Here is a 72089-nt window from a genome sequence, read left to right on the forward strand (position 1 = left end):
ATTATGGTATAAAACTTGCGAGTTGTGTATACTGGGCTGACAGAAACCTCGTTTAGTGTCCCAATGTTATATCGCTGAAAGCAAAAGCAATGAATGGGAGAAACATGGGAAGTGCTGCGCAAAACACACTCGTAGTTTTTAAGCATTCACCTAGCTCGAACAGCTGTATAATAAAACCATACAAGCAAACTTTTCTATGGTCAGCTATATCAGTTTTATAAGCGCGCAACAAGAATCATACGTGAAAAAGCCAGGACAAAACAAAAAGCAACTGCAAACGTTGCTTATTTGTTGTAAGATACATGTTAAAACTAGTTCGATCAGTTTACAGACGCGTAAAAGTCGAGCGGCTATTGATGATGAACCTCGTAGCACAGAGGCGCCAAATGAAGGACACTTAGAGGAGAGCACGGCTTTCAGATACCACTGAAAACAGCAGTTGACCGGCGCCTTCCGCGGAAAACACTGCCCGCTAGAGCGGCGGACGTCGCACAACAGCAGCGGTAGCAGCGGCGCATGTGAAACCAACGCGCGTCGGCGCGTCCTCCCGCCGCTCATCGCCGCGACCGCCGCCGCTCGTTCGCTCGCATGTGAAACAGGCTTATGAGGAACGAACGGGTGCCGTTTTAAGGAGCTTCGCCCCTAAAAGCGCTGCGCATAAGTATAGTGCGGAACGCCCAGAGCGACTTTGATGGTCTTACAGATGAGTGTGTCTACCCGTTTATGTTGTCCTTGCGTTAGCTGGTGAAATAAAAGGTGATTACTGAAGCGACTTATAATGAGCGCATCCACTAGTCAAAGCATGTCCCGCTCCCTGAGTCCCGGGCGTCTATTACTTACGCGTCGGAACATTGCGATTATCTGCTCCATCTGGCAGGAGAGTATGGAGATGGTGTGTCGTGTCCTGCTATCTGCTTCAACGTTAAGTCCAAGGATGCTGCTCGCTCGACCTGTGGAATAGGTGTTCCTTTGACGAGTACATTGATGTGGGATGGGGAATTTTTACGGCAGCTGCGAAAGACAAGGAGCTCAGACTTGTTTGGAGCCCGAATGAGGCCACACCATCGAGAGTAGTCTGACACGACCTCTACTGCTTGTTGAAGCCGGTCTTGAATTTCGCCGTCGGAACCTTGAAACGTGCACAACGTGATACCGTCGGCATAGATGGCATGGTGCAGGTCCTCAATTCGGTCAAGTTGTCTAGGGAGACCTGACATAGCGATAATAAATAATGCTGGTGAAATCACAGATTATTTAGGGGCGCCTCTGCCTGAAAGGTGGGTGATACTCAAGCGATGCGGGCCTATACCAATCGTTGCAGTACGATCACGAAGAAAGGCTCTGACATAGTTATAAACGCGAACGTCGCAGCTTGATTCGGCGAGGTTACTGAGATTGAGGTCGTGCTTCACATTATCAAATGCAGACTTAAGGTCCAGCGCAAGCAAAGCGTGGGTTTGGACACCCCGCGATGGTCCCAAGACCTGCTCTTTCAACTGGAGCAACACATCTTGCATGGATAAGTACGATCGAAAGCCTAACTGCGTATGCGAGAAGAAAGACTGGCTGTCAAAAAATGGCTGCAAGCGCCGCAAGACGACATGTTCCATGAGCTTGCTTGTACATAACGTAAGGGAAATCAGTCGCAAATTTTCGACGGAGATGCGTTTCCCCGGTTTTGAATGAGGTTTGTGCTAAAGTTTTTACATTAAATACTACGTATCAACTAGGTTCAACAGAAGTTTTACCGAAGTTCTGTCTGCATCTGAGTTGCACATCATGAGTAGTAAAAGCTAGTTCAGCACCGCGTAGATACCCCTTAGTGTTGCTCACTTGAACATCACACAGTAGCCAAAGACTGCTGAGGTATTTTCTCGTTATTCTCATGCCTAACATTTAAGAATCAGAGCGCTGTACACTTGTGAATAGTACTAAGTGTATATATACAGTTGCACTATATATATATATATATATATATAGGTTATGCCCAGCGAGTATAACGCCAATGGCTGCTAATGGGAAATGGGAGACAGGAGAATTCAGCTTTTACTTTCTTACGGCTTGCGCTTCGTATCCACTTCCCTCCTTTAACCACTTCGAGCTCATGGTATATACGAGTTCATGACATGCCCAACAGCAACCATGTGCACAGCCGGGAGGCCCCCACTACACGCGTAATCCAGAAGCGGGCAAGGAATTCGCATTGCACCCACTTGCACAGCCCACCGCAATACGGGGCACCCCTCTTTTTTACGACGAAATGTTGACAGGGCGCGGAGTAGTTAAAGGCTTAGAACTACCTAAAAGGCCCACTTACCAGCCTCTGCCACAATACGCGGCACCCCTCCTTCTACGACGAATTGTTTACAGGACTCCGAGTAGTTAAAGGCTTAGGACTTCCTGAAAAGCTCTTTTTTGCCCCACACCGAACCGCCAGTGCCAGGAGGGGCCGTCTGATCGGGAGGAATGCGTTAGTGAACGGAAACATACACAGACCGCTGACATCAGAAAGGTGAAGGGGAGAAGGGGGAGAGAGATAAAGGGGGAAGTGGAGGGTAGAGTGGAGGGGGGAAGTAGAAGGAAGAGTGGAAGGGGGGCACCCGAGGGGCGTCCACCGTATATTATTTTTCTCTTCTTCTCTTTTTCTTTCTTTTTTTCTTTTTTTTTCTTTTTTTCCTTCCTGTCTTTTTTTCTTTCCTTGCCCTCTGATTTGAAATTGTATAAAGCTGAGCACCAACAAACTGTATCTTTAATCCTGATGAAGGCCAGACTCTAGGCCGAAACGTCGAAATAAACCACGTTGTGACCGCTCACGGAGGATCTGCTGGACTATATATATATATATATATATATATATATATATATATATATATATATATATATATATATATATATATATATATATATATATATATATATATATATATATATATATATATATATATATATATATATATATATATATATATATATATATATATATATATATATATATATATATATATAGTGCAGGTGTACGTGCAAAAAGTTGGGCTTGTTGGTTGTACACTGGCGTGCATAGTCAGGGTGAACACAGCTCAGCGGTATCGTGCTCCGAGGAATGCCAGTGTATCCGGTGCGGCCGCACGTTGCAGCGCACCGGCACGTGGGAGGCACTTCACGTCGCCCACTACGTCGCATTTCACCTGCTACATCGCTCAAGCGTAGCACTTCATTGTATGTGGTAGTAGTCAGGTACCGCCTTTGCTTCACTGTAGTAGAGCAAGAGTGGCGCAATCGTGTGCGCCTGCAACACTCGGATTTGATGCGCATTCGTACCGGCTGCAATGACACTACACAGAACGATTCCATGCTGAGCCGTGTTCACTCTAGCATTGGATGGAACTGTACTTCCTTAGAAAACAGCACGAAAAGACACAGGACCAACAGAAAGGGTATTCGCCTAGCGCTGATTTCCAACATTTTTCCCTCGCGCCGAAAGCTTTCGATAAGTTGCGAGGCTGCATCATTACATCAGCTGACAGTAAGTGCAAGGAGGCTTTCACTTTAGAGTCTCATTAATCAAATGCATCAACGGGACCTGGGACTTGTTCTTACGGCAATACTGTATTTCTGCAGACTGCAGTGTTTTAGTTACTCGCACAAGTCGTTTATTTCCGATTTCAGATCTTACGAGTTGAATTGGTAAAGATATCCGGAGCAAACGAAGACTATGCTTTGGTGCTTGGCGTGACCAGCATGGAAACACAGCACACTTTTGCGGACACCATGTTTGGATTCCGCCCTCAGAAGTCAGCCCAGGATATACTTCTACAGCTCCACCATGACATATTAGATCCTGTTGAATGCCCCCACAATGACAAGGTAGTCCTGGCCTTGGATCTTAAAGGAGCATTCGACAACGTGAAGCATGAGGTAATGCTTGACCACCTCAGTCAGACCAACTGTGGTTATAAAACATTCAATTATGTTAGACAGTTTCTTACAGACCGTCGAGCCTACATACGCATACAAGATGAGGAACATGGGCCTTACGTCATCGGCTCGAGGGGAACTCCTCAAGGCGCGGTCCTCTCTCCCCTCCTATTTAATGTAGCCATGCTTCATCTTCCCCCCAAATTGGCTTCTTTACCAGGGATACATCACGCTCTTTACGCGGATGATATCACGATCTGGGCCACGCAAGGTAACCTGGGTCACATGGAGTCATGCCTGCAAGCAGCAGCGACTGTAGTCGACGACTACGCAACCTACTGCGGACTCCAGTGTGCCCCGGCTAAGTCAGAATTTGTGCACGTACGTCCCTCCCCTCAGGACACAACTCAGCTCCATATCAGTCTTCCCTCGGGACCGATCCGTGAGGCCAAGGAGATCCGCGTCCTTGGCCTCTTCATACACCACCAACGCAAGGCCGACACCACAATAGCCAAACTTCGCACGGTGGGAGACCAGGTGGGCCGTATGGTCCGCCGGGTCTCCAACAAGCGGGGCGGATTACGAAGCAGGGATGCAATGCGGCTTGCCCATGCTTTCGTAACGAGTAGAATACTCTACTCGACTCCCTACTTGCACCTACGCAAACACGAGGATGATCAACTCGAGGTCATCCACCGTAAAGTTATCAAGCGGGCTCTCGACCTCCCTATCACCACGTCCAACCAGAGACTTCTGGCCCTAGGCGTGGTGAATACCTACCGGGAACTTCGAGAAGCCCACCTCGTTAACCAATACACGCGCCTTGCACAGACCCATTCCGGTCGCCGCCTCTTGGACCGAATACACATCAAACACGATTACTATATTGAGGAAAGGGTGAGAGTGCCAGAACCTTGGAGACGCGCCCTCCGGGTCCGACCCCTTCCCCGCAACATGTCCAAAGAAAACCACAGTGGTCGCCGCCAGGCGCGCGCGGAAGCGTTGCAGCGACACTTTGGTCAAGAGGAACACGTGTGCTACGTGGACGTTGCCGGCCCGCACCATGGGGGGTGGTATACTGCCGCAGTCATACACAACGCAAACACCGTAAACGGGCTCACTTTCAAAGCCTACAGCGCAACACACGCGGAGGAGGTTGCCATCGCTCTGGCTCTCACCTATCCCTCTTCTAAACATATCATCACCGACTCACGAGGGGCCTGTCGGAACTATCAGCTAGGGTGGGCTTCACCGCTTGCTCAGCGCATACTGGAACCTAGCTGCCGATACGTTGATCCAACTCCGCGAAATCTGGTTTGGGCACCCGGTCACCAAGGACTCAGGGGTAACGAACAGGCCGATCAGGCCGCCCGCGCACTCTCTTCCCGGGCTATCTCCCTGTCTTTGGAAGCCTACTCGCAATCAGACAATTCGGCCCTTTCATTCAAAGATATTACCAATTACTACAACGAGGAGCACCGGCGCTATCCAGACCCTTGTAAGGGACTGCATCGCGCTGACGAGCGCCTCCTTTTAAAACTGTTTACAAATACTGTACTGTGCCCGGCGGTGCTAAAACATTTCAATTCATCCTTTGATGGCACGTGCCAGTTCTGTGGTGAGGTGGCTGACACCTTTCACATCGTCTGGGCGTGCCAGTCTAATCCATCTATCCCCCCCAACCCCAATCCCACGAGAGAGGACTGGGAGGCGGCCCTGCTCGGCTGTCAAGACCTGAAGGCCCAAGAGGCTCTGGTTCAACGTGCGCGGGCGGCGTTGCTTGCCAATGGAGCCCCGGAATAGGGGTTCCACCTAGTGCTGTGAGGGTAGGAGGCCAATAAGGCCCCAACCCAATCACCTCTCTGTAACCATTTAATGGTTATTAAATGTTTTCACCACCACCACCACCAGCATGGACATAGACCCGTTCATGAAAAAGGTGGCCGACAATGCGAAATCGTAAGTTAACTTCATTTATCAACGCTGTTTGGAAGTGAAATGGTCATGGAAGAGAGTTTCCAAAACAGACTCCGCTGTGACTCAAGGGTTTGTTTAGTTAGGGTGAAGTTTTTCTTGAATCCTTGTGCACAACTGGGGAGGCACTTTTTTCTCAAATACATAATGCGCACAATAAAGCGCGTTTTAGAGCCCCAAAACACGTAACGCAGTTAGAATGCAACACGTGGAGTTATCTAAAAAGGTGTTAAAAGGTGTTTTGATGAGGTGAATGACGCATTTATTGGCATTTCATTTCGGTAAGCCGAATGTTAATGTAGACAAGTGAAAATGAAAATGTAGACGCCAGCCACGTATATTGCAACTTGTATATCTATCACGCAAGGTACAAAAATGCTATTCGCATTTATAAGAAAAACAACGACAGATATGTGCAGATTAGTATATGCTTATTCACGTAGCTGCTCCTGCGATGCCTAAACCCTCTCGGTTCCAGTGTCAACGGGCCAACCCATTTTGTTATCGTCAGCCACACTTCTTACTCGAACTTCGGCCTTGTACCATACAATAAACCGGGTACATTCCCATGCTTCATGCTGCCACCTTTGGTATTCAGTGATGCAGAGGCATACAGAAAAAGCTACTTCTCCACTATAGTGAGCATGTGAAGAGGCTTTGTTTTCAATACATACATGCAGCGTGTTTGCCTGTTTGTGCAAGAAGGGAGTAGTCTTTGTGTGTTGTTTGTGGAATAGAGTAGCTGGTTGCTAAGGGCGACTTGAACAACCTGTAGCTTCATAAAAAAAACATTAAAGATGCGGCATCATCGCTTGCAAGTGTAGAACGAAATGACGTAAGTGGCTCCACTTTACTTCGCCTACGAAATCACTAACCTGGGCTCGCTTCGCAGTGTAGGGCTTAACGCAGAGAAACGAACGTGTTTGTGCGTAACACTGGCTGTTTCAAGCTTTCCTAAAACGTGTACTGCTAGTACTGCTCTGAAGTGCCCACTACACTATAATTATTTCACTTGCAAAAAGGAGTAACCATGACGCGCATACTTAAGGCACTATACCCGCACGTGCGGGGCTTCACGCATGGTTGATGCTGTTGCTGATGATGATAACTAATTATGCCTTAGCACTTTGTAACAGGAGTAAGTCGTCACGCGTAGTGCTCTGGAAAGTTTGGGCGCGTCCGCATTTTAGGGGAAAAGCTGCTTAGCGTCTAGGGGAATCATTCGTTTCACCGGCGTCCCCAGTAGCCTCTCCCTGTCCCTTAGGGATGCACAAAAACTGCACTTGGGAGGCAGTATACTTCATGGCGCTGTAGGCATTCTATGTCGCAATCGTCATTTTTCGTGTAGTTTCCTAGATGGCGCTGTCCCATGAAAATGTGTCCAATATGTTCGTTCGGTGAGGGGGCGCAAGACGAAAGAGTGGCGCTAGTTGCAGACCAAGCATACTTCCATCGTCACAATGCCACAATGTGGGTGCTCACTGCCTTGCGACGCTTGTAGAGCGGTGGCCGTGTGAATCTTTGCGATCGTGTATGGCCCCGGAAATTCGGCGCTAGTTTCGGGATTCAATGAACCCGCGCTTGTAGCGGTTGCCGGGCATCCTAAGGTCTGTCTGAACGGAGTGAGGTTGACGCGGCTGTTCGTCATATTCGCATCCGGAGCCCTCCACTACGGCGTCTCTCATAATCATATGGCTGTTTCGGAACGTTGAAACCCGCATATCAAATCAAATGATATTCGCATTGATTTCCTTTCACCATTTTTTACTAATAAATAAATTTCAATGAACTGTAAAGAAATCATCTTTTGTTAATGTGTCTTTGTTTTATTCCTCGCCCCGCCGCGGTGGTCTAGTGGCTAAGGTACTCGGCTGCTGACCCGCACGTCGCGGGTTCGAACCCCGGCTGCGGCGGCTGCATTTCCGATGGAGGCGGAAATGTTGTAGGCCCGTGTACTCAGATTTGGGTGCACGTTAAAGAACCCCAGGTGGTCGAAATTTCCGGAGCCCTCCACTACGGCGTCTCTCATAATCATATGGCTGTTTCGGAACGTTGAAACCCGCATATCAAATCAAATGATATTCGCATTGATTTCCTTTCACCATTTTTTACTAATAAATAAATTTCAATGAACTGTAAAGAAATCATCTTTTGTTAATGTGTCTTTGTTTTATTCCTCGCCCCGCCGCGGTGGTCTAGTGGCTAAGGTACTCGGCTGCTGACCCGCACGTCGCGGGTTCGAACCCCGGCTGCGGCGGCTGCATTTCCGATGGAGGCGGAAATGTTGTAGGCCCGTGTACTCAGATTTGGGTGCACGTTAAAGAACCCCAGGTGGTCGAAATTTCCGGAGCCCTCCACTACGGCGTCTCTCATAATCATATGGCTGTTTCGGAACGTTGAAACCCGCATATCAAATCAAATGATATTCGCATTGATTTCCTTTCACCATTTTTTACTAATAAATAAATTTCAATGAACTGTAAAGAAATCATCTTTTGTTAATGTGTCTTTGTTTTATTCCTCGCCCCGCCGCGGTGGTCTAGTGGCTAAGGTACTCGGCTGCTGACCCGCACGTCGCGGGTTCGAACCCCGGCTGCGGCTGCTGCATTTCCGATGGAGGCGGAAATGTTGTAGGCCCGTGTACTCAGATTTGGGTGCACGTTAAAGAACCCCAGGTGGTCGAAATTTCCGGAGCCCTCCACTACGGCGTCTCTCATAATCATATGGCTGTTTCGGAACGTTGAAACCCGCATATCAAATCAAATGATATTCGCATTGATTTCCTTTCACCATTTTTTACTAATAAATAAATTTCAATGAACTGTAAAGAAATCATCTTTTGTTAATGTGTCTTTGTTTTATTCCTCGCCCCGCCGCGGTGGTCTAGTGGCTAAGGTACTCGGCTGCTGACCCGCACGTCGCGGGTTCGAACCCCGGCTGCGGCGGCTGCATTTCCGATGGAGGCGGAAATGTTGTAGGCCCGTGTACTCAGATTTGGGTGCACGTTAAAGAACCCCAGGTGGTCGAAATTTCCGAAGCCCTCCACTACGGCGTCTTTCATAATCATATGGTGGTTTTGGGACGTTAAACCTCACATATCTATCAATTGTTTTATTCTTTATCTTGTGGATTTGGAATCGGGCGAGGGGTGGCGAGGCTCATGTGAAGCGCTTGCCTCCGCTTACCTTCGCCACACGCTCCACGATATCACAAGCTCGATCGTGGTTGATTGTTTCACTCGGTCTGCGTGCCAACTATGAATATGTCAAAGATAAGACATTTGAGTTGGTGTGAAGCGAAGCAAGTATTAGACGAAGCTGGCCCAACCGAGGCATCACATGCTTTTTGCGGCTCTGTGGCATGTCAACGCCGAGATTTTCAGTCCCGCGAAGGTGTTCGAGTTTTCGTAGGGATAACGGGTGAGTACAAGCATTGGGGTTCATTATTTGAGTAGGTATTAATTTTGAATGAACGCATGAGTAAATCCAGTTCTCTGAAAGCCTGATTGGACTGTCATCAACCCAGTGTCCCTCGATTAATTTATGATGACCAGAACCCACGAGCGGCCGACAAAATATGTTTCATGAAAAGCTAGAATGCGCGTTGACTTGGCTGCTGGTTTTGTTCATCCTTCACTTATCGCTTGTATTTCAAACGATGTGTACCAAACATAGCCGCCTTTGTGTTCATGGGAAGACATGTAGCCAGTGTGAATCTTTGTGGGCGTTGGCTTTTAATACCGCCAATGAAATACGTGCAATGGCCGCAATGTATCTTTGAAAAATCTTTGAACAGGAATATCGCTGGAGCCAACTTTTTTTGGCAAGTGGAACCTTTTTCCCTGAGTCAGTGCCCTGACGAAACAAGTATACCACCCGGCACATATTTGCTAGTAGCGTTGGCTGCTCAATGATTTCGCATCGTTTCCAGCCTCCATCTTTTCCTATATTTGTCTTGTTTGGCACTCAAGATAAAAGAAAATATGTTCACCGATATAGCAAACGTCCTTGAGTCAAGTACGACATGACCTGCTCATGATTGTTTATATAATATTTTTTTATTTGCAAGTGCCGATGTGTCAATAATTGAGACATAGAAGTAGAGGATGCAAGTGTTCAATGCAATGACAAAAAATGCAGCATAAGCAAATACGTGATTACGCAACTTATTTTCTAATTGCTGAGAATCGAGGCAGTTCGAAACTAATTCCATATAGATTCACGTTTCGTGGAAAAAAGGATGACTTGAAACAATTTAGAATAGCCGTAAAGGGCGTAATATTTAGGAGAACGAATCGTTCGGTACGGCGTGCAGAAGCTGCAACGAAAAAAAAGTGAAGAGTTAGACCACTCAAATAAGCTGGCATGTACCACCTTTTGCCGAAGTATGACACAAAAGTGCACCGATGTCCCAGAGACTGCAGTGATCAAACATGGGCACGCGAAGTGGGCAACCACCACCGGTCATAGCGACCGGTGGACTTTCTGTATTGTTTTGTTCATATTTCCTGCTTTATTTTCGCGTCCGCTTGCACAGGGAATTGTGGTTGTTCTTGGCCACGTTAAATAAATCATTGGTTCACTCGCTGCTTAATTAAGGAAGTAAGTGTAATTTTAAGGGCTCATTTTCTTTTTGTTTGACGCAATATCAATGATAACTAACCCTTGCGGTAGCAAGTTATCTTTCCTTGCACATGTCTGTACATTTACAATACAATTACTTCAACTACATCGCAATACTTTCCTTTTAATACTTGTCTGTTAGATTTCATAATAATAATAATAATATAAAATAATAATAATAATAATAATAATAATAATAATAATAATCATCATCATTTCCGATGAAGACGGAAATGTCGAGGCCCGTGTGCTCAGATTTGGGTGCACGTTAAAGAACCCCAGGTGGTCAAAATTTCCGGAGCCCTCCACTACGGCGTCTCTCATAATCATATGGTGGTTTTGGGACGTTAAACCCCACAAATCAATCAATCAATAATAATAATAATAATAATGCTGTTTTAAATGCTAAACTTAGGTTTTACGTGTCATAAAAATGGTGTGATTATGTGGGGACGCCACTGGGGAGGGCTCCGGAATTTTCGACCGTTTGGTCCTCGTTAACGTGCTCTGGAATCGCACTACACATGGGCCCATAGCGTTCCGCCTCCATCGTTATGCGTCTGCCGGAGCCGGGATCGAATCTGCGACCTTCGACTCCGCAGCTAAACATAGACCCTAGAGAGAAAAAAAAAAAGGTGGCATAAGTGAAATGCCAAAATCTGTTTCATTTTTCAATTCCTTGTCTTCCCTACTATCTCTTCCGTGTTGTTAGAAGTAAGCGTTCTTGTTAAGCATCCCTTTGTGAGCGCTATTAAATTTTGTAGATATCTTAAGAGCGACACTACACGACTGTACTAAAGACGTGTTTTGTTCCCGCTCTCGCAGAACGACTCGGCGGTGTTTCTTCAGTACCTACGCAATTCCACTGTTAACGTAACGATCCCCATGGCCGTGTCCGCGACTCTCAAAGGCCGTTCGTTCACGGCGGCTGCTCAAGACGCAAGCAGTCCAAAAATGTTCGATGCTTGCGATAGTTTGGCCAACATGGAGGACAAGCCAACGTACTAAGTGGGTCTTTATTTCCCCATTATGACACGCTATACCTGATTCGGACATTGTTTGCCACGAGTTGTAGGCGACGTAATCTTTAAGCGATGGGCCTGTGGTAGTGGCCCTCGCACCACGGCGTTCATTTCTGCTGGTGTGTTCCTTGGTTTAACTTTGTGCTTCGCGCAGCTGTCGAAGCTGATCTCGGAGGCCGCGTACAAAAACTGGGTGGTTAAAAGCGGCTCCGCCAAATGCCACAATGTTTCGAGGTGCTCACAAGAGAACTGTGCTGTTTCATTGAACTCATTTAGTTTTTATTAATTATCTTGATGGCAAGTGGACCATCATCCGTATAAACTTTAGCTAGGCCTATATATGTAGCAAAAAAAGGTGAATGCCAACCATCGATTTCTGGCCTGTTTTATTTCGAATTGAATATTCGGACAACCGGAAGCGATTTCTTGGCCGAATTTGCTTGAAAGGTAAACAAGAGCATAAGTTGTTGTTTGTAGCTCTAAGAAATGCGCTATTCGTTATTCATGAATATTCTCTGTGCTTTTCCATTCTTTTTCCTCAACCGAAGCTCTGCCAAACACCCGGCCAGTACAAGCACACATCTACAGAGCGAGATATTTACGTCACGAACAAAGACAAAGTTTTCTCATTCGATACCGAGGATACGCTACGATATAAGGTGAGCGAAATCATATCGCAAGTAATAAGTGCAATAGCCTGGAATATCACACACTAGACTCATATCAAAGTAGCCCCGCCGCGGTGGTCTAGTAGCTAAGGTACTCGGCTGCTGACCCGCAGGTCGCGGGTTCGAATCTCGGCTGCGGCGGCTGCATTTCCGATGGAGGCGGAAATGTTGTAGGCCCATGTGCTCAGATTGGGGTGCACGTTAAAGAACCCCAGGCGGTCGAAATTTCCGGAGCCCTCCACTACGGCGTCTCTCATAATCAAATGGTGGTTTTGGGACGTTAAACCCCACATATCAATCAATCATATCAAAGTACAGACTTTCCAATTGGTGTGTTTAAAACCGTTCTCGAAACCATATCGCTCGAGCTACATGCGCAATGACAGTTGCGAGAATGACGGAGACTCTAACTTTTGAGTTTCTCAAGTTTCAGCAGTTTTTTTTCACTTTCCTCGGCTTCAGCGTAGTACCAATAATGTCATCGTGTGAAATAGCATGACCTGTATAGCGCTACTTGAACAGTGGGTTAAAAAACTTCGCTACGTTTACAAGCGCACAAGAAGTTAGACAGTATGCACGTGACGAAGTAGATGTTAGGTCTGTCCTTCCTAACTTCTTTTGTCCTTGTAACTCTGGCGCAGCTTTTTATTCTTGCAACACCAACTAGAACGATACTTCACATTAGGAAGGTTTTCAATAGGAGCCCCGAAAGTTAGGGCCTTGTATTTACTTTGCGTCCGCTAACTTTGGCGCGAACGGTAGCTAAGAGTTCTCGAATACCAAGGTCTGGGGCGTTTAGGACATTGCCCTTTTCTAGATCCTAGTGTTGGCCGAGAACAGTTGCTTCAGTGAGCTTGGTCATATTTTTTGACGCAAACCACCCGACGAATGCAAATAATAAATTTCAATGTCCCAGAGGGAGTCGAACCGAAGCATTCTGCGTGGCAGTAATTAAGTTTCGGAACTACTTTTCAAATAGACGCTAATCTTCGTGAAACGTCAATAGTGGTTGCAGTGCTGCCTACCCAATATTATAAACATTACATATGTACTGCTTTCATACAGCCGTCACTTCAGGTTAACGCCAATTGTGGTTAGGTGCCATGCGCTGAAGTTGATTCATGTAGCAGTGTCTGGAGCCAGCATCTTCGCGATCATCAGCGCTTCATATTAGCTTCTGGTGTTGCTAATGCGCATGTTCCAGCTGACATTGTAGCGTAAATGCAAACAACTGGTTATGTAAACATTTGTAACTCTTCAACAAACGTTTGTGTGTGGAACATTTGTACTCATATTTAGCGTCATTGCAAGAATTGTCGCTCAATAAAAAAAATTGCAACACGGTCACCTTCCCTCCACATGCTTCACATAACGTCGATTCCCTGGAACGTGGGATCCACCGAGTTTTTTTTTTCTTGCCCGCTTGTCCTTCTTTTGGTAGTTGTCATAAATTGTTTCCCATTCATGTAGGCCTTTTCTCAGCTCTGGCAGTGTCGGAGCTCAATGTCAGAAATCGGTCTATCATCTCATAAAATGTAATTTCTCGTAATTGGAAGAACAGAAATCGTTTCTTTCATCGATATCGTGGGATTGAATTATTGATATACCTGTCTTCTTCATCGTGATTATTTCGACAATGAGTTCATGACAAGACATAAAGAATCAGCACGTTCGAGCTCGTTTTTTTCAGTGACAGAACTAAGAATTTCATGAAAGACGTGATGTCAGGATGTGCTCAAATCATAGTAACTTTTTTCCCAAAGTCACTGCGTGTGAACAGGGTACCGCTTCCTGGAACTTCATTGTGTGACGTCATAACGTCACGGATCACTCCGGCAACACGCCGTTCACGTTTCCATGCGTTGTAGAGTCCACGGGCAAAAAATCCAGGAGCTGAAGTGGCTAAGGTGGTTGCTTGAACGAGTTGGTTCATAAGGTTGCTCACCACCACGGAAAGTGTAGCAAGCTTCAGGAGGAGTAGCTTCTGAGGACGAGACGAGCAATGCGTGTCTCACACAGTGGGTCACTAGGTCTTCAATGCAGTAAAACTTATTATAATGCCCTTTAGATCTTGTGAATTCACAGGATTACTGAAGCGTTCATATAACTTCAAATCTAACCTGGTCTCTTCACAGCACACTTGGTTACTTACGTCATAACTTTCACAACACCACATCATCCTTAAAATTACTAATTTATCAGTCATTAGTGCGCCCCAAATTAGAGCATGCTTCAGTGGTGTGGTGCTCACACAACAAAAACGGCTTTTCCTTAGAGGACGTTCAAAATAATTAAGTTCGGTTCACTTATTCTAACTATAACCGCATTTCCAACATAACTTCAAAGAAAGCTAACCAATGTCTTCCATCACTAGCATCTCGGAGTAATATAGCTCGTTTAGGTTTCTTTCGTAAGTTATACCAACATCCATCTCTTCGAAAGGATTTGATTTCACAGCCGCATTACTTATCGGACCATATGGACCATCACTTCAAAAGACAGAAATCCAATAAGAAACACTAACACTTTCAGTAAATCTTTTTTTCCCTAGAACATCTCGGCGATGGAACCACGTTCTCAGTGACACAGTCGCTTAAGATAACAAGCTTTTGGCAGGTCTGTAGCTGTCGCTGTCTAACTTGGAAAAACAACGTGTTCTTTTTATTGTTCTTGCTGTTCAAATATTAAATTATTTAACAATGTATACATGCGAATAATGTCATCTTACTTTGTTTGTTCATGTTAGTACTAGCTAAGCATTTCCTAACTGCACTGTGCGTAGTGCTATTACTTGTCTGTTGTTTGATCGTATTACTGTATTATTTTCTCGGATAACATTACTACTCAGGCAAACTCATGCTTGCATTACTGGGGCAGGATCCAAGTTTCCCCTCCTTGTTCTTCCACTTCATTCTAAAAAAAAAGATCCAGTAAAAAGGGTGTCTTTTTGTCCCACAACAACAATCTTCATCGGGCTTGCATGCGCCTTCTTTCTTGAAAGCTCGGCGCTGACCACTTTCCTATTGAGAATGCTATGTAACACCAATAACGCGCATGTCGTTATTGGCCTAAATTTAGCGGGAGCGCGACGATAGCGCAAGGAAGGAACACAAGATAGAGGACAATTATTGTTGTGGGACAAAGAGATGCCCGTTTTACTTGATCTTGTCTTAGAGTGAATTCTCTTGTCATCTTTAACAACGTTATAACGTCTCATAACTATAACCTAACAAAGTCTAACATCAGGCAAAACTGAGTGCATTTTATAAATTAAGCACTGCAAATCACACTTCTGCCCTGAAGTGTGGGAACAAATGTAAGATTCTCTAAATTTCTTTCTTTGGTTCTCTCCGTGCTATCAAGCTATGCGATCTGAAGTCCGGCCTTATGAACATTAAGTTTGGGCTCGCTGTATACGACATCGATGCTGACGCTGATATGAACCCATGCTCCGAGATGAACTACACTGGCCGGTACAACAGGCTGGTGCTACTCCGCAACCTCATCGACTTCATGAAAAGCTTCGCCAGCGTGGTGGATTGCAGGGGCATCGAGTAGATGACGCTAAACGGGGATTGCATTGTGCCGCCCACCCAAGAAGCGACATCGTCACGAGGAAAAGCTTTCGTCGGAAACTGAGAAATTTACAAACTAATCAGTGGATATATGCGCTACTTGGACACAGCATTGTTGAGATATTGTCACGGGGTCGTGACGTGGCCAAAGACAGAAAACTTCGTGTTGGGATTTAACTGTTTATTTGGGCGAACCTGTGCCCAGTAAAGGGAAAGTCTAATTACAGCAGCAGTCTTGCACAGATAGCAGTCTCGGACTGATAGCGGCGAACGCAGCGTCGGCCTTCGATCAACAACTCACAAGCGGCGAAGCGCGTCGGCATTTATACCCTTGCCGTCGAATGTTCTAGCGTTATCGCTGGCGGTGGCGTAGGTTCCAGAACAATCTGTACCGTTCGCACAGTGGGCGTGATCTTATCGAAATGATCTACTACAGTCCGGAACCCTCTAGAAACCTGCAGGCGCGGCTTGCGCCGAGAATCGTGCGGTGCTTCGGAACGATAACAAAAACTTGTGAAATGGAACGTGGCATTGCCCCCCTCTGAAAAAAGGCATCGTCCCGATGCTTTAACTAAAGATGAAGGTACAATAATAATGCAAGAAAGTACAATGAATAAATTACAATACAACAATAATACAAAAAAACACTGTTTCAGTTTGTTAACGTGCATGAAACGGCTTGAGGCGCGCGACATGCACGACTTCAGGTCGCGATCGGCGTCGTTGAGAGTTGATGCCGTCGGGGACAACCTCGTAATCAAGTGGGCCGAGACGTCGAACCACCTTGTACGGTCCGAAGTACCGTCGCAGAAGCTTTTCACTTAGTCCACGTCGGCGTATCGGCGTCCACACCCAAACACGTTCACCGGGCTGGTATTCCACGAAGCGTCGTCGAAGGTTGTAACGGTGGCTGTCGGTCGTCTGTTGATTCTTGATACGAAGACGCGCAAGTTGTCGGGCTTCTTCGGCGCGTTGAAGGTACTCGCTCACATCGAGGTTTTCTTCGTCGGTGACGTTGGGTAACATGGCATCGAGCGTCGTTGCCGGGCTCCTTCCGTAGACCAGCTTGTATGGAGATATCTGCGTCGTCTCCTGCACCGCCGTGTTGTATGCGAAGGTCACATACGGAAGAATGGTGTCCCACGTCTTGTGTTCGACATCGACGTACATTGACAGCATGTCGACGATCGTCTTGTTAAGCCGCTCGGTGAGGCCGTTGGTCTGTGGGTGGTACGCTGTCGTCCGGCGGTGGTTTGTTTGGCTGTATGCCAAGATCGCGTGAGTTAAGTCGGCAGTGAATGCCGTTCCTCTGTCGGTGATAAGGACCTCCGGGGCGCCGTGACGTAGGACGATATTTTCGACGAAGAACTTAGCTACCTCGGATGCACTGCCTTTTGGCAGGGCTTTTGTCTCGGCGTAGCGGGTGAGGTAGTCGGTAGCTACCACGATCCACTTGTTTCCGAAAGCCGACGTCGGGAACGGCCCCAGTAGGTCCATACCAATCTGCTGGAAAGGTCGGCAAGGTGGATCAATTGGCTGCAGAAGTCCCGCTGGCCTTGTCGGCGGTGTCTTGCGTCGCTGACAGTCCCGGCATGTCCTCACATAACGAGTGACGTCGGTGGTAAGACGTGGCCAGTAGTACCTTTCTTGTATCCTCGCGAGCGTGCGGGAAACACCGAGGTGCCCAGCCGTCGGATCGTCGTGCAGGGCCTGCAAGAGTTCTGGTCGCAGAGCTGAAGGCACCACAAGGAGGTACTTAGCTCGAAGCGGTGAAAAGTTTTTCTTTTGTAGAAGACCGTTTCGTAGAAAGAACGACGCAAGTGCGCGCTTGAATACCTTCGGGACTTCGGTGGTCCTGCCTTCGAGGTATTCTATTAGGGCTTTAAGTTCCGGGTCGGCCCGCTGTCGTTCAGCGAAGTCGTCGGTAGTTATCGTTCCCAAGAAGTAGTCGTCATCCGAGTCGTCGGGTAGCGGTTGGTCGACAGGCGCACGAGAGAGACAGTCAGCGTCGGAGTGTTTTTTGCCGGACTTGTAAATGACAGTAATGTCATATTCTTGAAGTCTCAGGCTCCATCGTGCGAGGCGACCTGAAGGGTCCTTCAAGGTGGCTAGCCAACACAAGGCGTGGTGGTCGCTCACAACTTTGAAGGGCCTGCCATAGAGGTAGGGGCGAAATTTCGACGTAGCCCAGATGATGTCGAGGCACTCCTTTTCTGTTGTGGAATAATTTGCTTCTGCTTTGGATAGCGATCGGCTGGCGTAACTAATAACCCTTTCAAGTCCGTCAGCCCTCTGCACAAGAACGGCGCCAAGACCTACGCTGCTTGCGTCAGTATGTATTTCTGTCTCGGCGAATTCGTCGAAATGGGCAAGTAACGGAGGCGTCTGAAGGCGATGTTTAAGCTCCTGGAAAGCGTGTTCCTGCGGCGTTTCCCACTTAAACTCCACGTCGGCCTTGGTAAGGTTAGTGAGAGGATCGGCGATGCGGGCGAAGTTTTTCACGAACCGCCTATAATAGGCACACAGGCCCAGAAATCGGCGCACGGCTTTCTTGTCAGTGGGCGGCGGGAAGTCGGCGATAGCGGCTGTTTTCCGTGGATCGGGACGAACTCCAGACTTGCTGATAACGTGCCCCAGAAACAAGAGCTCCTCATACGCAAATCTGCACTTTTCTGGCTTCAGTGTGAGTCCGGACGTCTTGATGGCTTGAAGTACAGCTTTAAGGCGCCGAAGATGCTCGTCGAAACTCGAGGAAAACACGACGACGTCGTCCAAGTACACAAGGCAAGTCTGCCACTTCAATCCTGCCAGTACTGTATCCATAACGCGTTGAAAAGTTGCAGGTGCTGAGCAAAGACCGAAGGGCATCACCTTAAACTCGAAGAGGCCGTCCGGTGTTATAAACGCCGTCTTCTCTCGGTCTCTTTCGTCGACTTCGACTTGCCAATAGCCAGTCTTGAGGTCCATTGACGAGAAGTACTTGGCGTTATGGAGCCGATCAAGGGCGTCGTCTATTCGTGGGAGAGGGTACACGTCCTTTCTTGTGATTTTGTTCAGGCGGCGATAATCGACGCAGAAGCGTAGGGTCCCATCCTTTTTCTTCACTAACACCACGGGGGATGCCCACGGACTCTTGGACGGCTGGATAATGTCATCTCGCAGCATTTCATCAACTTGTCTCTTCATTGCCTCACGTTCTCGCGTCGAAACCCTGTACGGACTCTGACGGAGTGGTCTGGCATTTTCTTCGGTTATGATTCGATGTTTCGTGATTGGGGTCTGCTGAATTTTCGATGACGACGAAAAGCAATCTTCGTATTGCAGGAGCAGGGCCTTGAGCTGTTCTTGCTTATCGTTCGGAAGTCTGGGATTGACGTCGAAAGCTATGGGAGGGGCTTGGTTCCTCTGAGCAGGTTCCGCAGAATCGGCGAGGGCGAAAGCACTGGTGGCTTCGACAATTTCTTCGATGTATGCGACCGTTGTTCCTTTGTTCACATGTTTGTACTCATTGCTGAAATTCGTGAGCATAACCGTTGCTTTGCCTCCCCGCAGCTCTGCAACTCCTCTTGCGACGCAAATATTTCGGGTGACCAACAGATGCTGACTGCCTTCAAAGACGCCTTTCAAGTCAGGTGATTTAGGAGCGCCGACTGAAATAATGACGCTTGAGCGAGGCGGAATGGTGACTTGTTCTTCCAGCACATTCAAGGCATGGTGTCCTGATGGCGTGCGCGGCGGTAGTGCTTCTTCTGTGGATAACGTTATCGACCTTGTTTTTAGGTTGATGACAGCACCATGGAGGCATAAGAAGTCCATGCCAAGGATGAAATCTCTCGAGCAACGCTGTAGGACTACGAAGTCTGTAGGATAAATACGGCCGTTAATGGTGACTCTCGCTGTGCAGATTCCTGCAGGTGTTACGAGATGACCTCCGGCTGTGCGGATTTCAGGGCCTTTCCAAGCTGTCCTAACTTTCTTTAACTTCGCGGCGAACGACCCACTGATGACAGAATAGTCGGCTCCAGTATCGACGAGAGCAGTCACACTGTGGCCGTCGATAAGAACGTCGAGGTCGCTAGTTCGCCGTCTCGCATTACAGTTAGGGCGTGGCGTCGGGTCACGGCTGCGTCGGCTTGTTTCGCTGCTTCCATGTTGCGTCGTCAGGCCACCTTCGGTAAGTGAGCTTTCGCCGTCGGGGCTTTGCCTGGTTGGCGTTGTGTTCGGAAAGCTCCGTCGCGGCGTCGTCGTCGTCGGAGGATCTTCGGTAGTTCGTCGCACAGCAACCGCACCTCCATCGGTTGCTGCCCTTAGTTTCCCGGATACGGGCTAGGAGACCGGCCCCGCGTTGGGCCAGAGTACTGCCGGGGGTGCGGTGACATGCGGCGGCTGGGCGACGGCGAACGGGAAGGACTTCGTGGTGTCCATTGAGTTCCTGCCAGGTAGTCGGCGATGTCACGTGGCCGATCTCCTGGCTGCGGACGCGGTGCATTGACGGCGAAGCCACGCAGTCCCATTTGTCGATACTGGCAACGGCGGTATGTGTGCCCGGCCTCGCCGCAGTGGTAGCAGAGTGGGCGGTTGTCAGGTGCACGCCAAACGTCCGTTTTCCTCGGTGCACTGCGCTGGCCCGCTGGGGAACGGTAGGACGTCGGTTGGGGTGGTGGCGGCGGTGGTGTCTGGCGACGGAAGTGTGACGGGGCGGCGTTTTGGCGTGGACGGGGAGGAGCGTTGTGGCGCACTGCAGCGGCGTAGCTCATAGTTTCTGGCTCGGGCGGCGGTGTTTCGGGAATTCGAAGCGATTGCCGGACTTCTTCCCGCACAATGTCGGCGATCGAATCCACTTGAGGCTGCGCCGAAGGCAACAGTTTGCGCAGCTCTTCCCGCACGATCGCTCGGATCGTTTCACGCAGGTCGTCGGAGTCACTGGCTTGAGCAGCAGCGCATTCTGGAGTCAGGCGACGATTATACTGTCTGGTGCGCATGTCCAGCGTTTTCTCGATGGTGGTCGCCTCGGATAGAAATTCTTGGACGGTGTTCGGTGGATTCCTCATTAGTCCCGCGAAGAGCTCCTGTTTGACCCCTCGCATGAGGAAACGAACTTTCTTTTCCTCAGGCATGTCTGGGTCAGCGTGACGGAAAAGGCGGGTCATCTCCTCTGTGAAAATTCCAACCTTTTCATTTGGTAGCTGAACCCGGGTTTCGAGTAGAGCAGCGGCCCTCTCTTTGCGAGCGACGCTTGCGAACGTTTGAAGAAATGCGCCGCAGAAGACATCCCACGTACGGAGCGTGGACTCCCGATTCTCTAGCCAGGTCCTTGCGGTGTCTTCCAGGTAGAAGTACACACGACGGAGCTTTTCTTCGTTGTCCCAGTGGTTGAGGGCGGCCACACGGTCGTATGTTTCTAGCCAGGTTTCCGGGTCTTCAAACGATGAGCCATGGAACGTTGGTGGTTCCCTGGGATGATGAATGACGATCGCGGGCTGGGACGCTCCGGTTGTCATTGTCGCTGCAGTCGAGGTCATGGTCTTGGTCTTCCGCGCCTTGTCTTGTAGCAGGCCGTACTCCGGTGGGAGACCTTGCTGTCGGCGGCTCGTTCGCTGCTCTTGGTTGGCGTCGGTGTCTTCTCCGCGAAGGGGGCTGGGTTCACGGCTTGACGGGGGCGTCCGGTACATGAACGAAGCAGCACCTCCACCAGATGTCACGGGGTCGTGACGTGGCCAAAGACAGAAAACTTCGTGTTGGGATTTAACTGTTTATTTGGGCGAACCTGTGCCCAGTAAAGGGAAAGTCTAATTACAGCAGCAGTCTTGCACAGATAGCAGTCTCGGACTGATAGCGGCGAACGCAGCGTCGGCCTTCGATCAACAACTCATAAGCGGCGAAGCGCGTCGGCATTTATACCCTTGCCGTCGAATGTTCTAGCGTTATCGCTGGTGGTGGCGTAGGTTCCAGAACAATCTGTACCGTTCGCACAGTGGGCGTGATCTTATCGAAATGATCTACTACAGTCCGGAACCCTCTAGAAACCTGCAGGCGCGGCTTGCGCCGAGAATCGTGCGGTGCTTCGGAACGATAACAAAAACTTGTGAAATGGAACGTGGCAATATTCTTATTTTGTGCATACTTTTCTCCGGAATATTATATTTTTGATTCATTTGAGAAATATGTGCACTCGAGTTCGTTCTTCCAAACGTAGACATACCTTGACGACAGACCTATGGCACCTCCTCTTTATTTATTTTTTATGCTTCTATTTTCGCTTTATTTTTCATATTTCTTTCCCCTCGTCTTAGGGCAGGGTAGCGAGTTTGATGCTAAAATTCTGGTTGACCTTCCTGCCTTTTCTCATTCTATCTTTTTTCAATATTATATCGGTATAGTATTTCAGTATAATGTCCCGATTTGTCCAACAGGAGCTGAGAAAGCGTGTTTTCTGCGAAGTTGTATAGTATTCTATGTTTCGCATCGTTTGCTTGTGTTTTGTGGGTCTTTTAGTATGCGTATGTTGAGCCTGTGTCTATTAAAGCCACCGCTTAATTATTGTAACAACGCACGTGGTTTCCTCAATAGATGGAAATGATGAAATAAGCCATGACATACATTATATGGGTGTAATGTCATTCATGGCAGCTATAATTACGTAGTAAGGCGAATTTTGGTGCTTCCGCAAGGGTACAGCAAATGACATTCACAGCTTAGTGCATGCGGCTTTTGTGTTTTCCAAGCTCATGCAAACGCGACACAGGTAATCTCTAAGAGCTTCGGAAGTTAGTTCAGACAGAATTCACAAGTCAAAGGTAAATCTAATCGATGTTCACGATCTAATTCACCCCTGTAGTAAGGTTTTTAACTTTTACAGTGTAGATGATAATATTCTCAATATGTTGCTAATAATCAATACAAAAGTGTCATAATCATAAACTGATACACACTCTCTTTGTCCCCTGCTTCCTCTTATACTTCTCTCCCTGTACACATGTACTAATTTTTTCTGCTTAGCATTAAACCCTGATGAGCGACAGGAAGTGAACTAGCTAGACATAACAAAAAAAAAGAAAAGGCAATGTTTTCAGTGATAATATTGCTTAACTAAGCGCTATTCGAAGTCGTGTATCAGTGACCAGCAGACTACAATCGCAACAACTCCGGTTTTGAGGCATGCCAGCAGGGACGAGGATAGCATAGAATTGTATAGGAAAGGGGTAGGAAAGAAATTTTTGCTGGTGAGGAGAGAAACGCCGAGATGAGATGGCAAGTTATGTCGCAGAAAGAGTAGAAAAGAACCTGAGGCCAGGCGAAAAGAAGGAAGTCATTCTGAAAGAGAGAGAAAAAACGTGGTTGATTCCTTTTCTTTGGAATTCGTATAAGACGAAAGTTGAACTGGTCCTCGCAGAGGTGGTTTAGCGTTCATTGCGCATTGATTGGCCTCAAGGGCGAGGGAATGAATGCTGCAGAATGGCAATCGGCACGAAACTTTCAGAGCACACCTCAAGCAGAAAGCACGCACGAAATAAGCATGCACAACAAGAGCACGGACAAACAACTGTCACCCTTTAACTTCGTGTGTGAGCAGCGCGGTCCTTCCGCAAATGCAGCTGCGGCAGCGAGCGATTTGACGTTCGTGCTATCTTTACAGCACCGTAACTGCAAAGCAAACTAGAGGTGAAAGCAAAAGATTTACCCGGTTTTTCTCCCTGTATCCACTGCCGTTACATTATAGATAGATAGATAGATAGATAGATAGATAGATAGATAGATAGATAGATAGATAGATAGATAGATAGATAGATAGATAGATAGATAGATAGATAGATAGATAGATAGATAGATAGATAGATAGATAGATAGATAGATAGATAGATAGATAGATAGATAGATAGATAGATAGATAGACAGACAGACAGACAGACAGACAGACAGACAGACAGACAGAGACAGACAGACAGACAGAGACAGACAGACAGACAGACAGACAGACAGACAGACAGACACAGACAGACAGACACAGACAGACAGACACAGACAGACAGACACAGACAGACCGACACAGACAGATAGATAGATAGATAGATAGATAGATAGATAGATAGATAGATAGATAGATAGATAGATAGATAGATAGATAGATAGATAGATAGATAGATAGATAGATAGATAGATAGATAGATAGATAGATAGATAGATAGATAGATAGATATTTTGGCGTTTAAAGTCCCCAAGAAAGACTATCGTCTTTAATAATAAATAAGGAAACGTTGTGTAGAGGCGAAGCACCGGGCGCTAACGCTTACACTGGCGGTGACGTTGCCGCTGGCACTCATCGCGGTGTTTCGCAGGAGACGAATCTGTGGAGGCGCAAAGCACGGAGTGATCGACCACTGTTTCCTACTGAAATAAGCCCTTTGCTGCTAATGTGCAGTGAGACGCAGAAGACTCCGCTTGGACACAGAGAGCCACAGTCCACTTTTAGTTAACGCGCGCTCTGCGATTTTTTATTGCTCGGCAACACACCGGAGAAACCGTGCACCGGCACTACCTTAGAGGTTAAGATCCAGTGTCTATATAAGCTTAATGGCCAATGAACAGTTGTGCAGCATGAACAGTCGGTTTTTTCAATCAAGAAGCTCGCTACAGACCTTTTTGTGGGGCTACTTGGTACAAATCAATGACACGAGCTCTCTAACGCTGTCGCGTTAAAACATTTCAAAAATTTAATTCGAGCGTAGACACACGACACAACCACACACTCACACACACACCCTGGCATCGAACACGCACAGCGCTCCCTTCTAACTGATTTATTCATAGCTTGAAGTTTGCATATACACATGGTGCACATGCGCGCATTAACACCATTGAAGGCCAACAAAATACGTTACCAAGACGTACAGCTTAAGAGCCGATAAACTGGAATTCACTTTGCATCTCCTTGCACTGGCGTTGCGAGGCGAGAGTGATGGGGACATGCATCAACACCACCTAGAGGAAGTCAGTCTCGGTGGCGTTGCATGCATGCGCAATGGCGGAAGAATACCTATAGGCGATGAGGAAGCAAGCGAGGGTTAGCAGATGCTGTCCGCGTTGCGAGGCAAGAGCTAGGGGGTAGCATCGGAAAGAAGTTGCGCATGCGTAGTTTGAGTGCGAGCGTCGACGCCGACGCCGTGGAACATACACCCGAGCCCAAGAGGCTTCGCATCTAAAAGCAAAAAAAAAACACTACTAACACACGCGCCGACCTCGCACACTCGTAGTTTTCAATTTTCGTAACAGTAAACTTACGTTGTAACCAGACGTTGCAGTTTGCGTTGCAGCAAAGCTGCGCAATGTGCGAGATGTCATTGCGAAATATACGGTGAGCACCAAACGCGGCCCAATCGTTACATTCGTTGTCGAAAGCATGTGCCGTTGGTTTATCACTTCGAACATCTCACACCGAGTAGGGCGACGCATTTCCCGACGTAAACCTCCACACAAGAGATTAACGCTGCAAAACTTACAACTGCCTGGACGTATTGTAATCTTGCCGGACGTCATACGGGCAGGAAGACATATTTCATCGGGAACGGACACAGCAGCTCGTTTCGAAAGTCAGCTTCCGGCTACGCCAACTAGATGCAAAATCATCTGGAAAAAAGCGTTATGCCGCGACATCCAAGACAAGGATCATAACGAATGTATTGTCGGACTGTACGTTTGTTCCTATGAAGCAACCGTAACACCTGCAAGAGAGCACCTGCAATCTGTTGGCTTCAGGCTTGACGAAATAGCATTGTTTCTGCATAAGTACGAGCTGAACCACAAAAGGAACGCCAGTGATTTCTCGCTGTGCGTATTGTTACAGGTGTCATCCCCGCAAAACCTCTGAAAGTATGAGAGCCTTGGGAATACTCGCGGTGGTCTCTGTTGTGACTACATCGTGCTGGGCTCCTACCAGCGCTGGTAAGGTTTGCAGTGAAGCTTTCGTCTGACAAGAGTGGCAGCTTGGGCTAAATGGTATGACATGGCTATAGTTATAGCGCGAGAACAGAATGACGACAAATAGTCAAGCAGGACCTTCGTATCCTTCAAGTCCTTCTTGTCTCTTAGTCGTCGTTCTGTTCTCGTGCTATACCTATCGTCATTTCAACCAAGATGTCTTCTAGAGTGGGTTTTGTTGGTTTTTACTTCATCATCGTAAGAAACGTCAGATGAAACAACGTGTGATTTGACAAGAAACAAGGTGCCGTAAAACGCGTCAACAAGGCAATATTTCGATTATTTTCACACTGGCTGTTGATTATGCCGTTATACTCTGTCATTAGAGTACGCGCCTTTGTAGTAACCACATAAATTGCAAGTGTTATGTCAAGTAGGCAGAGTTTACTCACAGCTGCATAGATATAAACACATGAGGCAATTTTCTACTACTTTTTTATGAATCCACACCATTTAATGGAGAAGCAGTGTTTAACCATGGGGCTTTTTGATGCTACTGCATTTTAGGCGTGCCACTTCTTAGAGGCCCAGTCTATCGTATGCTGTCTTAAGCTGCTGCTGCTTAGTGTGATGGAGGCAATACTGTGCGTGAAAAGGGGGGACGTAAGCCACATATATATAAAGAGAAAGATGGCAAGAGAGAGGAAAATACCCCACCTTTCCGAAGAGAATCGTCAGCAAATGCGAATTCATTGCGTAGCGTCCATAACGGCATTTCGCACGTGAGAACCCAGCGTTAGAAGAATAACGTTTTTTTTTTTCTTTCTTACACCGTGCACCAACTAGCTCCGTTTGCCCTGCGTGACACTTTTCTGTCGCGAGAAACGTGGTAAGCGTTTCCAGCTCTAATAGCTATTGGATTGGATAAACTTTTATTTGGTCCTCCAAAACACAGATCACTGTGTTGCGGGCAGCTTCCACGTGGCTAGCGTGCAGAGATAAAATGAGCGCGTGCGCACACAGCTGTTGCTGACAGCTGTCGACGCCGAAGCGATACATCTTGGAGGCTCCGGTTGCTAGGGACGAGGGCGCCCGCAGCTGTTGCTATAGGAGAGGGCAGTAGACAGATTCCGACGGACGCCTGACATAGCCCGACTAAGTAATGCATTTAAATTTAATTTACAGAGCAGGAAAAATAACGAAATAAATCGAGCGAACTAAATGCAAATAAAGGAAGAAAGACAACGAAAGAAAAAAACAAGGAAGAAAAGAAAGAGAGAAAATCGAAATAAACACATGAGATTATAGTATACCGAGCTCTGAACTCTAAAGCGACGCGAAGCTGCCTTAATTTTTTTTCTTTCCATTGAAAGTGTAACATCTTGTGGCATGTACGACGATGCTCTTCCAAATCATCCCTAAACTTTTGTGAAAACAGTACCCTGAATATAGTTGTGATAACCTGTATTGAAATTACTGTCGTAACGCGGAAGCATTATCTTTCCCAGACAGTGCGTTTAACCACGGAAGCATACGTTGTTAGAGTTTCAAGGTAATTCTGAAGTAGAAAAACTATATTCAACACAACTGCAATCTGAGATATGCGCTTCATCCTACATCAGTTGAGTTGCATGCGTAAAATGCATAAAACTGGGAGACGTTCGGAGATCATGGTCCATGTGGGTGCCAATGAAATGAAAATTATTTTGGTGGCACTTGGTGAAAAAAGCAATGGCACTCATCATTTCAATTTTACGCTCACCATCGTTTACATTTTTATAAAAGCAAAAAACAGTATTTCTAAGATGAAGTTCGCGTACTACTTTTATGCCTGTAGGACAAATGCATTACCCAATGAGCACCAGTGCCCCCGTTTCACACAGGCTCATTCAATTTTTTGCGAGCATGCTGGCCATTATAACTACGTCGCATTCTTTGGGGGTGAAGCTTCGTATGGTCAAGCGATGTCCGCCGTCTTTCCTTGATGATGATGACGCTGATGACGATGACGTTCATGGACCACGGCTGGTTGTGCAGTAGATGTCTCAACACGACTACGTTGAATTTCGTATGACTAGAAACAATGAACTACCACCAGGGAATGAGACCACGCCTCGTATTTGTCAACTTCAGGCTAGATTCAATAATGCAAAATAGTTATGATGAAAGTAAAACAAAAATCGCAACTAACTACTCGCAATGTGCCATTTATAACCAAGGACATTTTATTTTATGTAACTTTACACCGCTTTCTCATTCATTTACATGCGTGATTGGTCAATGCCATGGGTAATTTACTGAAACATCAAACGATCCCCTGCTTGGCCCACTCATCATCCTTCACTTCGTTAATATGCCGCATTTTTTTGCCATTGTTGGCTTCACATCCAATTCTTTGGTACCGTTTGCCTCATTGTGCCATGCCAGCGATGGTCTTTCTTACGCAGCACATGGCCTGTCCAGCTACACTTTTTCGTACTTCCAGGAACTGGCGCTAGCAATGACCAGCTAATACTGTTTGTCATCTACCAGGTTCTAAATATTTTCGTATACTCCGTGAGCTTTCAGAGATGTATGCCTGGCATGACCTGATACATAGCTTTATTGCGGACGTTTTGGCACATGCAGATTTTCAGAAAAACTACGTTAAGACGGGACATATAAAAAAAGCAAGCTATGGAAAGAAAAATTACAGGTGTAACTATAGGAAAAAGCAAGAAAGCAAATTGGTTAAGGGAATAAACGAGAGTAAAGGGCATCATAGTTGAAACCAAGAATAAATGAACATGGTAGTGGACATCGAATCAATGGCTGTGTGTAGGCAGAATGACCGCTCGTGGTTATTAAGCTCAACTTCCTGAATTCCGAGAGCATGAAAATGCACGAGGAGTTGACAGAAATTTAGGTGGGCCGTTGAGATTGAGAATCTTGCAGGTATAAGCATAGCGTGGCAGTAGCGAGTACCAGTCCTGGTTGATTGGCAGAACATAGGAGAGGCCTTTGCCCTGCAGCGGGCATAGTCAGGTGGATGATGATGAGAAAAGAGACAAGACACCACCTGGTCTTCTTGCTTGTTTCTATGTCCCGTCTTAGAGCCCTCTTTCCGAGGACCGGAATCTCTGAAATACGAAGAGGCTACCACAAGTGAACAAAGTATAACTTGTTAACAGCACTGTTATATAGGCGTTAAAAAAACCATGTCTGAAATATCTGACGTAATGCATCAGAAATTTTGTTTGAAATTTCAAAATAATCCTGCATTCAGCTAAGCGTCTTCTAGATGTCAGTCTTCTATATATGCTGTGTCTTCCCGAAAAGTTAGTTTAGGTGCCCATTAAAGTGTAGGTGTTACGACATCTACACTTGGATGCCTCAAGAGCATTTACACCATGTTTACAAATGCTAATTATAAGTTAACGTACTTATCTATCGACCCACTCAGACTCTGATCGAACCATGAGTCTGGGGGAGTCTGGCTAAGTAAAATATGGTTATAGAATGGAATGTTGGGTGAGTTGGTTCGAAGACATTCTTGGTAACATTTTGGCGCGCACACATTAAACGGGAAAACGTACGGCGAGGAGACAAACAAGCGCAACTCCACTGTGTGCCCACGGAAATTTTACCCAGAATATATAGTTAGCTTGAGTGAGTGAGTGAGTCTGGCTGAGGCAAATATTAGAGAGTGCGAGCCCGAGAAAATCTGAGTCGTAGTGAGCCACTCTACACAAAATGTGTTCGAGCGCACCAGAACACATCCCACCAGAACACGCCCCATTAGTGTGATGTTCCCGCATCTCTCCTCAATACATCACATCAGGTCGGTGGCCCGACTAGAACACACCACACCAGTGTGGTGTTCCCACCAAAACACAGCCAAAAGGCTCGACCAAAACACATCAGCGTGGTCTGGTGGTAATACCAAAACACACCAGAACACACTTAACTCTTTGTTGGGTTTTTCAACTGGTATGATTCTTTGTGTTACGGTTTGTCGACAATTCTAGGAAAGTACATTATTATCCGTTGATGACATAGATTCGATAGTTTGTGAAACTAGACATTTTTTTTATTTATTTCAAGGCACAACACACACGTTTTTAACTCCGCGTCCACCAGATTAGGTTTACGCATGAGCAGCAGAGTGGAGGAGAGGTGTTAACAAACTTTATGTCATTCCCAATAAGTAAGCAGAGGCTATATTATAATGGTAGCTTAGTGATGCCAATAAACTCAAGTTACAATTAAGAATGATGAAAATTTTAAACTTTTACATTTGCGATTGGGTTCCACTCGCTGCGGATGGTCAACCTGCTAATGTTTGCTTCCAGTGCCTTGCCTCTTTCGTGTCCATGTTTTTTTCCTTCCGAAGTTTCGCCGTAACTACTCATTTTGTTGCACTGTGCAAATAGGCTGATTCAAAATCACCAACTAGCTCAATCATCAGTCTTCACAAGTACCATGCCCTTATTCTTAGCGCTCCGTGAACTCTACAATGCAGGCAATTCATAAACCTCTAGCTATGTTTTTTTTCTTTGATTTACGCTGCACCGCAAAGAATTGATACACCTTCTGAAAAATATATTTTAGCTGTTTCAGGTTCCATGGATGGTGAGGGTGACAAGAACAGCATGCTGTAACTTCGTCACTAGATTGCACTATTTAATGACTATTATGACTCACTGACAAGCGAATGAGAACGCGATGCAATGGGGGTCAATTAGGCTATTGCTTTCTATTCTTCAAGGCCAAACTCAATCCTCTTCGAAGGTATGCAGGTGTAATGTCTTCAACCATAACTTTAGTGTCTTTCAGTACTACCGCTAGAAAATCCAATTTGTAACAAAAAGGATTTCCAATTTTTTAACAGCGCTCTGTGGTACTTTAGCTTGGGGTCGGGTTTCATGACGATATATTACGACGAGCTGTTTTCATACGGTATTATTCGTGCTGCTTCACTACGTGTTCATAATTTTTTCAGTGACAATGTTTCCCACGAATGCAACTGTAGCGTCAACAGAGAATTCAACATCGCTGTCAAATGTGGATTCAACGACAACTGTGGCTAGTACGACAAGCATGCCGTCGACGACATTCGCTCCAGAAGGTGAGGCGACTACATCTACGACAAGCTCTATTTATGAGTCCAGTAGTACGAGTACGAAAAGTGAATCGAGTAGTCAAAGTGGTGAGTAACGCGCACTGCTTGCCCGTTGTGTTCATGATTGCTTAGAAACAATTTAGATGTCCTATCCCCAGTTGTGCGGAAGCACTGCTATGATGTTAGCTGGGCTAACATCCTCTGATGCCAACTGCGTGGAGACTGTAGAGCTTTGGTAAACATTGCTGTTCTTTTGCGTAAACTTGTGGAGTTTGAATGCACACGTTGTCTGCTAGGGGTTGACACTCTTCCACCTCCACTGCGCACGAACGCAGAGAGCGCATAGGGTTGACACATCTTACACTTACGCGATAAGCCATGTGACAGATAATGACTGTGAAAGCGTAGGCGGAAGCGAGCGCCGCACGAGATAAGAGTAGCGGAACAAAGAGAGGAGGGTGCGATATGACCCTCGTTGAGGAAACAGGGCGTACGGGGACGCCACGCTCCTGATGCGCGCAAGACCTGAGCACAGCAAAGACTTCGAGCCGGCCGAAGCGCTCGATGCGAGTGCCACCTTGAGGATGGAGGGAGTAGCAAAAACATTGCGCGGGCGCAGCGAGGGACGGCATCACTTTCCCTACATCCAACTGAAACCAGGGGTGTTCTACTACCGTGTATTGTTCTACATGTGTCTGCACTGGAAATCGCGTCTGTCTAGAGTTATTCGCTGCAAAGCTACAGGCAATACAATCTAAAATTAACCATCTACTCTTGTTCAGAGACAGAAGCCCCGCCATATTCTGCCTGCGAACGTTTCTAACACTACAAGTCACGCTTTTCTGCGTCTTCCTATTACACGCGTTCCTACAAACACTGGTGTGCAGCCACACGAAGCACAATGAAGTGGCATTTGTAAACAAGCACTATTCTTAATTCATATCATGTGCTCCTTTAGGCGCCATTATCGCAGCGACAGTTTTGGCCTAGGTACGACTTGCCAGAGCTCAATGAAATTTCTTAAACAATATCCACTATGCGACACAGAACTGGCCTCGCGTGCTTCCCCGTACATGACCTTTGTTTTTGTGAATGAATTCGGGCACAAAGCTTTGACGGCTTCTTTTCGGACGAAACCACTGAAACATCATGCCGATTAGCCGCCTCGTTTTCAAATTGTGAGAAGACTTGCGTATCTAAGGCCGAATCAGTGGTCACATTTTGTGTCTCGGGCTACCTGCTGCGTCTTATGAACTTCTGGAGCAAAAATTCGAACACTGGTTCATACCACTGAACAAAATCCGGCTGTCACTACCCAAGAAATATGTAGCTGGAAACTGTCGTCCATAATATGCTCGCATACCTTATAAGGCAGGCCGAAAATAGTCACAAAAGTTCCTTTCTCAGTTTTTGATTTGGCAGAGTTCTAAGGCAGATGGTCCTTTCGGACACAGGGTCTTTACATTCAGCACAAACTTGTAGCGTTTCAAAATAAATGAACGTCCAAAAATGCTAATGATTGCCTTGAAGTAGCTCACGCGAGAAAGTCGGGCTTTTGGTGGCTTCTCTAAAGACTGATACAACATGATTAGCATTGTCACAGAAGGTCAAAGAGTTGCAAACTTCTAAAAAATTATTAAAACTGTCAACACAACTACCAACTTTAGTAGAAAAAATCGTGTCAAGGTTTCTAACAAGTGTCTGGTCAGTCAGTACATGAGGGGAAAATGTTCTATAGGGTCGAAACTACACATTAAATAATGGAAATGTACTTGCATAGTGTAGGTTGCCAATAATTACTAAAAATAAATGTGCTGCTTTGGCAAACGTAGCCTAAGTCGAAATTAGCGCTGTTATCACTATAAATTCATTTTGTAACATAGCAAAAAGCGCAGTGTAAGCCACACAACGTGTCCTCTACATTGATACCAAAGGCATAGCTAATATCAATTCTTGTATTTTTTTCCTCCTTCCCACTTGACTCCCAACTATTTTGTTCAGTTATGCACAAAACGACCCAAAGATATGCTCTGCTAAAGGTCTTTTATTGTTTCATAAACTCCCCAGAGTATGCCGCAGACGCAAGGGAATGAAGGGTGTTTTAATATATGCGCTTGATTACGAACCCCTGTATTGAGTGCAGATGCTCATTCTTCCCAGGAAGCACAGCAACAGAAGCCACCAATGCAAGTGCCGAGACGACGACTAGCCCCGAGGAGACCACACCTACGGTGACCCCATCTTCCAACAATGTCAGCTCACCCGACACCACAACGAGACTAGCTTCAGACGATGTCTGCATCGAGGCAACGATCCCAAACGTTATGAACATTGGAGAGGTAAAACGATTCTTTTTACTACGTCTTCGCCGGTATCTACAATTTTTTGGCCTTCCACTTCTTTGTTCTTCTTTGTTTCGGGCCTTCCACTTCTTTGTTCGCGTAGGAAAAAGTCCCGTCTTGTTCTTTTTCATAAAATTTACCACAATCCACAACTAGAACAAGACCTCTTTTCCAGACCACACTACATGTCATATATATGTGACCATCCCCACAAAGTACACATTTTTTTTTTTTGACATACCAAGTTCTTTCACGATTCCTTTATTCCCACTACCTCGAACGAATGAAACCAGCTACCCTCCTCTGTTGCCGAATTGACCAATGTCACTGCTTTTAAGACTGCTGTTGAATGCGATGTTTACTCTTAGCAGCATTTTTCTTTGTTCACTCTTATTCTTCTTATTACTATGTATACTATTACCCACTCCCTTTTGTAACGCCTTCGGGCCCTGAAGGTTCTGAAATAAATAAATAAATAAATAAATATCAAACAAAATATATCTATATCAGGATTTGCATAGTCCATTAGGCTGCCGCTTCTTAAACATAGAATCTATTATTAATATTATTGCTGACAAAACACCTTGATTTTTTCTTTAACGGGTTAGTACGTACGGTGTCGTAATTCAATAAAATTTCAGCTGTTAATGCCGTAGCTTACTCGCAAAATATCAATTGATGACAGGTCTCTTTTCCTCCATTTTTATATAACTTTGCGATAATATAACTGCAGTACTATGACAATTTTTGGTAATTTATGAGAAATAAATTATATAAACATAGGAAAATACACGTCATCATTAGTTTACACAGTAGCGTTCTCTTTAGGGATGTCTCGTGCATGTTTGTATTTGAATTTATATGTGTGCTTGCACATACACACGCAAAATTGGTCAACTTTTAGGTGGCTTGGAGGCCCAATCCTGCCCTCTGGCTACGTCAGCGCATAGTCTTAAGTTTGCGCTAGAGATAATTGGGGCACTTTAGCGTGAGCTTATAACTGAACCAGAGCACTTTGCGACGGCCCGACCAAATGGAGGTTGCTGACTGTTGCATGGAGTTCGTGAAGCTAGTTTTTGTATTTTTCGTATTTGCCTAATTCAGCAAGTTGAATTAATAAGTTATGAAACAACAAAGCTTCGAAAAACATTCAAAGGGAAGTTTGTAGATCAGTTTACAAAACTATCGATTAGACAGTTTCTGACTTTTCATCTATGAAGTACTAGTGTTTTTCTGCGTACTACAGATATCCGCGAAATGAAAAAAAGTAACCATGTGGCATGCCCACTCGCGCGCCCTAATGTTCTGCGTGGAAACTACAACACAATTTAATTATGTTTGATGGATCGACAGGGCTGCGCGATGACGAATGTCTTGCTAGCGGCAGCACAAGTGATAACCGTGTTTTTATCATTGTCAGGATTTATTGATATGCGGGGTTTAACGTCCCAAAACCACAATATGATTATGAGAAACGCCGTAGTGGAGGGCTCCGGAAATTTCGACCACCTGGGGTTCTTTAACGTGCGCCCAAATCTGAGCATACGGGCCTACAGCATTTCCGCCTCCGTCGGAAATGCAGCTGCCGCAGCCGGGATTTAACCCCGCGACCTGCGGGTCAGCAGCCGAGTACGCTAGCCACTAGACCACCGAGGCGGGGCTCATTGTCATGAACCAGCCACGAAGTAATCATATCTTCGGTGCGCGTAAGGTTAGGGAGCATTGCAGTCACGGCTGCCATAGGCGAACAAGCAAGGATGACAGGTTTGGTTTGGAAAAACTTTATTGACAAGTCCGAAGGCGTGCGCCCTAGCACACGGCGGGCCGCTCCCACGATGGGACAGTAAGGCCGAGCCCTAGCGCCGCATCGTGGGCCCTCTGGACAGCCCAAAGTTGCGATGTTATGTCTGGACTCCGGAGAGCGGAGTCCCACTTTCTGGACGATGCTGTATCGGTGCCACGTACCGAAGGGCACTCCCAGAGCATGTGGTGTAAGGTGGCTAAACCGCCACATTTTGTACACGAGTTGGTTAAATAAACATCAGGATAAAGCTTGTGAAGAAAGGCAGGGTTAGGGTACGTTTCTGTTTGAAGTAATCGCAATGTAAGCGCCTGCGCTCTATTTAGCTTCGCATGTGGAGGTGGAAAGATTCTCCTATCCATAGCGAAATGTTGGGTTATTTCATTATATGTAGTTGGCGGATCCCTGTTTACGAAATCTCCAGTTCGACCCAAAGGTCCTCCATGGCCGCGGACAGCTAACCCTCGCGCCCTGGAGTGGGCCAACTCATTGAGATTTATGATCCCTCCGTCCATGTTTCCCATATGAGCTGGGAACCATGTAATGGTATGGGTTGTAAGCAACTTATCACCGAGTATGTTTTTGGCCTCTTTGCACACAGCTCCAACACTGAAGGCACGAATGGCAGCTCTAGAATCGCTAAATATGTGTTCATTACGCTGATCTAAAAGAGCCAAGGCGATGGCAACCTGCTCAGCTGCATTGGCAGTTCTGGCGCATACCGACGCCGCATTAATTGTAATGCCTTTGTGGTTGATTGCCACTACCGTGAATCGGTCTCTCTGGCCATCATATTGCGCCGCGTCTACGAAACAGGCCCCCCCGTCAAGATCCGCAACTTGGCGAAGAAGGGCCCGAGCGCGCGCTCTCCTCCTTCCAACATTACGTTGGGGATGCATGTTCCGCGGGGCAGGCGAGACAATGATGTTTTCCTTCTGATCCCTCGTCAACCCTTGGTACAGAGCCTCAATCTGAGCTGGTGGAATACCCATTTCTGCGAGAATCATCCTCCCCGCTTTTGAGCCAGACAGCCTAATTACCTGTGTTCTTTCTTGTGCTTCCGCAATTTCCTCCAATGTATTATGAATTCCCAACTGCAGGAGACGATTGGTGTGGGTGTAGTTGGGGAGCCCAAGGGCATTCTTTACAGCTCTCCTGATCATTGCATTAAGCTTGTCCCTTTCCATTCTCTTCCAGACATGCATTGCCGCCACATATGCAAAATGACACAGCAGAAAAGCATGTATAAGCCTGACCAAGTTGTCCTCTGATAGTCCTGTCCTTCGGTTAGCCACCCGTCTTATGAGCCTAATAACACTGTCTGTCTTTTTTTCCAACCTTTTAATCGTGATGGTGTTGGTGCCCGTTGCTTCTAGCGTCATACCTAAGATCCGAATGGAAGCGACTTTGGGGATTGATCGTCCACTTTTGGTACGTAAGTGGATGTCATTTTCTAGGGGCGGCACCCAGCCTCGCGGTCGACGGCCCCTCCTGACCGGTTTATAGAGGAGAAGCTCAGACTTTTCCGGAGAGCAAGAAAGGCCTGTGTCTTCCAGAAAACTCTCGGTAGTGTCGATGGCCTCTTGCAGGGCCGCCTCTACAGTGCCATCACTTCCTCCTCTACACCAAATGGTGATATCATCGGCATAAATTGTATGACCAACATCTGAAATTCCAGAAAGCTGCCTCGAGAGACCAGCCATGACGATGTTAAAAAGTAAGGGTGATAGAACAGATCCCTGCGGGGTGCCCCTATTTCCCAGCGCTTGCACATCCGATTCTAGATCTCCAACTTTAAGTATGGCTTTTCGACCACACAGGAAGGATCTGACAAACGCATGAAATGAGGAACCTAGGTTGAGACTTGAGATCGCATCTAAAATAGAATCATGGCGGACATTATCAAACGCTTTTTTTATATCCAAGCCTAGGATCGCCCTGGTGTCTCTGGTATGATTATCTAAAATTTGACACTTAATGATTTTCATAGCATCCTGCGTACAGAGGCCTGGCCTAAAGCCAATAAGGTAGTGAGGGAAGAGATCATTGTGCTCTATGTAGTCCGCGATTCGGTTCTGGACAACGTGTTCCACCACCTTTCCCACGCATGACGTGAGAGAGATGGGGCGCAGATTGTCCAAACTTGGTGCTTTACCGGGCTTGGGAATGAGGATCACCTTGGCCAACTTCCATTGTTCCGGGATGTCACCTCCCTTCCAAATCCTATTAATCTCATCAGTAAGAAATTCAACAGAGTCATCTTCCAAATTCCGAAGCGCTTTGTTGGTGACCCTATCTGGACCCGGCGCCGATCGGCCATTGAGTTCGTGCAGGGCACGTCGCACATCGCTGATGGTGAAGGGTTCATCCAAATGGGCACAAGGTGTTCCCATATACCCCGGATAGGCTTGCATGGAATCAACTGCTAGCGGTAGATACTTCTCAGCAAGCTGCCCCAATAGCTCCGCGCCCGAGGAGGATTTTTGAGCAAGATGAAGTATTCTAGCAAGGACCCCCCTCTGATTAGATTTAGTGCCCGACTCGTCAAGCAAGTGTTTTAAAAGATTCCATTTACCTCTGGTTCGCATTTGTCCATCGACTGAATTACAAATTTCATCCCACTGCTGCCTCGACAAGTTTTTGCAATGTTCTTCAATTTGTGTATTTAACTCTGCTATCTTTTTCCGAAGCCTACGAATAAGTCTCTGACCCTTCCATCTGGCCAATAGCGACTGCTTTGCCTCCAGTAAATGCGCAAGCCGACTGTCCATTTTGTTTGTCTGTACCTCTGTCTCAATGGTTCTGGTAACCGCTCTAACATCCTGCAGCAGCATCTCTGTCCATTGCCCCAGAGAGTCCGGGATTTCCCCCTGTTCCGCTCGAGCGCTGCGTGACTCCCGAAATTTATCCCAATCCACGTAAGTAAACTTTCTTTTAGATTTTGCCTCCATCTGTAATTTAGTAACTGTAATATAATGATCACTTCCTAAATCCGTCAGAAGATTTTCCCAACCTACCGAGCCAGCATTTTTCACGAAAGCTAGGTCCGGGGTGGAGTCCCTGGTGGTGGATGTGCCGCGCCTAGTAGGAAACATCGGGTCCGTAATTAACGAGAGATCCGCATCTCCCGTCTCCTGCCACAAGCTCCTGCCTTTAGCTGAATCATACGGGTAGTTCCACGCCCGGAAAGGCGAGTTAAAATCCCCCGCCACAACCAGAGGAGAGAGCCCAGCCAATCTGGTTGCCTTAGCTATGATCGTCCTAAAACGCTGCCTATGATCACTAGGGCTACTATATATGTTCAGTATAAAAATGCTGGAAAGGTTGGAAGAACTCGGAATGACCTCAACTAAGGAGAGCTCCGTTTTATTAGGTCTTACCCCTAGATCATGTGTCACAAAGGTGAACTTGTTGCTGACTAACGTGGCAATCCCTCTGCCTTCCCCTTTAACTGCATGTGCCTTGTACCCCGGGAGGGTTACACTATCAGACAGCGTCTCCTGCAGTAGGATCACTTGCGGCTTCTCGCTGTGAGAGCGGACAAATTGCTGCAGGGTGCCCCTTTTGCTAAGGATCCCCCTGCAGTTCCATTGCCATATACGAAATTCAGCGTGCGAGGCCATCTTGATCATTGGAGGTGCTCCCTGACCCTGCCGTCAGGTTCTGTACAGAAGCAACTGTACTATTCGAACTGGGGATACTCATGGGAATGGGCGCCGATAAAGGCGTTCCCTCTGGAAAGAAATCCGGGTGAATCCGAGCTGCTCCCCTGATATTGGGGCTCTGCACCATAAGGCCGGCGTTCTGTAATTGATTCTCCACACATTGAATTCTGGCATGTTGAATATCTATTTTCTGATCCATAACTGTGAGACGTTGATCGACCGCCGAGAAACGCTCATTAAGTTTGTGAATCTCAAGGCAAATTGAATTTAGAGTCTCCTTAATTTCAGATTTAGCTCTAGCCTGCACATTCTCGGCTGAAGTCGCAGCCTTACGCTTGGCTGGGTTACCCGAGGGGCCCGCTTCCACGACCATGGGAACCTCCATGGGTTGAGGAGAGGGAGAACCTACACACGGAGAAGCAGATGCCAGAGTAGCTTGAGATGTACTGACACGTCTAAGCTCAGCCATTTCGGCTCTCAGCGACTCAATAATGCTGCGCATTTCGGCATTCTCCTTCCTAAGCTGATTTAGCTCCGCTAGACCATGCTCTGGCGCAGTGCCTCCCGTTACCTTTTCACCTCCTCCGCTGCGCACCCGGTCAGCCCAGGAGCCACCCTGCATCTCCGGTTGGGGTGGGCTTTGGAAACGGACTGTGCCATGCGGGTCCCTGGACTGGCTCCTCGAGTGCGATGGGCCTCTGGATTGGGACCGACGACGATCTCTGGACCGGGACTTGGCTCGGCCTTTAGACGAAGTTCCCTTTCGCTGGCCTTGGGAGCGACTTCTGGACCGAGATCTGGATCTGGACCGACTGCTTGCCTGTTGCGATGAGTCACGGCTGTCCACCCCAGTTGCAGCAGAACGACTGTTTGAGCTGGAGTTGCGGTGTGCAGGCTGGCTCACACCCTCGTCGGCGTTAGCAGGTACCGTTTGCTGACTACGACGCTCTGATTCCGCACGGCGCTCTCTTCGCCGCCTTCGCACAATAAATGGAAGCTGAAACCTTTGCTGGCAACTTTTATCCGTCGTGGCGTGTGGGCCGCCACAGAATCCACAGGTCGGGGAACATTGATGGTTCTCATCAGGGTTGTTGATTCCGCACCTCTTGCACACAGCTTCGTCCGGTGTCGGACAGACGTCCGCCCTGTGCCCGAGTCTGCCACAGGCATAGCAGCAGTCATGCTGCCGATGGTAAAGCGAGCATCTGACCAGCGCTGTGCCGAAATAAATGAAGTTGGGAACTTTGTAGCCATCGAAGACAATAACCACCGTCTCAGTGTTCTTAATACGTCTGACTCCCAGAGCCGTGGGGTTTCTTTCAGTAAGGATGCTCCTCTCCAGCTCCGTCTGGCTCTCCGATGCGTCAATCTTACGGATGACCCCCTTGCAGGTCTCATGCGGGGCAGCCTCGTAAGTGTTGATGTCATACTTCTTCATTCCCAATGTAAGGCAGCTCATCCTGAGGTAAGAGTCAGCGTTCGCACGGGACGCCGTGCTAATAACTATGATATTTTGCGTTGCATTCGGGCAAACAATGTCCTGACTAATGAGCGTGGGTACAATTCCAGCCGCCTCTGCGATTGCCCGGCCAAGTCTAGCTGAGCCCGCCTTCTCAACATCCAAGCCACCCCTTGGACGGACGATAATCTTCCAGTGCTCGCTAGGCAGTCGAGGCATTCTCGATGATTTGATAACTTGATTCTTCAAGTGTAGAGCTTTTCTTGTAGCACTGAAATTGCCCCTGGCATTCTCGCCGCATGCCGTGGCACGCTCTGTAGCACTGGCGTTCGTGCGCCTCGAGCTTTTCTTCACCGCGGCGGAACGCCAGCCGTGTTCCTCTCCAAACTCTTCCGGAGGGAGTTCATCACCGTCCATAATAACAGCAGCACCGTCCAGCATATTGGCTCAGCAGGTGGAACGAAGGGCGCGTCCAAGGAAGGGCGCGTCCTGCCCGGCGGACGCCAACTCGGCGTTTGGTACGCACGCGAGGCGTAGTCGGTGGCGTAAAAGTCCGAAAAATGCTCAAAAATGAACCTACCGGTGAAAGTCCGCTACCGACGTGAACCTTGGCAGCTTATGAGTCGACTCGTAGCAAGATCTTGAGGCACAGCACACGAAAAACCACAAAAATCATTTGCTGAAGCGGGAGCCCAAAGACCCCGGACTGCTCCGTTCTGCGCCACCTGGCGTTCCCAGGATGACAGGTGGCAGTTTTTTTTTCCTTTGTGTCTGTTTGACGGACATCCGTAGTAAGCATATTTGCGGAATTCTCACTTCAACCACAGACGTTCGCAAAGTCTGGCATCTTAGAGAACTTATTGTTGAGTGAGCTGGTGCATGTACGACTGTTGGTCAGGCTGGATGAGATAAGGCAAACTGAGGAAAACTTCTGAGTACTATTTCTGTCTCCATGTTTTTGCCTATTCTAGGCGCAACATGACCTACAAGTAGGCCATCTAGCAGACGCCTCCATCGAGATTCAATTCGGTGACCTCCACGCCAACACTAAAGTGCCATGGTATCGCCCCCTGATTAATATGCACGTGCGCGATTCTGTGCTTTCATGTGAGAAATATTTCCAGTTAACTGCCGTGTCAAATTCTTTCATTTTATTCCTCCTGTTTTCTGCTAGCTTATACAATCTACAATATGCTGCACCGACTGGTTGTTGCACAAGCTGGTTGGAGCTTGTTAGAGTTAATCATGTGGCCGTTCTCAGGCCATGTGGCCGTTCTCAGGCTTACCTCCCTTGACCGTGGTACGTGATTTGCTTAAAAAAACGAGGATGATGCCCCTATCTAGGCAATGATACTAGACTAAAGTGCAACCTGTCTTAACGGAGACACTTGAGTGTTTATTGTGCATTGTTTAAGCAAGAGTAACAGATTGCAGAGTCACGTGATGAAGGGCGAGAAGCTCAAAACTCGCAGCGCGCACCTCAAACAGAAAGCACGCAAAAAATCAGCATACGCAAGACAAGCGCGGACTAATAACTGTCACAGTTCAGCTCTTAAAGACCGCTGTTCAAACAGAAAGGCGCACGAACGAGCGTAGACGTATTCACGGGACAAGCGTGAACAACTGTCACAATCTTACTTCGTGGTGTGTCTGCAGCGTTCTCCTTTCGTAAATGCGATCGCTGCACCGAGCGAGGTGACCTTCGTTCTTTCCCGAATTACGAGTCTGATGAGCGCGACCGCAGGATAGACGAAGCTCCGTGAAGGCGAGAACCTTTAGAGCGCCCCCAAAGTAAAGCCGTCGCGCCATCTCGCGACTGATAACAAATATGCGGCAAAGTTTCGGACCTATGAGGTCTACCAAATGGTATATATGGTGTATACAAATGGCCTACTTTTGGAATGCTCAACAACGTACGCTCTGTGGCGTAGTTGTTAGCGCCGCGCGCTGCTAATCAACAGGTTGCTGGTTCCACGCCACGCGCCTCTCGTTTCTTTGCAATCTATTAGTATATATTTCACAACGTCATATCCGTGACAAAAATACGGCAGCGGAGTCGTGGTGGACCCCGGCATAAAACACTTTAGTGTTGAAAAAAATTACACCATCTTCGACTAAATGAAACCATGAGTAGCCTGTGGAGTAGTGCATCGGTCAACTTGAAGTTCTGTTAGTTATGGGCACCTTGCTCGATGTTAACGCTCCTTGCGTTTGGAGCACACCAAAAAAAAAATGCACTGTAGTTCCTGTTCCCCTGTTACTCGTCCCGAACTCTTGTTGGAGAAGGTCTCGCGGGTACATCGCCACGGCACGCGGGAACACGTGGGGTCATCCTACGTCTGCAGATTATCTTTCTCCGACGCCATCACGTGACATCTGAGAGAGTGTAAGGGGGAGAGGCCACAGTCTCTTTCCCAGCCCCTTACACAGGCCAGAATATGCCAGCTCGCCAACGTGTTCTGGCAGTGCTCTTGGGACAGATGTCGCGCATACGCAATACGGGTGGTTAGGCACACAACATTGAACTGCGTCATAAGTTGCTTCGCATCTAATGGCATGTTCTAATACCCACCGTAGACGACTACATAGACAGCTAAATGGACGACGGCCATCTAAAGTCCCACTCACATACTTACGTAGCCGGCAAAATAGACTTCACGAAAACAGCATCGCAGACAAATACGATGCAGACTACTTTGCTGTCTAAGCAATATGTTGACTCGGCCAATTGCTCTGATAGCTAGGATCTCACCGGAATAGTGGTCTGCACACAAGCAAACGCTTCTCCAGACACTCAATGCGAGTAACGTGCAATTTCTCTTCGATTTTAACACGAATGTATCTAAAAACATAGGTTACGTTTGTTTATCGTAGCTTTCGTTTCTCGACGCGAGGTGGCGTCTCGTCACGTAGAAGCCGTCCAGGTGTGTTTCATTTCTCGGACAACATGGGTGTGATGTTGTCTTCTAAGCTGCCAGCACAGGCTGCCTACGATGCGATCAAAGAATCAGAACACAACCTAAAACATGTGGCGATTTCGCAGCGATGCGACCCACTTGCTTCTACGCCACAGTCATATTTTTTTGCTTGACAGCCGGTTGATATAATTGATAAGGACGCCATTGCACATCCTGCGACAAATACCTCCTGGCTCTATCAATTCTCTTTCGTCACTGTAGGTATTGCACAAAAGCTGAAAACTATGCATTCGTAAACTTCAACAACTTGACAACAGCCACCAGAGCTTAGTTTACGCGTTAAATATACAGCACAGTGTTTTCACCAAGGCTTGACAGTTGAAGAGCCCCTACACCGCTCCGAGTTTAAATAACAGACATTGATTTCTTCCTCGCCTACGCTATTTTTAAAGATGATAGTCTTTTGAGGGGTACTTCAACGAAAAAAAATTTAGTCTGTCTGTAAACGGCACCACACGATACCCCTAACGGGCAATCCCATTCGCAGTGTCCACCAATATTGCTCAAGCTTCAGCGTTGATAATTGTGTGATTGTCAATTGAAAAGCAATCATCGCTCATATATGAGGCACCACAACAACACGTCAATATTTTGTATTTGTATCTTTATACTGGAGAAGGCGTACGTAAGTCATTCTAGGGACCGTAGCGTTTATCACGCTGCGCTGACAATACAACGCGATGCTCGAAAAGGCAAGTGTATCCAACGTTTTGCTAAGACGACACGGTGGTGCAACCTGCCCGTCGCATTTCGTTCTACTACTTATCGCCTCCGAGACAGGCGCGCATCTCTCCCCGCGGGCGCTCGTGTCTAACGTACCTCGATGCTCTCGTTTACCTTCGCTGCACGGATCGAGACTCTCTAACGCAGCGCTTCCAGAATACAATTCACCGATTTTATCGCGCAGAACATCAAATGAACGTTTTGTTCGCTCTCTCCAGACGCAATGGTATCGTCTTTCGACGACATTTGAAGTGAAACATGCAGACATGAGGTCAATTTTTTTGTACAGGTGCAACCTATTCTTCGCCGCTCCTTTCCTCCCAAGACATGTGAACAATGTCGGCGCTAAGCGTTGACCCTACAGGGTTTCACGGTTTTCGACTTGCCAATTTTTATTTCTGCTTACTTTGTCGAAATCGCACAAGACGAAATGAAATCAATTTGTCGCGTGAAATAGCTACGCGAACAAAGACTGAAAGATCGCGCGAGTGCATGAGCAATGGGGACAAAAGAAAAAAATTGCACCATTTCTCGCAATGCGGAACCATGAGCAGCATGCAAAACAGGGCAGTGAGTCGACCTAAAAGTTTCGTTCATCACGGGCAACTTGGCCGACGTTAACGCCTCCCTGCAAGTGGAGCACATCACGAATTCGCTGTAGTTTCTGTTGCTGGTGCTCGTCCCGAACTCTTGTCCAAGTATGGCACGCGTGCGCACGTGAGTTTATCGCTCGTTGCCAGAATGTCGTTCCCTGAGAAATAAACTAAGGAAAAATAGAAAGAAAATAGAAATACGCAATGAAAAAGACAGAAATAAAAGACAAAAAGAAAAAAGGAAAGAAATAAAACTGGAGAAAAATAAAGACGGCTGTACAGCTCTGCGCTTTTTCGAGTCGGGGCACCCTGTCGTGCGATGTGGCCTTAGCTTTAATATTTCGTAGGTTTTTTGTTGTTGTTGAGCCGCAAAAGGAGGATTGGTTAGTACATTATTTAGAATATAATAGTTAGATTGCCTGTACCGATTTATGAAATATCGTATCATAGCTAATAGCCCCACGCTGCCGTGGTCTAGTGGCTAAGGTACTTGGCTGCTGACCCGCAGGTCACGGGATTGAATTTCGCCTGCGGCGGCTGCGTTTCCGATGGAGGCGGAAATGCTGTAGGCCCGTGTGCTCAGATTTGGGTGCACGTTAAAGAACCTCAGGTGGTCGAAATTTCCGGAGCCTTTCACTACGGCATCTCTCATAATCATATGGTGGTTTTGGGACATTAAACCCTACATATCAATCAATCAATCATAGCTAATGAAATGGCGCCAACTAACGCTATTGGTGACTTGACTGGTCTGATATGCTGGGAACGAAATGTAGTGCGCTTTCGTCACGCAATGCGGTTCCCTTTTTTAAGCACCTTTGCTCACGATAACCAAGAGAACCTCCGAATAAATGTCGTGGGAAGCCTGTGCAGTTAATACAGAAAGCCCAAGGAGTATTTTCCTAGCAATGCTAGATATAAAACAATGATATTTTCCTACTCAACGGCAATATGCTGGATCTGTTCATACATTCGTCTATGCATGTACAGAAATCTCAGTTATTCACCGAAACGTGCAAACATTTGCGTTATGTCATGCGAAATACCTCTCAGCCTAACTGTGCATGGCATTCCATTATTGTTTTACTGACAGGTGTGTTTACCCAATCATTTGAAATAAGTCTTGGTCTCGAATCGGAAAGATCTAATTGAATAAATCTCTGAATTCATCATTTGTCTTAAACGTTGATTTGCAGACAATCAGAATAAGAACAACGTTTACTTGTTTTACTTGTTTACAGTGCCTTGGAGAAGACCTCGATTTGTGCTCTGGAGAAAAGGTGAGTGATATTTAACACTCCAGCGTTAAAGAGCTGGTTTCGCAGAAGTGTTTGGTGATGGTGGTGATAGTTGTGAACGAAAAAGCATTCTCGTCTATAACCAAAGGAGCTAGAAACACGCAAAGTAAATAAATAATAAAATATTTTTGGTCCTAGGGAACATTTAAGCCAGGATATCCCCGTGGCAAGCAGGCGCTCTACCATAGAGCGACAGTATCTGCTGAAACTGTGATGAAAAAGAAACGCTATAGGAATGTCATGTAGAGGATGCAGTGTCCTTTGCGCATCGTAAATTGCGTTGAAGAATAGTAGAATCGCGACACTTTAAAAACATACTTGGAATTCAAGGCGCGAAGAGGACATGGACGAAGAAATACAACAAACAAGCATAGAGTGCCTGTGTGTATTGTCTTAATTCATCCATGTCGTATTCACGCCTTAAACTTCAAGTATTTCAAACCAAAAGCCCAGTCTGCCATTCTTATATGTCAAAACATGCGACTTCAGCAACAGTGGGTGTTGTGCAGGCACACTCATTAAGAAGCGCTCAGGCATTTTTATTCATAATGAGCAGTAGGGTCATCAACAATGTCAACAGTTGCGTAGGTTCGCGTGTTGTCCTAAGGACGCATCATCATCATCATCATCATCAGCAGCAGCAGCAGCAGCAGCAGCAGCAGCATGCCTATGTCTACTGCTGGACAAAGGCCTCTCCCATATTCCGCCAGTCAACTCGGTCCTGTACTTGATGCTGCCACTTTATACCCTCAAACTTGTTAATCTCATCTGCCCATCTAACTTTCTGTCTTCCCCTAATCCGCTTGCCTTCTCTCGCAATCGAGTTAGTTACCCTTAATGACCAGTGGTTATCCTGTATACGTGCTACATGCCCGGCCAATGTCCATTTCCTCTTCTTGATTCCAACTACGATATCCTCAACCACGGTTTGTTCCCTGATCCATTCTGCTCTATTCTCTTCTGCTAAGGTTACACCTACCATTTTTCTTTCCATTGCTCGCTGCGTCATCAATTTAAGCTGAACCTTTTTTGTAGGTCCCCAAATCTCTGCACCATAGCTACGGACGCGTAGCGTGCCCTTATTCACTGATTCACAGAAGGAATAACTATTACGTAGTGTACACTTGGTAACTGCACTTGCAATAAGGACTCATTGATACCTTGAAACGGCCCATGTTACACGCCCATTTGTTCGCTTCCTTACGTCATTGTTGGGGCATGTAGCGTGAACCAAAACAGGCTAGCAGTTCAGACGGTGACGTGCGCGAGACCCAATCGCGCTATTGGTATCCGTTTTCGAAGGCGGAGCTCAAGTGTCCTCCAATTTTATTGCGTCAAATAATTCACTCAGAAGTTACCTTCATGCGAAGGCATCGATTAGCTAAATAAGGTGTGTTATGAAGTTCTCTTTCTGAACATCGGAAAATTTTTTTTCTCTTTATCCACGCTGCTCACCTTCATTTTTGTTTGGCAATTTCGTTGAAAGTTCAAGTTACACATGACCTAATACTGCTTCTGGTGAAATTTTATCTTTAACGGCAAATACAAAGGAAATAATCAATTTGCACTAAAAACTAAACAAAGATGTTGAAAATGCAGGAAAACCTGGTCCAGAGAGGAATGTTCAACAGAAATAAAGCTTAGTGTTTTCAGTTCTCAGCGATCTAATGCATAAAAAGAAACATTAAGTTCTTCGCATTACATGTATCATCTAAACTGCGGTCGTAATAGTTGGGATTTAAACCTTTCTCATCGAACTGAGCAGCGCAATAGCTTATCCCCTAGTTTATCCTGCTGGGCACTTGTTGCGCACTCTTGCATGAACCCTCATTTGTAGTATTTCGTTATATTTTTAAAAGCAGGTATTACTTTATTTTGCTTTCCAGATAGCTGGGCAAGCTTTCATGTCACTTGTGAGGGTAAGTGCGCGCTTGCCTTTAGAAAAAGAAAACTAGCTGATTTTCATCTCGTAAATCTTTGTCTTAGAATACTGATTGACATCGCTTAAATTTGCATAATTGAATACCACGCCTTTTCGCACAAATTTCTGCTAAATTTCATCGCTTGAGCCTCTGCAAAATAGGAAAAAAATATCATGGCGTTGTCGTTTTTGATAGCGCTGCGATAAATTGTTTTTGGCAGGAAGTGTGAGGGGGAAGGGGGTCAACTTCACTTTATCTACAATCATGCATGAGTTTTAATAAGCGCATGCATACGTACAAACACTAAAATTAAGGAAAAAACTTTGGGGTGGGGAGGGAGAAAGGATGTGATGCTACGGCTACGCCAGTGCACACATCGTTATTCGAAAACAGCATGCTTTTTAGCAAATCAAAAAAAAGAACACTAGAGTGTGACGCAAGCGGGACCGCTCCAAGGCACTGCACTGTCAGTTTGTATACAGCAGTAAGGACGAGAAATAACGATTAGCGGAACGGTTACAAAACTGCATGCAAACTAAATACAAAAGTAACGACAGAAAAAAAGTAAACTGAAATAAGAAAAGCACATACGAAACAGCAAGTTTTCCCATAGAGAACGTATTATTCGATTATTAGGTTGTTGTAATAGCACTATAAAGGATTATTTTACATAACAATGCCAGCTAATTACCGCTTACAAAGCTGCTTTGATCTTTGTATTCTATTTTAATTAATCGTAAGAAGCGGAAAGCAATACATCTACTTTACAAATGTGTGGTAGTGTAGGAGACACTGTGGTTTGAATGTATTTTTCCATGGTGAACAGTACATAAATGAGTAATCATGTAATCATGTTTGTATAAAATTATCTTTCACCCAGTTAGGCGAACGAGCTGGCATGCGGTATTGCTTTTAGTGCCATTATACACATACCCTTGCAGACCTGTTGGCATGCTATTTGGTGCTCTCGCAGCCAAAAAGACTCGACAAAAAGAGAAAAAGTTCATAAAAGCAGAAGCAGACGCACAGCCACGGTGTAGAGACGAAAGCTGTTGTCTTTGCAGATAATCATACTCGTTGTTCGTCCATAAATTCGGTGTCGATTAGGCAACGACCCATACGCTTTGTCACAATAAAGTATTGTCTAGATATTACTCCTCAAAACTTGCTTTCGGTGCAATTTAGACACCATAGTCATAAATGTACCCGGTAGATCCAGAATTCACCTTTAAATTTCATGAATAATCACATACCCTAAGCTTAAAATGAAGAAAGTTTTTACCAAATGCAACCCTTCAGCAATGTACACCTTATTTACGGTTTTGCAGTGCACGGCGAAGGTGACCTTTGAAAATATGTCTCCTATTAACTCTTTGATTGCCTTACGGGATGTATTCACGACCATCATCTACAGGGTCAGTCCCAGAGGTAAGCTACTCGCCAATTCCTCAACATTGCGTTTCACCGTGAAGTACGATCGTTTAAACCCTATAGAGCCACGCAGTGCTTCTAGCTCCTCTGGAAAAAGACCTTCCACAGGCGTCGCGTTGGAACAACCCCTTTTGTGGTTGCAACGTTGGCTATGAGCCTTTTTAATATTTTAACATAATCACGTATGTAGGCCTATCACTCAACAGACTATTGTCCAGTTTTGGTAGAATGCGCAGAAGACTGCTACTTATAATATTTAAGTATTCTTATTTATTTTTACATATTGCAGCCCAACTAAAGCTTTCACAAGAGTGTTCTTCAAAAAATACTGAAGGCGATGAAACACTGGAAAAAAAGAAATAAAACCATTATGCAACTTTGAAAAAGCATAGCGTAAATCAATATGTTTATGCATGCGAAAAATTTGTAAAGGCAGTGATTTTTCGATACCGGGAAATGAAATCCACTTTTAAATGGTGTGTGCAAAGAAATTGTATTTAAGCAGGCTAGTACTTGGTTGTACTAGTGTCAGCTTCAGCTTAAGGTCATTCCGCGCTGATTTTCGTTTATAGGGAGACAAAATTTTGAGATATGGTGGTGGTAAGAACATTTATTAAAATAAAAGTAGCGTAGGGCTTTAAAGAGAACATGCAGCAATGTGCACATTATCGCACCGTAGCCTACACTTCGTTGTTATGAAGCTGATTTATTTGTTCTATGTGCGTGCTGACATTATGTCGCACCACGCGCTGCCTGTTACACGCCAGTCTAGTCGGTGCACCTGGTAAGTTTACGATGTACTCACGACTACTTGATTTGCCTGAAACGACACTACTCTTCTTAACGCCAGGCTCAATATCTTAAAAAATTATAGGTAATGACTGCTCGTCGATGAGTTCACATGAAAGTCTTGGCCAGAATGTGTGTTAGTTGGTGGATTTTTTTAGTGTCGATTTCAAAAAAAAAAATCTCTGTATGCTTGAGAAAGCTGATTTTCCTGCTAAAAATAGAGAAACAGTATCGAATATAGTTATTCCGGCGCATTTATTTCATAGGTTTAGTCTGAGTGCAGTCACTTTCTTACTTTAGACAAACTGTATATTGATTTCCTAAATATTTCCGCAGTTAGGTACGTTCACACTTTTGCGCGATTCTGTCCACGCTTAATCAATTAGTGGTCGTATTTCTGCTTTTCAGGGGCAGCCATATTACAGAATATGAACTTCAAGCCAGACGGCAGTGATCTCAACAATAACATATGCAAAAAACCGATCAAGCTCGGCTTTCCCAACAGCATGGGAAAGGTGCGTTAAGGTTCACCACCGTTAAAAGCACTGTTTTCCAAGGCAGTCTCCTTGCACTGCACTAAAAGGGGGCAGTGAAGTGAACGACGCGGCCGCACCGCATCTCTGCTGATACTGCGGCGGGTGACGGTAGAGGTGGCGCTGTAGTCGCTTTGTACTGAAAATGTCAAGGGCATCTGCATTCGGAGCGTGACCATCGTAGTCAGCAAAAGCATGCAACGGCTCGTTTTTATCGTGTTTAGTGCAGTGCTGAGCATTTGTCGGTGTGAGCGCACCTGCCTAGCGCCATGGTGCACGAAATGAATATGCAGGTGTGCCGAAATCGAGTCATGAAATTCCGCGTTTCAAGAGGCTGCTGGCCCACACAGACACATAAAAAGAAAACGACGTACTAACACAATTTTCATGGATCCGCCCAGCCGCTCACTCAGTGTTATGCGGTATGAAAGGAGCGCTCTGAGCTGCGGTGAATCATGAGTTTCTACTGGAGAACTACAAAGAGCGGGGAAGTATCAAAACCACAAAGAAAGCGTAGACCTGCTTTGAGTCTGTACAATATCCACAGCACTGTTTCTCATTCGTGTCGGCATATTGCTTCATGAGAACACCATGTACAAGTAACTTTGTTACAACATTTATATTGGTGATGACTCAGCTTTATTGTGCCAGTTTTGCGGAGGATCATAATGCTGTCTGAAAGACTTATCCCAATAGCTCTAATCATGTGCTTTCGTGCCTACTGTGCATCGCTTATACAATCTTCAAGTGCTTATCATGCCAGGAGGTGAGTCAGGGAGAGAGTCGAAAAAACGAATTTACATCGGAGTGAGAAACTCTTGGGATAGAGGTTATCTTAAGCATATTAAAAAGCGTGGTTCTATAGACGGTTTGTCTGTTATTCTGCCTGAATATTTCACTATAACCAGTTCTGATTTAATATGGACGGCTCATATTCTGCTGCTTTCCAAACCTCCTGTAGGCGGGATGCTATGGAAAGACAGCAAACGCCTGTTTATGACACTGCTTTGTATTAATGGTGTAGTTGTTTTGTTTATTGGCTGTTATAATGCCAAGGAAAGTATAGGGAAGTTATTAGACCGAACTGTAATGTAAATGTCAAGAAAAAAAGTGGGTGAACAAATAACTTGCCGTGGGCAGGAACCGAACCTGCAATCTTCGAATAGCGTGTTCGATGCTCTACCACTGAGCTGCCACAGCCATCCCTCCAGCCACTTTATTGGGTATATATGTGAATTTAAACGTGGGAGGGTCAGTCAGCGCCATCTGTTGCCATGACGACGAGTGTGGAACACTTCTTATTAGCCTGTTTGGCGTCACGCGTAGCACGTGAGCTTATTCCGAGCTAAAAGCTGACCAATTATTATTATTATTATTATTATTATTATTATTATTATTTCGAACCAAATGTACTGTTTGAGAGGGGCAGGCTTAGGTATATAACTAATTCTGCATCTCCTTTGCAGTGTTTAGGGGAGATGTACAAACTCTGCAATGAAGGAGATATGGTTGACGTAAGTACATTATTTTGAATTACCCATAAGAAGGCGTCAAAGACGAGTTCAAAATGGTTTCTGGAAGTCTGTACGACACTTCCGATCATGCGATACCATTACGCCTGCTCAACTCAAATATCTCCAAAAATTAAGCCAAGTGTTTTTTCCTGTACGTAGTGCGCTGCGTAACCAAACATGAATAAACTGAGCATGATACGAATGCGATGGAAAAACTGGGAGGAAATGAATTATAAGAAAATTTGAAAGATGGCAAGGCCTTGATAGAAAAGACAGCAGCAATAACAGTCAATTCAGTTTAATTAATTTATTATTCACTAGAAGATATCTACATCGGTTTTGTTAAAAAGGCGGAGCTCCGTAACTCGATGAGGAGTTGTGAAGGGGTCCCTTATGTTGTATACAGTTATACAAACACTAGCGCGCACAAGAAATCAGTATGACAGTAATAGGATGGGGTAGAATTCAAACAAGTGAACAGAGCACGAACCAATGTTGGTTAACCTTATAACAGGTAAATAACTGGCCTTCTGTTAGGCCTGTTGGTAGTCTGTTCCAAATACGTAATGCGGTATGTGTGAATGCAAATGATCCACAATTCGTGCGAGACTATGGAATGGTTAAAGTACTGGACGTAACTGATCGTATCGGTTATGGGATGTTTTGGTAGCTAACTTTCAAAGAACACAGTATAATTATATGCATAATTTTAAACAGCAATACGAGAACATGGTAATCAATGCAGCGTTTCAAAGGAACAATGGTCACAGGAAGCGTTCACAGGAAGAACATTTTGCAGTGGAAATATAAGGAAGATTGTCACCATGACTGTGACACTGAAATTTCATTTTAAAAATGTACGTTTCCGAAAGACAGGTTTCCGAAAGACATCTATCTATCTATCTATCTATCTATCTATCTATCTATCTATCTATCTATTTAACTATCTATCTATCTATCTATCTGTCTATCTATACTCATAAGAAATGAGTGCGCATGCCCAAATAAAAAGGTACTGTGGACAAGAAAGTGGTGCTGGCTTTTTCTTTGTATACAGCTCATGACCACATTAGAAAAGGAAATTTGACATCCACCAGCTTGTAGGGCGATGTCACTAGAAAATCCAAACATATTTCCTAACTATGAAGGTTCTTAGTTGCCGAAAAATACGTCCTTGTCTGAGGTTCGAACTCAGGATGGAAGCCTTTTCAGGGTGGTCCCTCTACCACTTGAGGTAACCAGAGCAATAGCGCGTGGGTGGATTCTCAGATAACCGCTACACTGAGGTATGGCATTGTGGTAAACTGACAAAATAAACTATGGGTATTCGAGAAGGTACAGTTGTAAATTCGAAAATGTTGGGGCTTTTTCTGGTTTCATGCTTACGTGACTTTACGTTATCAACTACGTGCACGGCAACATTCGATCTCTTTGTAAATGAAATTTTTGTATGCAGGTTTCGTACGCAACATCATTCGTTGCTGCCGTAACGGTGAGTATCGATCTTTCAGTAATCACAGCGGTAAAATTATAGGAACAATTTTTAACTACGCACTACTGCTGCAAGCTATAGGTATATCGAGATTTGCATGGAATTCTCGTATTTGGCAGTTTACTTCTCAACCATATATAAAAAGGTTAATGTACAAGTGATATTAAGAAATACTGCATAACAAAAGTAGTTCTGGTTAGAATTTGAAGTCGCCGAAAAATGGGTGCAAATTTGGGAACATCAACACCAAAATTCTAGAAACTTCAAGAATGGGTCGTGTAAACCTTAGACAACAGACAAAGTTAACTAAATTTGAAGTTTGTTGCTTTTTGTTACCCTTAGTTCAATCAAATTTTGCACATGATGCACCTTAAAAGGGTACTGACACAAACATTTTGGCCTCGCATTTTTATGCTGCAATGTGTTGCTGGGGGCCTGTTAGTCATGACACGACACATTGTTTGCTGCAGCACGCGATAGATAATTAATTACAGGCCCTTCATTGTCTCAGCTTTGGTTTGAGAGAGCTCCAAAAACTGGCTGCAGCTGTCGCCACTTATCGTGTGCAGCTTTTGAACACGTCAGCACACAGAACCGTGACACACTTTCGCACGATACGCATCAAGAATTCCTTTCCAATAGGAAACGGGACTGCAATGTCGCCAAACGCAGAAATTTCCAAGCCTGCGCCACGGCCACGCGATTGCAACCAGCTGCCGAGAAATATAGCCTGCGGTTACAAACGCGCCAAAATAAAAATGGCGGCTATGACGTCATCATAACTTGTTTTGCTAACTGCAGCGTGGTGACGTGAGGGAAGTAGGGGGTCCCCTAGGGGTCCCCTTCGATGGTGTCAATGGCACGATGGAGTCGAGGGCTCACGCAAACTTCAAAGTTCTTTTAAAGTACCTTCCCAGCTATATTCCTAGCTATAATATTTTGCAGCTTATATACGAATGTCCCTGGGAATCAACCCTAGAGGCTATCTCGGCCACGAAGTTTCGTGTCAGTGCCCTTTAAAAATTGTTTTTTTGTTGTCAGATTGAGCAGCCCGCGAATTGGGACGTAAGCCGTTCTTGCGTGAGGATTTTGTCTGACTGGTTTTTGCAGAGTACCGACTACCTTCGCAATGTTTATTTGGGTGTCTTTTTGCCGTTTGCCAATCAGTATTATTGAACACGTTAAATGTGATCCACAAACTTAACAGGACACTCAGCTCCACCTTTGCTTTCCACAAGCACCCTTCGCTTGACTTCCAATTATTTCGGCGACCTTTCATACAACCTCCATTTTTAGTGCGAAACCCGGCAGGATGGAGAAGATGGAAGCTTGTGATGAAAAATTGCGGAAACACGAGTTAACAAACGTTTTGAAAAGCGGACTTGTCTTCCTCAAGGCAGGAAGATAATAGTTAATAGGGATACAAGAACAAGCTTTTGTAATGGTTAGGAGCACTAGACGGCCCACTCGTTACGCTATTCGCATTGTGCGACGATTGGTTGTTATTCGGCCGTTTTAAAAGGCTTTATAGGTCGTATTAACGTGACTGTTTTCCCGACTTTAAGTCTGCCTAATGCAAGTTTGACAAAAAGTCACAAGCACCGGTGTGGCTCAGTGGTAAAATACTGGGCTGGCACCCAGCGGACCCGGCTTCGAGCCCCACTGTGTCATTGGTGCTAGGTCAAGCTTGCGTAAGGCAAGTTTGATAACAAGTTACAAACACCGGCGTAATTTCGTGGTAGAATAACGGGCTGGCACCCGGATTCAAGCCCCTCTGTGTCATTGGTGCTAGCTTTTTTTTTTTTTAATTTCGTGGGATGTGGTTACGGACAGCAGCGACGGCGGCGGTGGCGGACACCTGCGCGTGACCCGAGTTGTGATCTCACAACAGAGGAATATGTGGAGCACTTTTTGATCTCTTGTAGAAAGTTTTAAACATTAAGTTGTCACTGGAAAATCTGTTATCCTTGGCCTATAGCTTTGACATTGTGAAATTTACTATCCCTAGGTGCTCGTACCTAAGGGCATAGCAACAGAAAAATGTGTGCGGCCATGCAAGATTTTATTGTACCGTCTAAGAGATTTACTTAATAACCTAAATACCAAAAGGTTCTCAGTTAACCCATGGAGGCTATAAAAAATTTCTGTGATATCAATCATTTATTGCTGATAGGAACTAATTCATCAAAATTCTTTCTCAAAAATAATTTACGAAAGGATCAATATTTTTGTTAATTTTCTTTCCACCAGTCTTTAAATATATACTTTCGCTTTTTTTCTTAAGCTACCCGATTCTTGGCTGATACCCCAGGGGAGGGGTGTGAGGATCTACATCTACAGCTTTCGCTGCAAAAAGTCACAGCTTTGGCGCAAAGGTGAAGCAATGAACGCGATAGGAACAAATTGGAAGGTCACGTGCAGAATGGCCAGCAGACCTAAACATGCCCCGCGTTTCTCACGCATAAATGATCCACGAAGCGGACTCTCAGGGACAGATGAACGCAAATAAGTGCCTCTGTTGTTACTTTGCTGTGTCTGAAAAGTGCGCTCTTTTCGCAAACGCAAACTGTGCAACAGTTGCAGTGACCTTTGTCTGTCCGGTAACTAAAACAGAATCGCTCCGCTAAAAGCTGAACACCATGCAAAACGTACAGTCCTCCCTACCGCGAGCTAAGGACGTGCGAGGGAGCGTCGACTCCCTGCTCTTCGCAGGGCTAAGTGTGCGTGGGAGATGAGCGTGTGGCCGTCGCGTCGGGGCGATGTTGCTACGCGCGCTCATTGCGCCATCTTTCTGGTAATGCTAAAAACATGATAGTCCCCTCCCCTCCGAGATTCTCGTCAGCAGCGGTAACAAGGCAGATTTAGATAGCTTGCCGTTTGAACGTTGAAGGACATGGTCCTTGGTGGCTCAGTGGCTAACGCCTGACACTCACGATTCAGAGGACCCAACTGCGATTCCGTGCGACGGAGTCTTTTGCTGAATTCTTTTTCTTTCTTGCATTTTCATATATATAGATACGTATACATATACGGTGAGTGACAACGACGCCCATGTCGACGCCGATGCCGGCGGCAAAATCAAGCCGAGAGTGTCCATATAATTTCTATCGCAATGAAAGAAATCTCTCAATGGCAGAGTTTTGAACTTGGCGCCATGGTCTTAATGGCTTAGCTTTACTATTGTGACCATAGAGCTCGTCAGTTGCAATGGCACGATGGTAGTTCAACTGTCTATTATGGTGTTTTCTTTGTCTGTTCAGTGCGGCTTCACCGAGTTTGCCACCACTACGCCAATAGATAAGTTCCGTGGCGTGGTCTGTGACATTTTGATGGGCTCTAAAGCCGTGTTTGGAAAGATTCCATTCGTCGGTTCTGGTACTTACGAGTTGGCAAAGATTATATTCTGTAAGTATTCCTACAGTACTCTGGTGACTTCGTTACGTTCAGATCACATGCGTGACATGACTGCGTATTGTGCGTCTCAATACAGGGGCGCCATTCTGGACAGCTTCAAGTTCAGTGAGCAGGCAAAATTCTTTGATCGCACACTTCAGGCCAATAAGAGAGGCTGCGGTAGCAGGCCTCTGAGAAAATCAGATCCAGGGGCATAGACTAACTTTATCCGGGGAGAGGGGGGCAAACGGTACTTTTAATGTATGTTGATGTTTGTCCGTGGAGGCCAAGACTGGTATTGTGCCTAATGATATAGTGTGATGACGATGAACGCCAGCGTATCCTGGGCCATTGTGCTTGACTAGTGCGAAGTAGTAAGAAAGATGTTTGGAATAGAACAGTTTAGAAAACGAGGTACACAGCATATTACTTGTAGTTTTAATTTCAAGTATTACGTCTTACTTCCACTTCGTTTCTTTTTTTTAAAATAACCTTTCGAATAACCTTTCAAATTTTCAACTACGCATTCTTGGCCAATCCTCCGGAGTGGGCAGGTGCCATAAGATTGAAGGAAAATACAAAACAACAAAAACAGCCTACCTGCAGCAAGGGTGCTATCCCTTTTTAATGCATATAAAAGATAAATATTTAATTTCCAAAGGTGGAAGCATGTCAGTTTTAATCTCCCAATCACCCCCATTTGCCTGAGCCAATGACCACAGCTAAAAAAAATGGTGATCTCAGCAACATGGTGGATTTCGGCCTTTTCCAAAACGTTATCCGGTCTTCGCGTGAAATACGAGTGGAATGTTGATGCATATTTGGCTTGTACTTGTTTGACCAGCCACTGCTTATAGAATGTTGGTTTATTTCGATTATATTTATATTAAAACGCCCATATGTGTTTCCAAAAACGTGAACTATGTATGTTGCCGATGGTGTTCGTTCGAGCACGTGAACTGAGCCAAGCCATGAGGGCATAATGATTGTGCCCAAATATTTCCGCCTATTAAATCAGAATACAGCATCAAAATGCAGCTGGGGTGTAACGGCAAAGCTTAAGCTCAAAAGCAACCTGTCGCTCAACAAGGAGGAAGAATTCTTGTGTAGACTACACCACAATACCATTGCCCCCAAATATCTCAATTGTCGTATTCGTTCAGCTGACACAACAGTGTTCCGCACCAAGCAACGAGGCCACTTGTCCTACGTTCATTTACATGATTGACGTTGTATGAGAGTGATTGTTAATCACTTGCAGCCTAATTCTTATAAGTGAGCAGTTTTATGACGCTGTTAGCCTGCCTCGGTTTGTCTTTCGATGTTTCGACGATTTGTGTTCCGAAGTTCTGCGTTCACGCAAAATCTCGAACGAAAAGTGTTTGTACACTTGTATAGCCGCTTCCAACACAGAACTAAAACAGATACATATCAAACACAAAGAAAGTTTTAGTGAAACCCAGACATTCAGTCTCTTAATTCATGTACTTTAAGGGGCAGAGTTTCGAGTGGCGGGAATAGTGCTCAGGGTGCGACTAAGAGAACAGGGTTCAGGGTCGAAATTCAGGGCGTAGAAGGTTAAATATTTCCCTCACTCTCGTGTGCTTGGGCAAATAGAATAAGCTGCAACTAATAAACATCCAAAGAAAGCATGCTCACATTTCGAATAAAGTCAGAGCATTTACCGACATACAATTACGAGCAGAACAAGATGAAACAAGAGACTACGTTAGAAGTTGACGAAATAAGGCCGAATTCTTTCCGACGTCCGGTATGCTTTTTTATTATGCTGTTTGTCGTGTCACAAGATAGCGGTTGTGAGATTTGCGCATGTCTCTTTCTCGGTTGTCTAATATGGATGCGTCATACAGAGTTAGAAAACTTCGTAACTTATGCCTTTTCTTCTCTGTTTATCGCACAGGTTAGCCTGCCTCGACTAAACAACTTCATGCTTCCGAAATTCGTACTACATTCATATGAAGAAGTTTTCGTCAATAAAAAAACCGCACCAATTTTCATGCCCGAATGAGTATTTATTATACAGCAAGCCCTCATAAAAAAGTTCATCACTTGTCTTTAGTGTTCCTTGCTGGATCGGTTCTGTGCAAACCTCCCCCTTGAGAACCACTACTCGCGTCTCAGTGAAGTGTTCATGGATGTTCCTGCATGATTTTGTACAAGGTAATATCGTGTATTGGGCGCTATTATATCGACAATACTATCACCTGAATGGGCACGCTTACTCAGTGAAAAGCTCCGTTTCACATTTCAATATTTTTGAGACATGAGCTAGTTGGTCTTGCTTGTCTGCGTTGTCTACATTCAAAGTGTGCTCCTTCACTGCATGGTGATGGCTTTGGAACGTAAAACTCCAGATAGTATTATTATATTACCACTGTGTGCTGTAATGATTCAGTCCTTGGGCTGACCATTGTGAAAACAGCAAAAGGTAGCGAGTTCTTCATGAATGAGTGGTACCGCACTGGGCGCTATAACGAGCAAAGCCTCGCGAGATAAGAAAAGTCTTCCACGTTAAACGGCATGTCCCTAGTGTAAACGTGCCTTTCACTTTCCCATCTCGGCCTGGAAATCAGATGTTTAGTGGGTACTAGCGTCACTTCCTAGAAACACGTTCCAGATGCTTAACACTAAGGCCTGCATCACATATACTTGGTGCATTCCTGCTTATTTTTGCTGTGTTTCGCTGAGATAAGCTCTTCTTCAAACCACCATCGCACCCCGACTCAAGAGCGGCTTTATTCTCAATCTACTATGAACCAACCAAGCTCAATTAAACACACTGCTTACGCCCAACAGGGCAAGAACACCCGCGACCCGTGAACTTATGCTAACGGGTTTACAGTCGTCCGCAATCTTTAATTGAAACTATCCTCAGTGTAACCTGTACTGTTCTTAATGATGCCAGCAGTGAAGCACTAGAGGCTGTTGTTGAGATAATGCTTCGGTATGATTGGATAGAATGTCGGCAAGCACAGGTAACACCTCGGGCCACAGAACCTAGAGCTATGCGGTGCTAGCGTCAGTCAAACCGTCTGAGGACACGCTACGGAGCGTTTGAGTCAAGCTTGCGGACTACTTAACGTAACGCACTTCACTCACTATTATCACTGCACTGTTGCACTCATGGCACTTGAACACATGAGGAGGAAACGAGAACAACATAGGTGGTGTCAGCTGGAAAAGCGGTCATAAAACAAGTGCGCTAATGTGCGGCTGATATGTTGAAGCGGCTGCTGCCTAAAAAAAAAACATCACATGGAAAGGAAATGTAATGAAGGACGTATGCTGTCAACGGCAACTAATATTGATATATTTTTGCTGATTACAAGGTAGAATTGTTCACAAAACAAAACTTGCAGTTTCGTAATACGTAAATCTTATCGCAAGGAACAAAAACATTACATAAACAAACTACGTAACCAACACGCAGTGCCCTGCAGTGCTTGACTATCGTGTAAGAACTAAAATTGTCCCGAGACACGTTGCCACCGTGCAGCAGTTTCTACGAGACCGCTAGGCAGTCCTTCCTGTTGGTGTAATTCACCATAAAGTCTTGCAGCTTGCGCAGCATCACCAGCCGGTTGTAGCGGCCGTTGTACTTGATCATGTCGCAGGCTTTATATTTCTCGTCGGCGTCGATGTCGTAGACGGCCAGGCCAAACCGTATGTCCTTGACCTTTTCCTTGTAGGCGCACATCTGCGTCAGCGGTGTGTAGGAAATAGGAAACCCCTCAACAGGGTCATTCGAGGGGAAAAAAGGGATTTCTCGGGCTTCATCAAGCCATTACACAGTCATTTTAAATTAAAATCAAACGATTTGTGTGTCTACGTATCAGTAATGTGAGAAGTCAAGAAACAGCAAAGGTAGACAACTTCCTCTTCTCCTCACTCCGACTCCCTCTTACCACTCCTTTACAATAACGTACCAGATAAGGCTAAGATGTTCTTCACCCTCTCATCTCCTCTTTTCTTCCTCCTCACTCTCACTAACAGCTCCCTTTCTTGCAATAGTGTGATATGCAAGGCAACGTTATTATTTATGCTTTCCAGTCCTCCTCTCCCTTGTCACTTTGGTCGAAGATCGGCTGATCACGGAGGCATGCATAGTAAGCTCAGGCGCAGAATAATAATAACTGTGATCTTACGTGCCAAAATGGCGATATAGCTACGAGGGACACCGTAGTGAAGGGCTTCGAAAACATCGATCCTCTGGGGTCCCTCCACGGGAGCTAACGTCGCACCATATACGCGAGCCTCTATAGCATTTTGCCTGTATTAAAATATGACCAAGCTGTAAACTCGACCACCACGACTGGGATCGAACCCATGACATACAAGTCAGCACCAATATATAGGTGCAGACAGCTTGCAGTGCCTAAAATCCATGGGGTAGTCGCACAACCAAGATTTGTTAGTTCCGTTTATAATAAGCAAAGTTGGGTTTTCTTCACCGAGTTGCTTGTAGATTTTTGCAGTTGGATGCGTAGCAGTCTTTGCTTGAGTGTGTCCATTCCAAGGCGACCGTCCGCTCTCCCACTGCGCATGCACGAACTCCCTTTCCTCTTCTCGCATGCGCGCGAAGAGGTGGGAGGGTGTTGGGTGTAGGAGTTGACAAAGCGCTGCCTCCGCTTTGTTCCTCCTCTTCCATTTATTTTCCCCACAGCTGGGCACTCATATATAATGCTGCGTGCGCTCGTTCCTTTACACTCCCTTTTGCAACGGTGCTATGGACGTCAATGTTCATGCCAGGTGTAGCGGCGTTGGTACCAACATACACGCAAGCATACAAATGATAAAAACCAAATGGAACCTCAAGTCAGCACCATCGCTGCTTCGCGTTCTCACATGTACCTTTAGTGGTAGATGTACGGTGTAACTTATATAGACCTAACTGAATTCTTTCCCTATAACAGCTATTGTAGTGATCACCCATTCACCAAAGAGCTTTTTCCGTTCACTAATAACGTGGTTGTCAATAGTTGAGTGTATAGGCGCGCAGAGTAACCCATCAAAGGGGCTGGAGGTTCATCGCAGCACCCCCCTCCTACAAGTAAATGGATGGGGCAGATCTAGTGCCCCACCCCCTTTCTGGATGACACGAGAAGGGGGCGTGCAACCACCCCTCTGACACCCTCCCCGTGCACAAGCTTGTGGTTGACTGGTGAAGTCTAGCAGACGGACATCAACAGGTAACGAAAATTGGCACTGGAAAACGTGCCTTCAACCGAGTGGAGACTAACCTGCATGGAGTCAAAGTTAAAAAGCAGCTGTTTACTGTCATTAAAAACGTGCTGTACAAAGCAATTAGGTGGTTGTCTAAGCTCCGTCTTGTATTTCAGTAACATTATTTTATCACCATTCAACGTATTTAATAACATCAAAAATTATTGTATCAGCTTCTTTTTGGCGTTCTTTCGTAATGAGTATTCGCTTGTTTGCCTGATATCATTTGACAACACTGCAACCAGGTCAAGTAAGAATGTCTCGGAAAGTGGGGAGGGTATTTCACATGTTATCGCGAAATAAAACGATGATGTTTTTTTTTTGACAGTAGTCGTTCTTGGGGACCTCCGATGCCAAAACATTGGTCTGTCTGTCTGTTTATTTGGCTGTTTTTTCGCCCTTAATGTACCCTAAACAGTACCAAAGTGGCCAGAGGATGCTCAAAATGGCCGACGCCATCCGCAGTGCCCACCAATATTGCTCAATATTCAGCGTTCATACTTGTGTGTTTGTCAATTAAAAAGCAATTATTGAGCATATCTGAGGCACTTTAACAACACGTCAACATTCCGTATGTTGGTCTCTTACTAGAAAAAGCATACACAACTAATTATAAGGACCTCCGCGTTCATCACGTTGCGCTGACCAGGCAACGCTTGCACGAAAAGGCAAGTGTTTCCAACGCTTTGCTAAGACGACACGGTGGAGGTGCCTGCCCATTGCTTTGCGTTCTACACCTTATCACTTCCGAGATGGGCGCGCAGGGTGCGCGCGCTTTGTTTTCCAAGGTAACTGCGAGATAGCGCTCATGTCTCACGTGTGACGTGACTCGATGCGCTCGTTCGCCTCGCTGCACGCTCGAGGCTCTCCAACACAGCGCCTCCAAAATACCAATCACCAATTTTCTTGCACAAAACATGAAATAAACGTTTTGTTCACTATCTCTAGACGCAAGACTATTTTCGATGACATTTGCAGTGTAGCATGCAGATATGGGGCCAATTTTTGTCTTCAAGTCGTCTTAAGAGATCACTTAAGATTTCACTTAGCGCGTTGCTGCAGCCATTAGTGTTGAATCAATGCATGCAGTAGTCATGGATTGAAACAGGACAATTAAGGGTTATGTAACGCACGCCCTCTCATTGCTACCACCTTCATTTCTGATCATATCTGCGTAGTTTTGAGTCGCATGCTTAGTTCAGAGCCTACATCATCTTTAGAGCGGAAAGACGTCGTGACGGGATGTAGTTATCTGAGCCTCGCCGCGTTGGTCTAGTGGCTACGATACTCGGCTGCTGAGCCGCAGGTCGCGGGCTCAAATCCCGGCAGCGGCGGTTGCATTTCCGATGGAGGTGGAAATGTCGTAGGCCGGTGTGCTCAGATTTGGGTGCACGATAAATAACCCCAGGTGGTCATAATTTCCAGAGCCCTCCTCTACGGCGTTTCTCATAATCATATATTGGCCTTGGGACGTTAAACCCCACAAATCAATCAGTCAATCGACGTAGTTAACTGAAGCAATTGCACATAATGTGACTGTAGAATTTCATGTGCCATTTGAATCAGTCCACACACCACGCACGTCCGCAAACCACACCCACACGCAAACACACACACACACACACACACTCACTCACACTCACTCTCTCTTTCACACACACTCACTCACACACGCACACACACTCACTCAAACACTCACACGCACACGCACACACACACGACCTTACGGATCTCCCGAATATCGAGGCCATCAGGTTAGAAAGTATGCAAGCGTTAAATTTCAGCAAACCTGGTGGAACTATAACCACTTCTCTTGGCCAGTTTTCACCTCCCTACCGGCCTCATGTAGCTCGCTAGACGGTGAAAAAAAATACCAACATGTCCAAACGAACGTTTGTTCAGGTCAGACGAAGAGTCAACTGGAGCGAAAAGCAGTAAGCTTACACAAGAAAGACAAGTTACAATGGATATCATTTGAAGAAGTCCTCGTACTGGTGTGAACAAAAACTAGACTGTAAATAACCTTGAAATCGTTACGAAAATGATGGTAAACTCACCTTGCTTTTCAGTGAAAGTGCCATATCAATCGAATAAACCATAGACTGGTTGACGAAGGACTCGGACAGTGTGTCCGAATCGTATTTGTACGTGCCGACCTGGTTGGTTGTGCAGAGCTTTGGTATGAGAAAGAAAGCACAAAAATTTTTGTTATCATTCATGATATAGAACAAAGCGATGGTGCATTCATATTTGTTGCAGGTTTTCGAGGATCCCGATAAATTTGCTTGCACCCTTAGGTAGATTTTTTTTGTCTATAACACCCTTTGCTACCAAAGAGAGTTTTAGGTATAAAATAGCCTCTACGCATACCAAAAATCTATTTGAGGAAGCTATACTGTCTTACATTCATAGTTATGCATATTGTGAATTGGCAGAAAGGCGCAATTCTCGGGATTTGAGAGAACTTGTAGGTGGTGCCACTTCTCGGCAGCAGAAATGGCGTCACCATAACTTAATGGTAAGTACGCGAATTCCATGAAAAAAAGCTAGTTAATAAAAATGACGCCCAGGTATATGCATCTAAGATTTTTTAGAGCGTTGTAGTGAAATTGCAATGTCGCACTAAGGAAAGTGTTGCTTCATAGAACAACTGAATACAACCCATCAGGAGCACAATTAGCCCCACTGTTAAATACTCTGGCAAGCCACGCGGTTTCTACTGCGGCACTGTTATTTTGCCAGAATGTTCCAATTGATCTCTGCTACATATAACCGGGAATTGTTTTTGACCACTAGCTTTTTTTCGTCAGATAAGATTTTTTCGCCTATTACCCGTGCAGTTACGGCAGGCCACTGTTGTCGCCAACAAGAGCGTGTGCTACGTGTTCCCGACCCCAAATACCTGTTTTCGGCAGACTGAAGCCGCTTCAAATGTTACAAGTGCTTTACATTGAGTAAAACGCAAACGTGTGAAAACGGGGTGTTGGCTCGAACCACTCTTACAGGGCATTTACATATTTTATATATATTAGGGCTGGATGAGGGCAACGAAGTAAGGCTCGCGCATGGAGGATGGGAACTGCTGTAGAAACGAAACACAGTGAGCGAAACAGCTAACAGTCCGAAAAATTATAACGCTTGCGGTTAGGTTTTGTACCACATCTGCGATGTCAAGAACATCCACTGCATTCGATAGTTTTGTGAGTCGAACACCTCGTGCAGAACATGTGTATTTTCTGTGCGACAAATGAGAAATTTAAAAGAATATAAGCAGGAGCTTGTTGCCATGACTTCAGAGTAAAAAGTAGCGCTGGCAAATAGGACGAGAAAGCCAAAACACTAAGGATGATGTTAGCCAGCGCAAAGTCCTGTTGTCTTTCTTGTCCGCTGCTGTCGCACTGTTTAAAAGGATAATTTATTCTGTATTTTATACCAACGACTATTGCGTTGGGGGAAGTTAACGAATCACTAATTGATAAAGGCGATTGTTAAGGACTTCGAAAAAATTTTGATCTTCCTCAAGACGCTTCACTGGTTAACTTTCTTTTCTTGAATATATATATATATATATATATATATATATATATATATATATATATATATATATATATATATATATATATATATATATATATATATATATATATATATATATATATATATATATATATATATATATATATATATATATATATATATATATATATATATATATATATATATATATATTAAAGGACGTTCGGACAAAACTGGAAAGCGGAAACGGAGCAGGTAGCAGTATCACTCTAATTGCAGGCATACATAAAACAAGAGCACAAGGGCATGCTATACACACAAAAAGTAGAACCACATTACAGCCATTGATTTCGCTTCAGTAAGGCAAAGATTTCAAAGAAAGCGTATGAGTTTTTCGCTACCACTGGCTTCATGTAAAACGTGACTCAATCGCGCAAGGCCACGTTGTATATAGGTCTATCGGATCGCATGATACGGCCACGTACTTTGAACAATCAGCTTTGGTCAAAGCGTGTAATGAGTGCATAATGCGTCGGGTGAACTTGTGTTCGGCAAACCTTTGTTGAGCGAATTTCTGAAGGTACTCGGACGTTTCTACGTTGCATCTGCCAAGCGGTTACAACACGTGTAAGAGCTTTCACGTGTGAAGCTCGGTCGTGCGATTATGAAGTTCTCTAGAAATGCAGATGGCAACTTACGCCACAGCCTTCCTTAACCCCGAGATTCACATCGTGGATTTGAGAACACTCAAAGAAAATTCGAACCGGACATGCTTAACTAATTTCTTTCCTGTCTGCTATTATCCACTCACAGACGTAGAACGAAGTCGGTGGCCCGCCCCGGCAAAAAGATCAACGAACATGAGTGAATGTTTTCAGTTTGCAATTCCAAATCTGTACTTTCAGTACTAATAACTAGCAGGGCTTGACTGCTTATAATCACCACGTGATTAATAAACACGTTATATATTGTGTACGCCTCCGGAAATAATGATCACCTGGGGTTCTGTAATGCGCGCCTAAGTATTAAGCACAGGCCTCGAGAATCTAGCCTTCGTCGAGGTGAGACAGACGTAGAAGGAATTTGATACCGTGGTGAAGCACCAAAAGCATAAATCACTGCTGCGGGTGGATCTCCAGTAGAGAAAGCCGGATGCTGTAACCATGACACCACGGGTGCTCTTTTTTCTTTGCTTATTTTTTCCCTTAAAAGGCAGTATTACTCCAATGTACAACAGTACATCGAAAAGCAGGATTGCTAAGCAAGTACTTGCTTTTCTAAAACTGCTTGATGTGGGAAAGCCTCTCTATATTTGAAGCCATTCAGTAGATTTTCTACGAATGAACACGTAGAAATAAATCGGTGCTGTAGAACTGACCCCATGTTATATATCGGCATGGTCATGTGCAATTATAGACAGCAAGGCAGGACCGGTAACATATGAAGAATAAATAGAACATAACACACATTTACAATGGAATTCCATGGGCGTCTAAAAGCGTGTCCTTTTCAAAAGCGCTGGAACGACTACCCCAAAGAAAACGCGTCCCGAGCATGTGAAATAAAAAGAAATGTGTGTTTCTTCACGGTTACCTTCACGGTTACCTGCAGAGAAAGGAAGGATTGGTCTACAGGGACATGCTCGCTCTTTCCCGCATCAGTGTTTTCATGAGCAATGTGCCACTTGAAATGAAAGTTAACAAAGGTGACCCTTAGAGGTATGCAAGACTTTGGAAACTGGCTCGGAACTGGTTGACCCAATTTCATGCACGTTTTCGGCATTCCTAATTCGCACGCTGGCGAAGCCACCACCCAGAAAGCACAACGTGGTTGATAGTCCGTTCCAACAGGTGCCACAACGAGCTTAACCGAATGGGCTTTTCAAACTTAGCTACTGTTTCTGCTAATTTTTACTAATTTTAGAACTCAAGTTCTAACTTATGAGATGTCTTATAATATTACCTTGAGCTGTATCGTATTAGCTTAAACTATTCCATAATTTTTATTAACGTTTTCCTAAATTTTCGTACAACTCGTACAGCTGTTATGCGTTGTTTAAAACAACAAATAATGCTGTTAAAAAGTATTTCTGCGGGTGCTTGAGTTGTTATTTTCATGCTGTTTAGTAAATTGTTATTATGTTTCACACGGTATATCGCTCTATGAAGAAGAGATTCAAGTGCTGTTTCTTTCAAAGGCTTGTACAACTTTTTGTGTTCTCTGAATCCTTGCGCAACTGGGCATGTCGCTTCAAGTAGGTGGTCCCATGCGCCAGAAAGTGCGTTGTGTGCTGGAGCATTGTCATCGAGTCTTCACTGTGTCATTCCTATTCACAATGATGGCCGATAGCAGTGAATAACGCATTACTTTAATTCGTTAGCGTTACTATGTGTTTCAGAAAGTGTCGTTTGGGCAAATAAACTTGGTCCAGACGTGCCGTCTTACAATGGCATAGCTGAACAGATTCAATGAAGTTTAACAGGTCCAAATATATTAGATACACTGGATACTCAGTTTACATCAATAAACTCCACTATGAGAACTTTGATGCCGCAATTTTCAGTTTCGTAAATTTATTATCAGCGGAGACAATCATGCTTGAAGTTTCATTCTCAAATTTCTTCCGAAGTATCCGCGTGTTTCTTAACAAATTTCATGATGTATTTTTCGTATTTTCGCAACGTTTCCTCAGTGAATTTTCCTAAATATTATGTTCGAAGTCTGTGGCACCCACAGACGTCAAGGCACTCCAGTTTTGCCGATTAGAATCTATGAAGCTCAGACTAGACGCCTTTGAAATTTATGACGTCACGGCGTTTGGGAATGTTGAGGTGTCGTCTCTATCCTCATTTTCTTTTCGCACGTTTACTCGCTTTCCAAGTGTCATACATGTCGTGGTAAGTGTCTGGTTTTACCGGTATGCAAAAACTTATTTTGTTCTTTAGTGTCCCTTAAAAAAAAAACAGCATAGAACGCCCACGGTTCGAGAAGAAAAGAGCAGCACTTACAGAGAACGGTGGGGCATCGCGGGTCTGGCCGAATGTGTTGCATTTCGAGAATAGTGCCAGGTTTTGGGCTACCGGGTCTGCTGGCGTGTACCAGGTGCCTTTCAACGTCACGGACACGAATACCGGAGTGTCATTAAAAGTCAAGTTGCGAATGAACTTGAGAAACCTGGATGACTCATTCTGCAAGAGCGTGATAAAGAGAAACAAAAATCGCGTCATGCATACAGCATGTGGCCACACGGTTATGCTCTCTATAGACACCATAACGCAGTCGCGGACGACATTTCGCAGAAACACGGCCTCTTTTCTGTGACGTAACAGTTTTTGGGTAGTATGAGCGGTAGTGGTGGCGGTGGTTAAAAGGAAAAGGCACCTAATTTCAGCAGCCCTATAGGGAGCACGGCGCACTGCCTTAGTGGTGTAGGAAGGGGTGTAAACAATGCTAAAAGATAAAGTAATGAGAGCACTTGGCACAGCAGTAATGGTATAAAAGATAGAGAGAATAGATGGTAAAAGTTTCGAGACACTGGGAGGAGTTCGAGGACGGGGCACTGATTGGCCAGAGCTCTACGGCGCCAGGAGATCGTTGACGACACAACCGTTCAGCACGAAATATATTGAGCGAATCCAATATATTAGCTGAAACACGCAAACGCATGTCGGTAACACTGTAGAAAGGTTGACATGGTGGCACTGTGAATCGTTGGTACTCCCGCTCAGTGTGGGTGTATAGCCCATGGGGAGCGCGACTGCTGACTGTCGCTAGCTGTTATAGTACTCTCGTACACCCATGCTGTATGTGTCCCAATAAGTAGCTATTGCAGATGTAAGAAGGTACAGAGAGTTACATATCATACGATAGCAATAAATTATTTCCAATTAGTATTAATTAGGTATATCGCTTTCCTAAAAAAGTTAAATCATATTTTTGTTTAAATTAATTGTACAAGGCGAGTAAAAACAGTCAGCGTATTCTCGAAGTTTTCTGAAGGCATTACTGTTCCTGGACATTACAGGGTTTTAAGAAGACTCCATCCACTGTAAGGCATACATATAGTGTTTTTTTTTCAAAAGCAGATTTCACCAGATATGGCGACTTGATTTAACAGTATAGGCTTCCTGTGCAAACGTTCTTGGTTTAATTCTCAGTTGGACTGAAACACTTTTATTATGTATTTTATTTGCACTTTTCACAATTTTTCGGTCACCCAGAAGATGATGTCTCGCTCAAAATCTATGACGCCAAGACCGAAGCTTGTTAGTCCAATTTTTTAACGCTATAGTGATGAAAACTATTCCACTGTACGGGCCGCTAAATCAAATAAATGTTTTTCTGTTAGTAGTTATACGGTATTTTTAAAGCGACTATAATTGAAGATTTCGTGGAAAATGATGAAACTTCGAAGAACATGATGAATTCTCACTTACCAAAGACGTGTGGTATGTTTCGTTGTAGTGACCGCTGTGGTTGTGTATCAAAGGCGGTGCAATGAGGCACTTCTTTGGGTCGAAGTTGGTACTATTGTACGGCGACCTAGCGTAGTTTGCGTACGACGTGTGGCTGATGATGATTAACTGGGTGATATCAGGTTTGGCGCTAAAAAGAATAAACATAAACGATCACTTTCGTGAAGGTGATTCGTAATTGCGAGCAATCCAGGTGGCAAGTAAGTGTACTGATTTAGGAAGACCAGTGAAGCGTAAGCTATATATGCCACTTCAGGGATATTACACATCGATAGGCACCAAGAAGTTCAAGCGACTGCTACTCTGATACTGAAAAACCAAGAGCAAAAACAAGGACATGGTTATATGAATACTGCTCATATTCACAGTTGGTTTATTCAAATTGTTACGGGGAGGCCTGATTAACACGATTTTTTTCCTGATACCTTCTCGTGATATTTCGAATAAAAGTTAACAACTACATTTAGAGACAAAAAATTGGCAGATCTCAGGTACAGCGGGAATCGATGATATGCGAAGCACGAATGAGGAAGCTTTATATGTCAGTTTAAAATCAGAACAACGTTATGAGGCGGAGGTAAATTATGTCGCACATAACTTTCATGTCATAAATATGTTTGGACGTGTCATTTACCTTCATCAGCTATTCACGCCACCTCACACCAAATTTGGTATATGTGGAGCTAGCGAAACGGCCGCACGGCCGCAAGTGTACTATGAGCGTAGCATGTAGTCATGTTTTAAATGACACGCATATCATAATTACCATATTCGGACATGTCATTTAACTTCACTGCCTATTGACATCATGCAATACCGATTCGGTATATGTGAAGCTAGAGAAATGACTACGAGCGTATCATGAGCGTGGCATGTGGTCGTGTTGTTACATGACACGCATCTCATGATTATCATGTTTGCACCAGTCACATACCTTCGTCGTCCATTCACGTCCCGCAACACCAAACTTGGAATATGTGAGGCTAGCGAAACGGCGGGGGGGGGGGGGGGGGCATCATGAAGGTCCCAATATAACGACGTAACGTTGACGAGCGCACGCTGGGCGCAGCGACGATACGCTAGCAAAACGCGAACACTCTATAGTGTGACGCCAGACGCAACCAGCGTCTGTCGGCGCAGCAAGGCGTCAACCAGAGCGAAATGCGGCGTGCCGCATTTCGCACCAACGACGTTACCCAGAATGCCCCGCGTCTGCCTAGCTTCGTGACGACGGGGCGCCGGGTGTGCTAAACGCGCATGCGTCAAAGCAACGCAGTGCGGCACGTGCCTGCGAGTATAAGCCAGGCAGATCGGCACCTGGGATGACATCACCGGCACGACGCGACGAAATGAACGCTGGAGCACACGCGCACCGGGTCACGTTTAAGTGTACTGGCGCCTTAAGTGTTGCATGTAGTCATGCTCTTACATGACACGCATCTCATGATTATCATGTTTGCACCAGTCACATACATTCGTCATCCATTCACGTGAAGTAATACCAAATTTGGCATATATGAATATAGCGAAACGGCCCCGAGCGCATCATAAGTGCGGCTTGTAGTCATGTTGCTACATGACACGCATGTCATGATTATCATGTTTGGACATGTCATTTACATATGTCGTCCGTTCGCGTCTCGTAATACTGAATTTGGTACATGTGGAGCTAGCGAGACGGCCGTGGCTGCATCATGAGCGTAGCATGTAGTCATGTTGTTACATGACAAGCATCACTTGATTATCATGCTTTTACCAGTCACATCCATTCGTCGTTCATTCACGTCCCGTAATCCAAATTTGGTGTATGTGAAGCTAGCGAAACGGCTGCGAGGGCATCATGATTGTGGCTTGTCGTCATAATGTCACATGACACGCATCTCATGATTATCATGTTTGCACCAGTCACATACATTCATCATGCATTGGCATCACGTGACGCCGAATTCGGTATATGTGAAGCTAGCGAGACGGCTGCGAGCGCATCATGAGCGTGGCGTGTATTCATGACTCATGACTTACATGACATGCATGTCATGATTTCCACGTTAGGGTCTGTCGCTTGTGTTCGCCATGCAATCATGTCATGCCATACCGGTTTTGCAACATGTCACGTGAACGAAACCACT

The 72089-nt window shown here is 45.5% G+C and overlaps 1 protein-coding gene across 2 annotated transcripts; it reads left to right on the plus strand.

Moving 5' to 3' along the window:
* The first annotated feature begins 12087 nt into the window (after window positions 1-12087).
* On the plus strand, window positions 12088-58743 carry LOC119179225 (uncharacterized). 2 transcript variants are annotated; one of them, XM_075869161.1, is made up of 11 exons: window positions 12088-12192; window positions 30673-30798; window positions 32953-33131; window positions 45595-45633; window positions 47538-47570; window positions 48902-49001; window positions 50202-50308; window positions 51793-51840; window positions 53297-53332; window positions 56593-56737; window positions 58647-58743. In XM_075869161.1, exons 2-11 carry the CDS (start codon window positions 30678-30680, stop codon window positions 58649-58651), a joined length of 813 nt encoding a protein of 270 aa, XP_075725276.1. In that variant the 5' UTR covers window positions 12088-12192; window positions 30673-30677; the 3' UTR covers window positions 58652-58743. The 2 variants fall into 2 exon arrangements, with proteins under 2 accessions (XP_075725276.1, XP_075725275.1); XM_075869160.1 differs by lacking the exon at window positions 12088-12192 and adding an exon at window positions 25579-25715.
* Window positions 58744-72089: the final 13346 nt, after the last annotated feature.

The sequence above is a fragment of the Rhipicephalus microplus genome, chromosome 7 (genome assembly GCF_043290135.1).
Source record: "Rhipicephalus microplus isolate Deutch F79 chromosome 7, USDA_Rmic, whole genome shotgun sequence".
Taxonomy (NCBI): Eukaryota; Metazoa; Arthropoda; class Arachnida; order Ixodida; family Ixodidae; genus Rhipicephalus; species Rhipicephalus microplus.

Coding starts and splice junctions, on each gene's coding strand:
- LOC119179225 (XM_075869160.1), top strand. CDS start 25,646: ATGAGAGCCTTGGGAATACTCGCGGTGGTCTCTGTTGTGACTACATCG. Junction 50,309..51,792: donor TTCCCAACAGCATGGGAAAG/GTGCGTTAAGGT, acceptor TCTCCTTTGCAG/TGTTTAGGGGAGATGTACAA. Junction 51,841..53,296: donor ATGAAGGAGATATGGTTGAC/GTAAGTACATTA, acceptor TTTTGTATGCAG/GTTTCGTACGCAACATCATT.